General features: G+C 47.2%; 1 protein-coding gene and 1 long non-coding RNA gene across 3 annotated transcripts; one reads left to right on the top strand and one right to left on the bottom strand.

The window, feature by feature from the left end:
• The first annotated feature begins 19,888 nt into the window (after positions 1-19,888).
• LOC309518537 lies at positions 19,889-21,978 on the top strand. Its single transcript, XR_014213465.1, has 2 exons — positions 19,889-20,741; positions 20,889-21,978. It is a non-coding gene; the product is annotated as an uncharacterized lncRNA (long non-coding RNA).
• A 603-nt stretch (positions 21,979-22,581) lies between these two features.
• Positions 22,582-71,029, bottom strand: CD276 (CD276 molecule). 2 transcript variants are annotated; one of them, XM_082198801.1, is made up of 8 exons: positions 70,816-71,029; positions 50,642-50,766; positions 44,240-44,590; positions 42,259-42,555; positions 28,690-28,830; positions 27,241-27,275; positions 23,906-23,941; positions 22,582-23,275 (listed from the first exon to the last, which is right to left on the bottom strand). In XM_082198801.1, exons 2-7 carry the CDS (start codon positions 50,688-50,690, stop codon positions 23,927-23,929), a joined length of 888 nt encoding a protein of 295 aa, XP_082054927.1. In that variant the 5' UTR covers positions 50,691-50,766; positions 70,816-71,029; the 3' UTR covers positions 22,582-23,275; positions 23,906-23,926. The 2 variants fall into 2 exon arrangements, with proteins under 2 accessions (XP_082054927.1, XP_082054926.1); XM_082198800.1 differs by having other exon boundaries at positions 27,241-27,279; positions 70,816-71,026.
• Between the last annotated feature and the right edge of the window lie 442 nt (positions 71,030-71,471).

Below are 71,471 nucleotides of genomic sequence, written 5' to 3'. Positions count from 1 at the left end.
CTTGAGGTCTCTTCTGACTCAACGATGTTATTTCCCATGAAACCCCTAAGACAGCCTGCCCCCAGTTGTGGTGGAGGTTGCTGCTCTCTCACCAATGTTGAAGTAAGATCCATATGCCAATCTAGACACGAATAAGAAAAGGAACTCAGGAAGCTGCCTTATTCCTTATCACACCACTGACCCAACCAGTTGAGGATTCTTTACAGTCTACACTGATTGGCAGTGATTTCAGGCAAATGAGCCCTCCCAGCCCAGAGATGTTAGCGATTGAACCTGGGACTTTCTGCATGCTGAGCTATGGCCCTTTCCCAAGTATAATTCCCCACATGTTGTTGTTTAGTCGTTTAGTCATGTCTTCGTGACTCCATGGACCAGAGCATGCCAGGCACTCCTGTCTTCCACTGCCTCCTACAGTTTGGTCAAACTCATGCTGGTAGCTTCGAGAACTCTGTCCAACCACCTCGTTCTCTGTCGTCCCCTTCTCCTTGTGCCCTCAATCTTTCCCAACATCAGGGTCTTTTCCAGGGAGTCTTCTCTTCTCATGAGGTGGCCAAAGTCTTGGAGCCTCAGCTTCAGGATCTGTCCTTCCAGTGAACACTCGGGGCTGATTTCCTTCAGAATGGAGAGGTTTGATCTTCCTGCAGTCCATGGGACTCTCAAGAGTCTCCTCCAGCACCATAATTCAAAAGCATAAATTATTTAGCGATCAGCCTTCTTTATGGTCTAGCTCTCACTTCCATACATCACTACTGGGAAAACCATGGCTTTAACTATACGGACCTTTGTTGGCAAGGTAATGTCTTTGCTTTTTAAGATGCTGTCTAGGTTTGTCATCCCCACATAGTTGGATTCTATATGTGGGGTGGAGGCTGCAAAAGGTCTTGGACCGACCCAACCTTGAGAGCCAGCTTCTTTGGCCACATGCCAGCTTAGAATGATTATGGTGCTCTGCAGCCCACAATTTGTGGCTGAGCTATTAATGCAATCCTGGGGGAATCCATTTGTTTACCTATCAAAGCGCTGTTACCTGATGACCGTAAGCCAAATGGCATAAGAGGGAGGGCCATGGCTGAGTGGCAGAACATCTGCCTTGAATGCAGAAGGTCCTAGCTTGACTCTCCAGCATTTCCAGGCAGGGCTAGGAGAAGCCTCAGGTTGAAATCTTGGACAGCTTCTGCCAGGCAGTGTAGACAATATTGAGGTAGATGGAGCAATTTTCTGACTCTGAATAATAGCTTCCTATATTCCTATGTGCTGAAAATATATTAACAGCATCTGAATTGCTCCTGCGCTGCTGATAAAGGAGATTTCATTTGGCATCTTAGATGACTTGCAGTCAGTGAGTTAACAAAAGCAGGGGGGGGAGGCCACCCTAGGATCCAGTCAATTAAAAAGAACTTAATAATGGCCTTTGGACTGTATAGAAAATTATCTTCTTTTAATTATTTAATTAGCCTGGGGGATACTTAATGAGCGTTGCAAATGCTCCTTTGTAATGTGCCACTTACAGCAAGCCCAGGACACAGGTGAGTGAGCATAATGTACACAAGATTCCGGCTTCATTATTAATGCTTCCAAATATGTTTTGCTGCCAAGCTTGTGCTGCCGCCTAATGATGTGGCTGTTTGACTGTTGGGGTCTGCAAAGGGAGAGATGATGAAATGCTGATCGTGGTAAGCAGAGGACAGGAGAAATGGGAAGGTGCAGAGGCAAAAAGATGCTAGTTTTGAAGGTGGCTGTGCCATTTGCTCATTCAATCGTTCCTTCATTTATCAAAGTATTTCTATGCTGGCATATCATAAGATTGCAGGGCAGTCTACAACATCAAAGCATAAAGCACCAATTTTAAAAAAAAGAACCTGACACTAACACAAAAACCCTGCCCAAACACTATGCAAGAGAACAAAAGATCATTATTCCCCCACCCCATCTCTTCTCCTCTTCAACCTCTTCAACCTCTCCCCTCTCTTTTCCTCCAACTGCACAATGGTCTCTGACAACAGTGTCTCATGCCAAGTGTAAACAAAGTGTGAAAAAGACTCAGTACATTGTAACTGGAGACGCTATATGGACTTTTCCTTGTTTATTTTGTAACACACAAAAATCTTTCATAAAAACAAATCTAAAAATAAAAAGACAGATAGTCATTAAGGCGAGTGACTCATGAAAAATCAAAACTAAAGAGCGGCAGAGAAAGTTTTCAAAAGACGACTGAAAGTCAAAAGTGAGGTTGCCTGCCGCATCTCTGCTGGAAGAGTGTTCCACAGCACGGGACCAGCAACACTAAATGCCCAACTTCTGGTTGAAGCCTGTTGGGCCTTGGTAACACAGGGGACCAATGACAGCACTTCTTCAGATGGTCTCAGTGATCAAGCTGGGATGTAAGGGCTCAGGCAGTCCTTATCAACACCTTGAACCTAGTCTAGTAGCATCATTCAAATGCCCGCATCAGGATGTTGTGCCCCTGTCAGGAGGCAACAAAGCTGGCACAATCCCATGAGACCTCCATTGACTCAATCTGTCCTTCCCCAGCAAGAGTGCCCAGCAGCAAAGGTGGTGTGGTGTAGTGGCTAGTGTTTGGGGCTAGGACCTGGGAACCCAGGGTTCAAATCCCCACTCTGCAGAGGACCTCACTGAGAGATCTTGGGCCAGTCACTGTCTCCCAGCCTAAACTACCTTGCAAGGATAAAATGGGAAGAGCTAGATTCGAGTGGACCATCTTGAACTCCTAGGAGGAAAGCTGAGGGGAATATCATCAAGAACATTTCACAGATAAAGTAGGAACGTAACACCCCCATCTTACCAAGGCCTACACCCTAAGCTCCCCATCACAACCTCTCTCTCACGTGGCTGGAATCTGCTTTATTTTAGGGGTGTTGAGATGAACCCTCTACCTTCTCACTGAATGTATGTTGGATGATTCTGAAATAAAAGGTTCCTGGCCATAACAACAAACATCTCCTTTGCTCAAAAGACAGATGTGTCATCTAACGAAACAAGGTGATCTTGGCAGCTGAAGGACAATTGTGCATTTGACACCTTCTTAGCTGGCAAGCAGGTGTTAACCACAGGAGCACCTGTCATTTGTTTCAAGAACATCTCTTTGGCTGCTCTCACCAAGCACATTTTTTCCCTTCCTCTAATCCAATATAAACCATCTTGTTCCAGACCGTGACTCTCCCCTTCTCCCTTGTTGGCTTGTAAATCAGATGTTCAGCTCCTCCGGATCATTAAATACTCTAATACACTGTGTCTTTTGAGGCCGTGTTTGCTTTAGCACATTGTTTTCTTCTCCAGCATATGCCGGCAATATCCCCTCCTCGCTTCTGCATTGTTCATTGCATTACAAATGTTCAAACTTTCTTGCTTTCCATTTTTTAAGAGCATATATCCTTCCCTTCCCTTCCCTTCCTTCCTGCCCTCAAATCTTGAGAATGTTACATGCACCACTGTCAAGGACCAATACTCATTCCTAATCGAATCCAGTGGGTTCAGGCCATTCTTTTATTCAAATACAACATTCAAAGTGACAGTGTGGTGTAGTGGTTAGAGTCAGTGGTGGCTGGTGCCTAGTGGGACTGGTGGGGCAGAAGACAGGGAGACCAGCCGTAAGTCGTGCCAGTGCCAATGACAGGCAAGACCACCCCCTGGACTGATTGTAAGCCAGAAGGAAGACAGGTTCTGGTGGGGCTGTGCCCCATTTGCCCAAACCAGCCTCTACTGGTTAAAGCATTGGACCAGGATCTGGGAGATCAGGACTGAAATCCCCACTCAGCCATGAAGCTCACTGGGTCATTTTTCTACTCTTAAATTCAATGCTCCACATTTTGAAGCAATTTGTGATTACAGAGATATGGTCAGGGACTGGACAGAGAAGGAATGATGGAGACCGTCTCCCTATCCCGACCCTTCCAGGGAGGAGGAAGAGGAAAACAGTATAGATTTACAACAGGGGGTTGAGGGAGGTAGCAGCTCAGAGGCAGATGAGGGGAAAAGCTGGGAAATCATGGGAGAGCCAGTGCAACACCCAGCTGACACGTTGTCATTATAAAGCTTCCCAGACCCTCCATCTCCCAGAACCCGGCAAGCCTTAAAAATAGGAGAGCAAAGAGCTCAAAGACTGAGGGCACGTAGCAACACCCGTAGAAGTAATGAATGAGGAAGTGGGAGAGACGGGGGTGGAAATTCACTCGGGACAACACCATTATCCAAGAGGCTGGGTTCTATAGCCTCTCTCCATAAAGACTGAAATAAAAAAGGACGGTAAGAAACTTTTCTTGTCTTTATACTTTCCTGGGCAACCAGCTGGGAGCCGCTGACAGCATCCTGACAGATATATATATATCCTCATGGAGAATCATCAGCATTTTCCTGAAAATTTATCCTAATAAACACATTCTTATATGTAGTTTTGACTAATGTACACATATTTTGAAGCCTCTCCAGGAAGGAAAGGTGTCGCTGTAAAACAGGGCCTCCAAATTGTATCCCAGCAAGGTGGCCCAGAAGGTCGGGGGTGCTGAATAAATTTGAATGGATTTAGAATGTTAGGTGTGCTCTGGTTCACAGGTGAGTGTGTGTGTGTGTGTGTGTGTGTGTGTGTGTGTGTGTGTTAAAAAAAATACAGTGGTACCTCGCAAGACGAATGCCTCGCAAGACAAAAAACTCGCTAGACGAAAGGGTTTTTTGTTTTTTGAGCTGCTTCGCAAGACGATTTTCCCTATGAGCTTGCTTCGCAAGATGGAAACGTCTTGCAAGTTTGTTTCCTTTTTCTTAATACCATTAATACAGTTGTGTCTTGACTTCGAGGAGCAACTCATAGAACGCGGTGTGGTAGCCTTTTTTTAGGTTTTTAAAGACTTTGGTGATTTTTGAAGCTTTTCCAAAACTTTCCCGACACCGTGCTTCGCAAGACGAAAAAATCGCAAGACGACAAAACTCGTGGAACAAATTAATTTCGTCTTGCGAGGCACCACTGTACTTGCTTTGGTCATAAATCACTTTAGGACTTTCTGGAAAAAACCTAAATCCTAAAGCTATCTGCTGCACGAAACATCCCTCTGACACCTCAGGCCACCTCATGGTAGGGCTAGTTCCAAACAGATGAGCTTGATCTGGGAAAGTACTTATCCAAAAGCAGACTACAAGATATAGATTCAGAAACCATTAAAAGCCCCAGAATTCTTGCCATGACTGAGAACATCTTCAGCATCAATACTGTTTGGAGAAATGCTTAAGCAATTAAATTTTCTTGCAAATGCAGCAGGCCTTTCCAGCTTTCCTTTCTTTCTTTAAACAAAGTCCCAAATGACGCTTGAAGGATGATACGCTAATGTAGAATATGGTCCCAGAAAGCACACCTGTGGCACATTGAATAAAAAACAGCCTCTTTCTCATTAGACAAATCTCCTGGAATTAAGCCGGATAAAGACTCTTGGACAGAGTTTCTGGCTGATCCAACTCACAAAAGATTTCCTATCTGTTAAATGGAACTGATTTATTCATTATGTGCCGGAAGCCAATTTTTACCGCCTCGGTTTGCAAAAAACAAAACAAAACAAAAACCTTCAAGCTGAAATTGCAAAGGGCAACATGACATCTGGGGAGAAGGACTCCTTGAGACGAGCAGTACTATTTGGAACGGAATTGTTGTGCTTAGAATGGTACTAGATTGATGTATTTAAACAGTTTTTTGAAAAACGATTCATTTAATGATGGGTGTTCCTAATAGCCGAAGTAGCAAGAAAATAAGCATCTTGGGGAGCCTGGGTCCTCTGTCCCATCCAGGGAAGGCTCCTGTCCCCTTGCTGAAGAGCTAGAAATCAAATCACTTTGGGGTGCCACATCCACCTGACCACAGTGGAGCCTTTCTGATCCCCCACTGCCTTGGCCACGAAGCAGAAATGTTGGAATCTAAATTCTAAGGGATATATCAACTCTCACTAGAAAAAAAAATTAAGATTTCACATTTACAGTGCTGCATAAAGGTGTTATTGTTCCAGTACAGTTTGGAGCCAGAATGCGTAAAAGATCATCTCTGTTATCACAGCGTTCTGCAGGAAAGGCCATCCTGTCTGTTTCATCATGTGGGATGTAACATTACAAAAGCTGTCAAATACAACATTTCCTGTTTGCCCAGAGTGGACACACAGGGGAATGTTGCTCCAGCCAGGAGGACTACTTGTCACACCTGGTCTCGCAGTGGTGTCCAAACTTTTTTCAAAGAGGGTCAGATCTGATGAAGTAAAGGGCCATGAGGGCTGACCCCTTCTTTTAGGATTTTACCCCAGGAAATAAACTGCCACAAGGGTCAGATTAAACCAACCGGCGGGCCAGATTATACCCCCAAAACGGACTTTAGACATGCCTGGCTCTGGAGCATCCTCCCCCTGTATGTGACCAGATAGATAGATTTAATTTAATTTCTATACCGCTTTATAGTTTTAAGAAGAATCATAAAGCGGTTTACAGCATATGAAATCAATAAAACATAAGACAATCTGAAGAAAGTCAAATACAGAGTATACGGTCAAAGCAACATAACACAAAAATAAAATATTATCTTAAAGATTTCAAAATAAAACATTACAAAGGAGGTCAACTACACAATACATATTTAACGTAGTAGGGCTGGCGAGTGTGGGTCCAGCCCCCTAGGCCAGGTGGAAAGGGCCTTGCAGGGAGCGGCCTTCACGCCCCACAGCAGGGCAATGTTCCTCAGTAGGGCTGGCGAGTGTGGGTCCAGCCCCCTAGGCCAGGTGGAAAGAGCCTTGTAGGGAGCGGCCTTCACGCCCCACAGCAGGGCAATGTTCCTCAGTAGGGCTGGCGAGTGTGGGTCCAGCCCCCTAGGCCAGGTGGAAAGGGCCTTGCAGGGAGCGGCCTTCACGCCCCACAGCAGGGCAATGTTCCTCAGTAGGGCTGGCGAGTGTGGGTCCAGCCCCCTAGGCCAGGTGGAAAGAGCCTTGTAGGGAGCGGCCTTCATGCCCCACAGCCGGGCGACGTTCCTCTGGCCTCATGAGGAGCCTCTTCAGTGGGGCTGGTGAATCTGATAGGCGTGACCCTGTGAGACGCCATTAAAGGGCTGGTCACACACAGGGCCAGGCAGAGGCCTGCCTGGGCCAGGTAGATAATGTGCCCCCCCTTTTTTATCCTGGGGATAACTGAAGTCTTATAAATAAGTAAGTATATAAATAATTTTCACAAAGGTTATGCTGACAAATAATTTTATTTCAAGGCTTGAACCGTATCTGCATATAAAGACAAAAGGATTGTGAATATGCTGACCGAGGCCCCCTTTGGAGTAGGAGGCCCGGGCCAAGTGTCCCATATGCCCCCCCCCCGTCTGGGCCTGGTCACACAGCCATCTCTCTCTTGATGCTCTTCCTCTTGTACAGTGGTGCCTCGCAAGACGAAAAGAATCCGTTCTGTGATTCTCTTCGTCTAGCGGCTTTTTCGTCTTGCAAAGCAAGCACATTGACGGATTAGCGGATTAGCACTATTAGCGCTATTAGCGGCTTTTAGCGGATTATCTGCTGATCGGATCAGCTGATAAGTGGCTTAGCGGCTTAGAAAAAGGGGGGAAGGGGGGGAAACCCGCAGGAACTCGCAAGACATTTTCGTATTGCGAAGCAAGCCCATAGGAAATTCGTTTTGCGAAGCACCTCCAAAACGGAAAACTCTTTCGTCTAGCGAGTTTTCTGTCTTGCGAGGCATTCGTCTTGCGGGGCACCACTGTACTATCTTGATGCTTTTTTGCTCTCAGCCAGCAGCACATGGGCTCATTCCTCACAAGAGGATGAGCCCACACTTTGCTCTGTATCTGTAACTTCAAGCTAAAGCCTGCCTTCAGGACCACACTGTGGACTGAATGTGAGTAAAGCTTATCATTACTTTAAAAGAAGATTTCTGTGTCGCTATTGTTTTAAAAGGGAACAAAGGGGCATTTACCAGGAACAAATCCCATCTGGGCAAACCAGAATGGGTTGCTTAACTCAAGTGATTCTGAGGAATCCAATCAACTAGCTTCCTTCTATGTACATGGGAATGTGCTCTGCTACAAGCTCACTAGCCTGAGGAAGGATAATATTAATCAATATATCCTCTCCTATCGTCTTCAACATTCCTACACATCATCCCATCAGGACATCCATTGTGCACTGGGGCCGCATTCAGACAACACTTTGTTCCATTTCCCCAATCTTTCCTTACGTGATCATCTCCCCTTAGCACATGTGTCATGGCACTTTCCCCTAAATTAAGTGTTGCACAAGGCCTATCGTGACGAAAACCACCAGGTTAAAAACTGCAGCCCTACCATGTAAAAAAACGTTTCCAGCCGCCATAGCCCTGTCTTACTGTATGTCAGACAGGCTCCTTCTCCCTTGCCTTTCTGATGTCCGCTGGGGAGTTTCCTCTTGTTGAAAAATAAGCCTTCTAAAAATGCTATCCCATGTGGTATCTGCCTAGGATTTGAATGGATTTTTATGCATGTGTTGTTGCTGTTTTAAACTGATATTTGAAAATTAGGTGTTTATATTGTATTTGTATACGGAACTTTTTTATGTATCGGTTGTATACAATGCTAGTTCTGCTAGGAGCAGACCCATTGAAATTAATGAACCTTTAATGGGTCTGTTTTGAGTAAGACTACCATTGGATACAATCCCAAGTTATTATATTGTCAGCTGCTTTGGGATGTCTTGTGGGAAGTAATTCCTAAAGGAAATAATGTTGTTGTTGATGATGATGTTACCGTACCAAGTAAGCTTATTCAGGGTTCCATTCTATTCCCTGGCTCTCTGGTTTTCTGTCGTCCCCCCCACTCCCCCCACAAAAAAGGCAGTCAGCACTGCATGATTTCCTGCCTCCTAAATATTTTTTGTACTTCTGCAAAGTTCAGGGCTCCTCCTCACCACAAGCCTACCAACACTTCACGGCTATTTGTGGGTGGTGCCACACTGAGAGCCAGTGTGGTGTAGTGGTTAGGGTGTTGGACTAGGACCTGGGAGACCAGGGTTCAAATCCCCACTTGGCTACTGAAGCTCATTGGGTGACATTGGGTAGTCACTGCCTAACAGCATCATAATAATAATTTTATTATTTATATCCCACCCATCTGACTGGGTTTTCCCAGCCACTCTGTGTGCTTCCAGCATATATAAAAACATAATAGGATGTCAGACATTAAAAGCTTCCCAATACAGGTGGCTGCCTTCAGATGCCTAACATTCCTCTTGAGCTCTTTGGAAGAAAAGGTGGACTATGAATACAATAAATAAAATATAAATAAATAGCTCCACATTCAATCTGCAGCATATTTTAAAGAATATTTATTCATTTGTTTGTTTATTGCACAATCCTTTCTGAAGCTCTCATATGTGTACTGGCTAATAGGGTGGGTGGAACACACCCTGAAATCTGCATAATCGCTCTAGAGTTTTAGATGTTCTCCAGTGGAATGATACTTCATTAAGATTCTTGTTGGTGCCTTGTTGCATTTTTATTAAGGACTTTGATATTTCAGCACTTAAGCACTCTAATATTTTTATGGCTACTCCACAGGAAGTATTGATTTGCTGCTTGGTAACCTTGGCTGGCTTTGTGATGTGCCTGGGCAAGCAGATCAACAAATGGGGCAAAGGAATGAGTGCCTCTGCAGAATCATCAAATTGCAGAGTTGGAAGGGACCGCGAGGGTCATCTAGTCCAACTCCCAGCAAGTGGGTGGTGTGCACGGGAGATAATGAGCTTGAGCTTCTTACCGGGGGCAAGGGAATCTCCAGATCTACCATTTAAGGTTTGCCTACATGTCTGATTTCTAAAACAGAAAAATGCTATGGTTATACGAGTCCTAATTCTCCAAGTGCATAAATTTCAGGTGGGCAGTGGTCGCTTGGCTTGGTTTCCTATGGAATGAGGTTACTGGAGCTTTCTGACATTTTACAAAAGTTGTATTTATTTACAATCAGTCACAGGAACATCAAAAGCCGCCTCAAACTGAGTCTGACTCTTTGATCCGTCAAGCTCAGTATTGTCTACATTAACTGGGGACATTCCCATTCCTGCCTGGAGATGCCTGGAAGTGAACCTTATTCCTGCCCCTGAGTCTCAAATTTCAGTGGTGCCCTTGCAACACATACTTTTGGTACCACTCCACCTCTTGTGATCCATCCTAAATCACAGTTTCAAAGCCCCCAGTGGCACCCCCAAGGCTTCGCACCCAGTGCAACAGAACTGGCTGTGCTTCCCTAAATGTGCCTCTGATAGCAGGCAGCCCCAAACTCTTACCAGCTCCAGCTAAGCTTTCTGATCCTCAGCCTGCACCACTCTCAAACTACAGGCTGCTTGTGTTTTTGCCAAGGACATGCTGGACACATTGCTGGGAGGATGGCAAAGCCTTGGTTCCCAAAGAGTTCCCTCCATCCAGAACAGGAGCGGAGAACCTCAGGCCAGACACAGCCCCCCAGGCCTCCCTCTCTCTGGCCCTCAGAACTCTTCCCAGGCCACAGCCCCTTTCCTCAGAACCACACCACTCACCTGCCCTCCTTCTCCCCCAGCTGTTTCTCCCTGGTGGTTGGAAAGTGTCCAACAGGGATGCATCTCACTTGTCAGAACGAGGCATAGTCAGACCCTCCAACATTTCTCCAATCAAAATAAGGTAAAGGTAAAGGGACCCCCGACCATTAGGTCCAGTCGTGGCCAACTCTGGGGTTGCGGCGCTCATCTCGCTTTATTGGTCGAGGGAGCCGGCGTACAGTTTCCGGGTCATGTGGCCAGCATGACTAAGCCGCTTCTGGCGAACCAGAGCAGTGCACAGAAACACCATTTACCTTCCCGCTGGAGCGGTACCTATTTATCTACTTGCACTTTGACGTGCTTTCGAACTGCTAGGTTGGCAGGAGCTGGGACCGAGCAATGGGAGCTCACCCCGTCGCGGGGATTCAAACCACCAACCTTCTGCTCGGCAAGTCCTAGGCTCTGTGGTTTAACCCACAGCGCCACCCATATCCCTCAATCAAAATAGGGACATCCAAAAGAAAAGTGGGACATTTTAGGATCAAATCAGAAACCAGGTTGGCTTCTGTAAATCAGGGACTGTCCCTAGAAAATAGGGACACTTGGAGGGTCTGGATAGACAGGGCTTTGTGAGTGTGGGTGAAAACTAGCCTAATGTACAAAGGTCAAATTTACATTCATTAATCATTTGCCTCAGTCACTGCTATCTAATGGTTTGTGGTCTCCAAAAGGTTGCCCAGAATGGAGTCAGGTGGAGAGGCCCAGAGTTTCCCTATCCCTGGTGTAGTGGATCGTGAAGTCAGAAGACCCTTCACTCTGCCATTTCTTGAAACCCCATTTGCTTTCCAACACAGAACCAGGTTGCAGCTCCTCTGTTCCCTTCTCTTCAGAATCAGATCTGGGTGTGAGCATTCACCATATGTAGGCTGAGAATTCAGAGAAAGCACCACCTTATTTACTCATTCTTCCTCATCACAGAGGTGGATTTAGGCCTGTGCAAGAGATGTGCAGGAACTGGGCGCTGAGCTGAGGGGGCACCTTCTCAAAGCCCGGTAAACAAGGTCCTAAAAGCAGGTAAACTCATGTTCCAGAGGGCACAAAACACTACAACTTGATTTTTGTGGGCGTCATTGTGTGGGGACTACCGTGTTGTGTTTAAAAGTCTGGTTTTGTACATTTTTCAGATGAAGCCAAATTTCTTCCCCCATGAATTGGGATGCAGGGTGCCAATTAACAGTTCACCCCAGGTGCCAAAATTTCTTGGGCTGGCCATGTTCCAAAGTGTTACTAATTGCGATTATGAAGGCAAAGTATTGCAACCATGGCTAGTAGCCATTGTTTGCCTTCTCCTTCATTGTCTGATCCTCCTTTAAAGCCATCCAAGTTGTTAATATACTGTGGTGTCCAGACCGGACTAATCTCCAGGTGTCCAGGGTTCAAGGCCCCCCTGGCTATGAAGCTCCCTGGGTGACATTGGACCAGGTTTTGGGCTCTCAGCCTAGCCCACCCCACAGGGTGATTGTGAGGATAATTTGGAGAGAGGCATTGCATCTTGTATACCACTTTGAGTTTCTCAGAGAAAAGATGGAGTTTTCATGTAATAAAGCACCAAAAGAGGCCTCTAGGTGCACAAACATGTTTTAAAAAGATGCCTAGAGGTGGCAAATGTGGGTGAGCACCCAGGTAGAGAGAGAAGGCGGTTCCATAATACAACGAAACCCCCTCCAAAAAAAATATTAAGAAGATTCAGCCCACTGGAACCTATAATACGCCATGACTAAATGATGGACCACTAGCCAGCCAACAACACCTGGGCAAACAGGTGAGTTTTAAGGAGGTGCCAGAAACTGGACCACAGTCCTGGCCTGCCTTATTTTCTCGATTATCCAGAGGGATGCAAAGCTGGGAGGATTTGGGGAAACCCTTAAGTAGAGCCTAGATCCAGCTGCCTGAGCCTTCTGCTTGGGGGTAAATGCAGGGCTGGGCCAGACGCTTGGCAGCTTCCTGAAGTCGCCCAGTGGTGCCCTGGGCCTGACCTCACAACCCGCTGGGGAATCCTGTGGAATGTTTTGTTTCCTAGGAGGCCAGGTGAGTTGTTTAAAAGGATCCCTGGGTCAGTTGAAAGCCAGTTGGATCAGTTAGCAGCCCATAAAGGAGCGATCCTTCTTTTGTGGTCTTGAAAGCCTTTTGTGGTCTTTCTGGCTCTGAAGATCTTTTTCATAATGTGCCGCTGGTGGCGTAGAAGGTAAAGTCATGGGAAAGGGGGGAGGCATCCTGAAGATTTGTGCCCCCACCACATGCCTAGTTTTCAAAGATGCTCCTTGGTCATTTGACCTTTCTAACTCCCATGCTGTGTTACATGAGCCAGCAATTTTCCCAGGGAGTTTTCTGATGAATTTTCTGAGTTTCCTTTTTTTGTCACCATCCAAATTGCAACAGTTGGAGTCCCGTAGCAACATCTGGAGGGAACCAGGTTTGGGGAGGCTTGATGGAGAAAACATCAGGGTAATTTAGCATCGTAACACTGGGTGACTGGCCAGGGGTTTATCCTGGCTCTGACCAGGAGTATCCAGAAGCAGCCACTCACAGTCCAATGTGGAAGGTGCAGCAGAGGACCTTGTTAGTTAGCCCTGGGGACCAGCTCTGCACTCTTTGCAAAATAAGAAGTACAGTGGTGCCCCGCAAGACGAATGCCTCGCAAGACGGAAAACCCGCAAGACAAAAGGGTTTTCTGTTTTGGAGGCGCTTCGCAAGACGAATTTCCCTATGGGCTTGCTTCCGGACCTGGACCTGGTCTGAAGGCGGTTTCCCTAGGAACGCATTAACTGATTTTCAATGCATTCCTATGGGAAACCGTGCTTCGCAAGACGAAAAACTCGCAAGAAGAAAAAACTTGCGGAACGAATTAATTTCGTCTTGCGAGGCACCACTGTAACTTGAAGTGCCTTTTGTCTCTTTAAAAAGTTGTAGTGACTTGGCACAGAGTTAGTTACGTGTGGTTTTTAAAATTTTATTTATAATTTTCATTTATATTACAACACTACAGTGGTGCCTCGCAAGACGAAATTAATCCGTTCCGCGAGTCTCTTCGTCTTGCGGTTTTTTCGTCTTGCGAAGCATGGCTATTAGCGGCTTAGCGGCTATTAACAGCTTAGCGGCTTAGCGGCTTTAAGAAAAAGGAAACAAACTCGCAAGAACTCGCAAGACGTTTCGTCTTACGAAGCAAGCCCATAGGGAAATTCGTCTTGCGGAACGACTCAAAAACCGCAAAACCCTTCGTCTAGCGAGTTTTTCGTCTTGCGAGGCATTCATCTTGCGGGGCACCACTGTAGTTCAACTATAATTCTAACATTTCAAACCTCGACTTCCTTCTTTCTGTGGTTCCTTATATTTATTTTCACATTTTCTGCATACTCCAAATTATCTTAACTCATTCTTTTAATCATCTATTCTCATATATATTTTTGAAACTGTAGGTTTTTGCAATAATCCCGCCAATGTCTTAATCTGTTTAGTTTATTTGTAAATATTGAATAAACCATTTCCATTCCATTATAAAAAGTTTAGTGTCTTATTCTTCTTATTCTTTAGTTTCTTATTCTTCCGATAAGCTTTGCCATTTCTGTATAATCCATTAGTTTTACTATCCATTTTTCTTTCGTTGGGACATCTACTTCTTTCCATTTGGGGGCAAATAACATTCTTGCAGCTGTAACTGCATATATAAATACATTACTATACTGTTTAGGTAGTTCTGATCCTATAATTCCCAAGAGAAAAGCTTTTGTTTTCTTACAAATGTTATCTTAAACATCTTTTCAATTCAATATATATCATTTCCCAGTAAGCTTTGACCTTATTACAAGACCACCACATGTGAAAAAAATGAACCTTCTTTCTCTTTACACTTCCAACACTTACTCGCTTTTGATTCATATGTTTTTTCCAGTCTACTAGGTGTTAAATACCTAGTAAGTATATGTTAAATACCTAGTAATTATATGAAAAATATAACATTTTTCATATAATTTTCTCTTATACCATAGCAAGTTGTAAATTTTATATCTGTATTCCACAATCGTTCTCATGCTTCCATTTCTGTGCTGTGACCAATATCTATTGTCCAACGTATTGTTGAAGATTTCACTTGTTCATCCTTTGTTTCCCGTTCCAATAACATCTTATGCATTTTAGTCATCACTTTAATGTTACAGTCTAACAGATCTTTGCTTCTCCCTTCTTCCACAGAACAGCCAGAGTCTCAGATGGGAGAGCCAAGCCGGACCCCTCCCTCCCCTCGGAGCTGGAGGAAGTCTTTCATTACGAGGGCAGCCTCTGGAGAGAGACGGCCGGCCGCAACATCACCGGCTCTCTTCCGGCATGGGAGGTCCTCCGGCAGGAAGCCATTCATGGTGAGGAGGGTCTGTCTCTGGCTCTTACCTCAGGGCTCCCTCAGAAATATTAGGCAAGGGAGTCCAGGGGGATCTTCACTTTTGTAAAGCATGGGGAGGGAGAGCGTGCCTGGGAGATTGGCTGGGAAGTGGGTCCTTCTCCCTCCCAAGGGTAGCCTGGAACTTTTGAGTTCTCAAATATGGCCAGGAGATCATTTTTCTCCAGACAAGTCCCAGAATGGCAGTGGTGGACTTTGGGCTCTCCAGTTCCAGTGCCACCCTGTGCAACTCCCCCCCTCCAAGGCCCACTGCCACCTCTTGCGCTCAGTTCCAAAGCACTGTTTTGGCACTCCCTGCAGCCCAGTGCCCAGTGCAGCCACACCAGTCACGCCGCCCTAAAACCGCCAGAGCCATGGGGTGCTTCCTGGTGTCCAGGCTGGCAAATGGCCACAGCTCAGCGGTGGAGCCCTTGCCTTGCCTGCATGAGCCCCAAGTGCAGTGGCATCTCCAGGAAGGCCTGGGAAGGAGGGACCCCTGCCTGAGGCGCTGGACAGCCACCTGCCAGTCAGCATGGAGGTCACTTTGGACCAGGAGGACTTTGGGTCAGGAGGCTCCCTGCGTATTGTGGCTGTGCTGTTCTACCAGCAGCTATATAAAGAAAAACTCCTTGGTGAGCTTGGTGAGCAGGCAGTGCTCTTGTAATCTCTGCAGCACGGTGCGTACATGCTGCTCACAGTCAGTGGCCGAAGAGGTTTTGCAGGTCCGCTGTGCACTCTGTGTGGGCTAGTTCGTTTAGAACCGGGTCTGAAAGCCCTTCTTGAAACTGGTCCACTAGAGCTGCCTGATTCCAGGCCAAGTCCTCTGCCAGCAGCTGAAATTCACTGGCATACTTTCCCCAACAAGTGACTCCCCTGTTTCAGCTCCCTGATCAGGCGGTTGGCGGTCTGGGTCCTCACGGGCTCCGTGTACATGACTTGGAGCTGTTGGCTGAAGGTGTCAAAATCGGCTAGCAGTGGACTCTCTTGTTACAGCAAGACCCCATCTTTGACGGTCATGTGGCTGCCATACGTCCCCGGCCTCCACAGTAGAGACACAAGTCCTATATGTTCGCATAGTCCTATATTTACGGGTAGATAACCTTCTTTAGGTATTTTGTTATAAAAACATTTTATTTGAACATTTATAGTGTTTTTATTCATAAAAGAGAGTTTATAGGCCTTAATTAATAACATTATTATATGGGGGTGGGTTATTGGTTTATTTTTTGTTCTTGCTGTTCTCATGTATTTTGTGCTTTTATGTTGCATTTTTATGTGGTCAACGCCCTGTGATCTGCGGATTAAGGGCAGTATATACCTTTAATAAATACATTTAATAATAACAACTTCCACAAGGTGTGTGTGTCTCTGCTTTGCCCCCTGCTGTTTGATGGCTGAGGTGTGGACAAGTGTTTCGCAGAGCCTGGCCTGCTACTTACACTGTTTTTCCTATAGAAGAGGCTGCTTCCTAAGGGAGTTTAAAATGCAAAGGGCAACTGACATTTTTCTGTAGCACTTTCTTTCAGGGTATGGGGCTGCTTGTGTGCTTCTGTATACTTGTAAGCAAGCACTTCTCCCCCTACATTATATTCATGACACAGCCCTCTACAAAGGGTTAATGCATGCCTGTCTTTAATACTTCTATGGCTTGGATTGCTGTAAACAGCTTCCATGAATGAATACGTGTGTGTGACTGAAACAAAGCAGTACAGAAATAATTTCATTAATGAATGAAATGTCCCTCTCTTTTTCTCTCCCTTTCAGCCCAGAGGGTGCCTGGAAGACCCTGAGGCCAGGCAGCTCCTTCTGACTCCCTCCCCTTCCCAGGTCCCCCCGCCATAAGAGAAGGGGGCAGCTTCCCCAGGAGCACCCCACACACACACACACACAGAAGGAGCAGCACTCATGTCACCCCAATAGAAAGAGCAGCCTCCAAACCCTCCTCACACCAAGAGAAGGAGCAGCCGGCTTCCCAATTCCTCCAACCCAAGATAGGGGGCAGCCCCCACCCTCCCAAACCCCCCTTGTCCCAAGAGTGGCGCAGCAGCAGCCCAGCAGGTCTGTGAGCACTTAGAAAAGGATGCTGTGATTCCTAAGACCCAGAACGGGTTTCTCAAAGACAAGTCGTGCCAGACAAATCTCATTTCTTTTGTTGTACAAGCTTGGTGGATCAGGGGAACGCTGTGGACATAGTATATCTTGATTTCAGGGCCTTGAGCATGGAGTATTCCTTCACATTAAGTTCAGACAGATGAAGTTTTCCTCACCATTTATATACATGATGGAAAAAGCTTCATTAGTTCCAAATTTTCATACACCAAAAGAAGGGCTTCTAGAAAAAAAGAGACCGCCCCCCCAACTCACATTCTCTTGTTGACGCAAAAGAATTGCAATCTCTCCAGGACATTTAATCCATTTTACTTTTGGAAGCACAACATTTTTAAAATAAAATTGTGCTTGGACTCGTCACATCTCTTTCTCTACAAAAAGCAGCACAGGAGCCCCAACCCAAATCAGGTCTGAGGTGCAGTAGGAGATGGGTTGAACTCCTTCTGCTCTTTGCTGCTCTCCCAATTTAGATCATAGCTGCCTTTGGGTAAATGGAAATATGTGGCCAGTTTGTGTTTCTGAGTCATGTGCTTAAAGTCACATCTCATTTGACACATGTGCATCCTCAAACAGATGTATCATACTGAAGACCATAATTATAACAGGTTATAATTAACAGGTTATAACCAGTCTCGGGAAGAACGCTTTCCTGGCCATGACTGACAAGTCCCCCTGCAACGCAGGAAACTTTTTGCCTCTCTGAAATGTAGCCTAGTGTACAAAGGTAAGAGACACACGCATTGCTCTACCCACTTCTGCCTCTGGCCCCATGCACCACTGGCATGTGGCCCCTGAAATGTTCCCCTTGCGGCCCTCAAGATGAACAAGGCTCTCTATCCCAAAATTTTATGTGATCCCACAACATCCATAACTGGGGACATTTTGAGGGGAGGCAGAATACGCAAAAGGTTTTGGAAATGAATTCAAGTTAGCAAAGCTTGCCCAAGAGCTTTTCTTTCCCCGTCTGAATTTCCCTCAGTTCTAGTTGGAATTCTGTCATCCGACAGATGGACTGATTCTGCCACCTGCCTGTCAGCAGGCCCTGCTTGCTGTGCATGAGAAGCCCAGACAGAGGCTGGATGCTCTTGCAAAAATGGCCTCATTCAGATTTGCGATGGTGAGCATTCAAAATAAACCACCCCGTGCAAATTTACTGTTGAATGTCAAGTCCTCCAGCAGGCAAGAATACATTACCCCCACCCCAAAAGTATAAAACATCCAATTACGAAAAAAATGTAATGAACAGTACCCCATAATCTTTTTACCTGCTCAAACTGAGAAATCTCGCATTCCTTAGTTAAGAAAATGGCATGCAGTGGCACCACGGAGGGGGGTAGTGGGAGGGAGGGGAATGGATGGAATACGCATGTGCATGCCTAAATGGCCTCAGCCCAATATACCTGAAGCAGCGCCTCCACCCCCATCGTTCTGCCTGGACGCTGAGGTCCAGCGCCGAAGGCCTTCTGGCGGGTGCAGAATGCTGCAGTGAGGCTCCTCACAGGGTCTCTGCCATGGGAGCATATTCACCCAGTGCTTTTCCAGCTGCACTGGCTCCTGGTGGAGTACAGGGTCAGGTTTAAGGTGCTGGTTTTGACCTTTAAAGCCCTATACGGCCTAGGACCCTCGTACCTACGGGACCACCTCTCCCGGTATGCCCCACGGAGAGCCTCAAGGTCCATAAATAGCAACACCCTAGTGCAGTGTTTCCCAACCGGTGTTCCGCGGCACACTAGTGTGCCGTGAGACTTTGGCTGGTGTGCCGTGGGAGGGAGGCGGGCGAGTCGGGCAGTGAGAGGCGGCGGCGGCGAGGATCCGCGTCGAGCCAGGGGCGGCTCCGCGGTGGTGGTGCCGAGGTTTCTCTCTCCATTCTCCCCTCACACACACACACAGGAAATAACACAGGATCAGCTGACAGGACCCAGCCAATGGGGCGGCGGCGGGGCAGCGCGTGCAAAAGGGAGGAGCGTGAGACAGCGGACGAGGAGGAGGCCGGCATGTCTGGGCAGCAGCAGCTACAACAGCAGCAGCAACTCCCGGCGACGGCTCCTCAAGCCCCGGGCAACCCTACTCCCTCACCGGCCTCGGCCGCCCTCCTGCTCCACCCGCCGCCGCCTCCCCCGCCGCCGCCGGCCACCTCGGCCCCGCCGCCGCCCCCTCCTCCGCCCGCTATCGCCGCCACCACCACAACAGCCGCCGCCGCCTCAGCTGCCGCCGTCCCTCAGTCCCTCGCTCTGCTGCCTCCTCCCCCCCCCACCCCCAAAGCTTGGAGGTTCCCCGGCAAGGGGGAGGGAAAAAAATTGAAAACTTTCACTTTCGTGCGTCCGTCCCGGCGTGACGCGCTGACGTCACGGGGCTGTAATGGTGGTGTGCCGCGAGATTTTTTTTCATTAAACAGGTGTGCCGTTGCCCAAAAAAGGTTGGGAAACACTGCCCTAGTGGTCCCAGGCCCTAAGGAAGTCAGATTAGCTTCAACCAGAGCCAGGGCCTTTTCAACACTGGCTCCAGCCTGGTGGAACGCTCTGCCTCATGAGACCAGGGCCCTGCAGGATCTGATTTCTTTCCACAGGGCCTGTAAGACAAAGTTGTTCTGCCTGGCCTTTGGCTTGGAGCCAATTTGATTCCCTCCCCCTCTTTCTTTTTTCTTTTTCCTTTCTCCTCTTGTGATGAGGCTGCATTTTAATGTTTCAATATTTTAATGTTGTATTTTAATCTTGTTTTTAAGTTGTATTCATTTATTGCTTGTTAGCCGCCCTGAGCCCGGCCTTGGCTGGAGTGGGCGGTGTATAAATAAATATTATTATTATTATTATTATTATTATTATTATTATTATTATTATTATTATTATCTCACACCTCTACCATGCACAAAGGAAACATTAACCCAAAAGAACCAAATGTTTATTAGATCTCCAAAGGCACTAAGGACTCAAAATCCTAACATTTTAAATAGCTAATTAATTTAAAAAGTTCGAATGTACTTTTCTTTATTAAAAAAAAACAACACAGCAAGTTTCTAAGCCCTTTTGAGTGAGAGAGACGAAAATCCCCAGAAAATATTAGACTTAGAAAGCAAGAAGTGTGAGAATGAGACATCTAGCAGTCCATAGTTCAACAGATACTGCACACCCTCCCTGCCTCAGCCCTTATCCCAAACTTTCTAATACCTACTCTACTTCTGAAGTGTTCAGTGTCTGCCAGCTGTACTCCCCAACTTCTTTGGTCAGCGGTAAGCAACACGGTGCTTTCTAGGTGTTGCCATGCTACAACTCCCATCAATCTTGAGCGCACTGGCTGAGGCCAATGGGAACTGTAGTTCCAAACACTTGGAAAGCACCATGGCGGCTACCCTGGCTTTGGGGGTTGGGATAACAAGGTAGAATGCAACCCTGCCCTCCCCAATAAACCAGATCTCTGCAGATTTGCAAATAACATGCTAAATAATGTAGACTATGTTGGGTGGAAATCTAATCAGAAATGCAATAAAGCCAAGTTTACTCTTTGGTTCAGCTTATGGGGTAGAGGGAGCCATCTGACCAGCAGATTCCCCCTCGCTAGTACCATGACTAGCCATCCATTTTCAGTCCAGTATTTTTATATATTAAAAAACACCAAAGAGACAGAACTGAATGCTCTCTCGGGGAAAAAAACAAAGAAATTTAACTCCAGTGAACCAGGTGGTTAACTGGGAGGCAGTGGCGTAGCGTGGGGGTGCAGGGGGGCCGGCCGCAGCGGGTGCAACATATGGGGGTTAGGGGGCGCAAATCCACGGGTTAGGGGGCGCAAATTACTTGCCTTGCCCCGGGTGCTGACAACCCACGCTACGCCACTGCTGGGAGGAAAGCAAGCACAAGGCAAAATAAGGCTACCCTGGTGCATACAAAACACCATACCCTGTTGTGTTGCAATGCTCAAACCAAAAGCAGAATCTTAAAACATGGCTCCAAAGTCTTCCATTGTCAACAGTGAATGGAAATTCTCTCTCTCTCTCAACAGAGGAAGAAGCAGCAGCCCAATTGCTGGGCCAAAGCAGTTGCTCTGCCATATAGTTTTCCCTTTGTTTGCATCTAATATTAAGAGATCCCTGCAAATTCCACTTACCCCCCCCCAGTTGTGGATTTGCTCCCAGACATGGCAAACAGCAGCTGGAGATTGCAGTGGGCTCTAAAATCATATGAGCACCTTCAGGAACCTCACAATATGCTGTTTTGCCCCAGGCACAGGAAACATTACCGGAACAGAAACGCGCTCAATTCTGAAGCATTCCCGTTCCACAGAATAAAGGCTTTGGGTTTGAGGTGTAAAGGGGAGAAGATTTCTGAAATGCTATGCGGACTTGGCTGAGAGTAAGCCCCATTCAGCAAGTGGGGCCGTCGTTTGAGTGAAGGCACTGCCAGCACCACATTCCTGTTTCAGCTCAGGAAAGAGGCTACCCATTTCACCTGTGATTGTTTTCCAGCTGTGGAAGGAAGGCTGAGAGGGAGAAGAGACCGACACCTGAAGGCGAGCTTCACAAAGATAATACTAGAAACTCGAGGCCATCATTCAGCTAATATTGGAAAATTCAGGACAGGAAAGGAGGGACTTTGACACAGCACATTATGGAGCTCGTTCCCACGAGACGGAGGGATGGCCACCAACCTGAAAGGCTTTAAGAGACAATTGGATAAATTCATGGAGAAGCCTCTCAAGGGCTACTGGCTGTGATAGCTATGCTTCTACCTGCAGTGCCACAAGGACTTAGCCTCTGAGAAACAACTCCTGAGACTCACATGTGGGGAGAGTGCTGTGGTTGCTCTGCTCCCCACAGGCCTTTGGTTGGCCCTGAGGTGGACCTATGGCTTCATCCAGTAGGACTTAGTGCTGAATCTTATCCCCTTCTTCCAAGAGACCTGAAAGAGCAATTCACCTCACATGGTTTTTTTTTTCTTCAAAAAAGACAATGCCTTCTCGTGCATCTCTTAGTTATGCTCAGTTAGGAAAATAGGAGGCGCTCCCACATTGAGTCAATTACTGATCCACCTGGCCAGCACTGCTGATTCCAAATGGGATCCAAATCTCTAGGATCTACTGCAGAGATCTTCCCTAGCAGTGCTTCCTGACAACACTCTTCTAGGTGGAGCCATCAAGGATTGTGACTAACTTTCTGTTTGCCAAGCATGTGTACATTACACCGCTGAGTGAAGGGCCCTTCCTGCTTCTTGGCAGCTATTGCCGTTAGGTTAAAAAGCAGAGTTAGGGAACGTCAGGTTTGGGTGCTGAATGTGGCCCTGTGGTCATTTTTATTTGGCCCCCAGGACTCTACACATTACACCCCTAGTGTCCCTGCTTCGCATCTAACTGGTGTGTTTTCGCCTGGCTGAAATGTGCCCTGGAACTCTGACTGTGCCTCTTCCTTCTCTCGATGAACGCCAGAGAGGTGCACGTGAAGCTAGCCTACAAAGTTAAATTTTACATTCATTGCCCTTCCCACTTTTGCTCCCAGCCCTATCCAGCAGGGCCATGTGGGCCCTTGAAAGAATGGCATGCCCCTCAGGTTGAAAGGGGCTCCCTGCCCCTGTTATAAAGTCAATGGTCATTTCCCAGCCTCCAGCAAACATAAGAGAGAACACAACACAACTCCAGTCGTGCTGATCTAAAATTGGACAGGTGGCATGCCTACAAGCAAATCCAACTGAAAACTGACCCTCAAAACAGCTTTGGGTGCCATGATCTCCTCTGTTTGAGTGGCAAGTTGATCTGTAAGTTCTCCCCTTTTCTTTACAGTACATGTGGTTTGTCCAAATTACTCTCATTCAAGCAGGAAGTCATTCCCTTTCCCTTTGTATCAGTTGACAGGATCATTGGTGGTTGAACTCTTGGAGCGTCCCAGTAAGACTATGGAATGGGAACTCGGAGCATCCCAGTCCTGGGAGGTTGGCGGTGGGAGGATGTCATCAGTAAGCGACGATCTGCTTCTAATGGGAAGAAGAGAGTCTCACGGGGACAGAGAGAGTTCAGGGTTGTATCTTTGTGGGGAAGGTAGGGGGGGAGAAGGCAATTGGTGATGGCCAAAATCAGCAAACTGCAGCAGGCGCCAGGTGAAAGGTCCCTGTGCATGCTGCGTCTGTCACATTTTTGGCAGTCCATTGATGGAGGAGCAGGCTCACAGCTTGCTATGTGACCCTTGTGGTAGCACAACTGCATTTCCCTTCCAATTCTGGTCAGTCAATTTCTTCTCCAATGTCTGGAAAGAAAAGGGAGGGAGGAAATGAAACCACGCGGAAAATGGGTAAGTGACCAAACTGAAAAAAGAGGGGAGATGTATGCATTTTCTCCTGCAGGCCTATTACAAGGTGAAGCAGTTACGGGGCCATGTTCAGAAGCCCATCGCTGATGCACCATGTAGATAAGGGAGATGAGAGAGAGATCAGGGGAGGAATGAGGGAAGGGGGAAGGTTCTACCCAACTTTACTGCTGTATTTGCAGGTTTCAGACAGCCCCCCCCCCCAATATCACACACAAAGTCGGTTCTGCAACAGGGCTCCATCGTGTGGCCACTTCCTTTCTTTTTACCCAAAATATGTTCTCACTCTGAGTTGGCTTTGCAATGACAACTGAAGCCAATTCAGACAGAGGGCAATGCCTCCTGCCCTCACTCTGGCATCAAGTGGGGCAGAGAGGGCAATCATCACCACCATCAAGAGGAGGCAAAGAAAGAGGTCAAAGATCTGGGGGTTATTAGCTCTGCCAAGGTGCGCGTATCGTGCTTGACCTGTGGAAGTGACAATCTGCACATTGACTGCAACGTGCTGCTTTTCACTTCAAAGCAGCTCAACACACGGGTAGCAACCACTAAGGGGAAACTTTCCTTTACCTTCTTTGTTTTCCGTGTTCTTCAGAGGCTGCAAAGCTGTCGGGGGAAAGAGAAAGAGAGAGCACAGCACATGAGATTATTAGGCCCTAGGGCGTAACGCTGAGCAAATGTACTGTACAGACTAGCATGAATCATGGAGAATATGACTTTCTGTCTACAACTCTTGCGGAGCCCAAACGTGTGTGTCTTACCCCACTCCGGAGAGACAGCAGACTCCCTCCCTCCCCAGACCCAACTCAGAAAGGCTGCTTTAGAACTGGAAACGGTTCAGAAAAGTGCAGGATAGAGGGGCACAAAACTATATGTGGGGTGGAGAAAGTGGAAAGGGGTCTTCTGACACCATGCAGGCCAGGGCAGCCTTCCTCTAGGCTGCACCGGTTTGGTCTCCATGGCGTTGGAAGACGCAGATAATAATATAATAATAATAATTTATTATTTATACCCTGCTCATCTGGCTGGGCTTCCCCAGCCACTCTGGGCGGCTTCCAAAAAAATATTAAAATGCTGTAATACATCAAACATTAAAAGCTTCCCTAAACAGGGCTGCCTTCAGATGTCATCTAAAAGTCTGGTAGTTGTTCTTTTCTTTGACATCTGGTGGGAGGGCGTTCCACAGGGTGGGCGCCACTACTGAGAAGGCCCTCTGCCTGGTTCCCTGTAGCTTGGCTTCTCGCAGTGAGGGAACCGCCAGAAGGCCCTCGGAGCTGGACCTCAGTGTCTGGGCTGAATGATGGGTGTGGAGACGCTCCTTCAGATATACTGGACCGAGGCCATTTAGGGCTTTAAAGGTCAGCACCAACACTTTGAATTGTGCTCAGAAACGTACTGACATCATGCGACATCTCACACACACATCACATACACGGGTGACATCACATACACACCCGCCCCCGCCCCCCAATCTTGGGGGTAACGCAGCGCCTGTGATTCGAGGTAATGAATTGCGTGGTGCACAGGAGTAGAACGAGAAACTAAGGTTTCAAAATGGAATCTGGTAGGAACATAGAAAGCTGCCTCCCACTGGGGCAGACTATTTGCCCCTTTGGACCACTGCTTCCTGCTCTGGCTGGCAGCAGCTCCCAGTTAGAGGTCTTTCCCTCCGCCTGCTACCTGAAGATCCTTCTAACCAGAGAATTGACAGAGCTATGGACCCTCAATTTGCATCCTTGTGCTCCGCTGCCTAATGTGGATGTGAAGCACAACAGGACCACTTCTCAAAAGGAGGGGGACAAATCTGCAAACCTCACTGCCTGCTTCCCTCCCCTTCCCCCCCCCCAAATACCGCAGTCACACAGGTAGACGACGATGCCTGAAGCCTCCGCACTCTCAAGGAAAGATTAGAAACCAGGCAATCTATGTGCAATGTGTCTATTGCTGTGCTCAGAAGCAGATAAAGGGAATCACCAGGCTTATAATTAATCCATTTGATTACAGCCGAGTGCAGCTATCACACTTTATTAAAATGATAATCCAGTTTATCAGAGGCCTGCGTAGCTGAGAGCTTGCTGCAGCACATCAGGGAATTCTCTGCTCCAAGTCAATATCAGTGGGTTGGAGGGACATAAGAAACTGACTTGGACAGAGTCAGACCCCTGCTCCATCTAGATCGGTATTGGCTGGCAGAAGATCTCCAGAAGTTCCCCCCACTCACACTTATTTATTGTGAATTTATAGCACAATCTCCTTACAAAAAAGCAAAAACAAAAAACTAAAAAACTTTGGCTTACTAAAAAAAGCTCCACAACTTTGGGTAGATCGCTGCCAGTCTTTTTACGGCAATGGTTAGATCACTGCCAGGTTTTTTTTATACTGTGAGTAGATCCCAGTCTATTGGGAGTTGGACGTCCCTGATTTATAGGATTTCTAAGTTTTCCTTAACAAGGGTGGGCTACAATCATATAAAGAGACGCTATTAAAATCTGTTAAATTTACGTCAGAAGAATAGTGTGCATCCTAATACAAGCCCCATCTGCACCACACACTTAAAGCAGTATCATAACACTCTAAACAGTCCTGGCTCCCCCCACAAAAACTCCTGGGAACTGTAGTTTGCAAAAGGTGTTGAGAGTTGTTACGAAACTCCTGTTCCCAGAGCTACAGTTCTCGGAAATTCCCTGGGAACAGGGGTTGATGGTTACACCATTCTGGGAGTTGTAGCTCGGCGGGGGAGGAATAGGGGTGTACTGACAGTACCCTTAACAAGCCGATTACCATGATTCTTCGGGAGAAGCCACAGCTCTTTAAAGTGGCACGATATTGCTTTAAATGCATTGTGCAGATGAGGTCGTATATATCTCAGCAGTCAAAGGCAAAATAAAGAGGTGTATTTGGAGATGCTGGGGATTGAACCTGGGACCTCCTGCATGCAAAGCCTGAGCTCTACCACTGAGCTACAGCCCTTCCTCGTGGCACCCAAGTTAGGCATGCAACCATGGTGGTGATGCTCTCAAAGCACTCCATGTTGGAAGAAAGCTGTACATGTCGTGCCATTCTGGCCACATATGCAACAGCACCCCAGCCCAAACACTGAAGATAGAAGGAAAAATATAGCGCTGCTCCAGCTTCAAATTCAACAGAATCCCTAGCCTGAACAGCAGGAATAATATTGATCCAATCTAGTGCTCTGCTACTACTGTGGTCCCTTGGTTCTCAAACTTAATCCGTTCCGGAAGTCCATTCCAAAACCAAAGCGTTCCAAAACCAAGGCGTGCTTTCCCATACAAAGTAATGCAAAATGGATTAATTCGTTCCAGGCTTTTCAAAACAATGCCTAAAACAGCAATTTAACGTGAATTTTACTATCTAACGAGACCATTGATCCATAAAATGAAAGCAATAAACCATGTACTGCAGCCATGCAATCAATCAATCAATCAGTAGCTGAACTGGTTTCCACAGAGTCACAAAAACAAAACAAAAAAGCTGCAAAACAAAAGCGCAACATAAATAGCAAAAACAGACAGACCTCAGCGTAACACTCAAAACAAAAGCGTGGCACTCAAAACAGAAGTGTGGCACTCAAATTGGAAGCGTAACACTCAAAACAGAGCACATTCGGCTTCTGAAAAATGTTCGCAAACTGGAACACTTACTTCCATGTTTGCAGTGTTTGGTTTCCAAGTTGTTTGAGTACCAAGGCATTTTAGAACCAAGATACCACTGTATTATTTTTTAGACTTTTCAGCCCAGAACATATAATCAGAAACAGGCTGCTCCCCCATGCGCAGTTTCACATTGGCCAGGATGCGTAAATTGGCAAGATACAGTTGTTAGCACACGACCCACTCCAGAGTTCTTGCTCTGGGGCTGCCAGAATGATACAAAATCCGACTAACCTGTCTTGGATCCTTCTCCTTCATCCTGTTCCTCTCTTGCTGGAAACAAAAAGTGCAAAAAGGTAGGTTAAAAAATAAAAACCAAACACTGCCATCCAGTGGTTAAATATCCCCGTTACCAGGCCAGGTGGAGCTGTGTAGTACTGGAATTACTGATACTATTAAGATTCAGATCAAGGATGGAGAACATATGGTCTTCCTATTGTTGTGGGACTCCAACTCCCATCAGCCCCTGCCAATGATCGGGGTAATGGCAGGGCTTTTTTTCCAGCCAGAGCACCTCTCAGGTGGGCATCATTGCCATTATAAGAGATTAAGGGAAGCGTTCATTGTAAGTTCCGGCACCTCTTTCCCCCCAGAAAAACAGCACTGGAGTTGTAGTCTAGTAACACCAGGCAGGAGAAAGCTGGTCCACACTACAGAAACATTGAGGGGTTGTTTTTTAACAAGCAAACAAGCCACTTTTAGCAACGAGAAATAGCAGAGATGGGTACAACTCAGAAACTAACACCTAGAAGCTAACACAACAGAGCCTTTCCAAACTCCCTTCTCGCTGTACTAAAAACTTGCTTTAAATTGCAACTTTCATCCCCTGCTCGCTCTTATTAAACATCTGCCACTTTTAAAAATCACCATTTCCCCCTCTCTGTGTCCTTCCATCCCTACTTTACTCAAACCTCTGCTCTTGTTTAAAACATCCTCTTTTTCTCTCCTTTCAGCATCTTTCCCAACTTGCTGTACTCAGAACTTCTGCATCTTCCATTCCTCAGCTGTCTCATGTGCGGGAGATAAAGGATGTGGCACCCTCAAATACCCCATAGTACTTTACTCAAACTTCTCCCGTTGTTTTAAACCACAATTTCAGTGTCTCTTTTTTTCTTTCTTTCTGTCTTTTTCAGTAAGGTAAAGGTAAAGGGGCCCCTGACCATTAGGTCCAGATGTGGCCAACTCTGGGGTTGCGGCGCTCATCTCGCTTTACTGGTCGAGGGAGCTGGCATACAGCTTCTGGGTCATGTGGCCAGCATGACTAAGCCGCTTCTGGCGAGCCAGAGCAGCGCACAGAAATGCCGTTTACCTTCCCGCCGGAGTGGTACCTATTTATCTACTTGCACTTTGACATGCTTTTGAACTGCTAGGTTAGCAGGAGCAAGGACTGAGCAACGGGAGCTCACCCCGTCTTGGGGATTCGAACCGCCAACCTTCTGATCGGCAAGTCCTAGGCTCTGTGGTTTTTTCAGTAGGATTATTATTTATTATTATTATTATTATTATTATTATTAGAGATTTTCTTGGTGTCTCTTCCTTCTTGGTCCCGTGCCACCCTGTCACTTTTGCCCCCCTCCCCTGCCCTGACTTCATGCAAACCCAGATTTGTGATGCAGCGCTACAAACCCCCCAATGGGGACTTGCACAAAGACATTCTTTCACTTTGATTATATTTATGTATACCAGCTCTCTCTCTCTCTTCTTTGCAACTCTGTCGGATTTTCTTCTGGCACACGTACGCCAGGGCAACCAGGAGGATGACAAGGCAGATGGCCAATCCTACTGTCACCCAGAGAGCCACAGCAGGAAACAGGAGGTGTTGACCTGAAAAGGAGAAAACAGGGAGAAGATGGTAAAGTCTCTGTCAATGCCATTGATGGGAAGCAAAGGAGGGAAATGTCTCTGAAGGGAAACAGGTAAATCTACTGGGGTACCGCAAGGTCATCTGCACACATACCAGATCTCACTTTAGACAAGGAGATCCTAACAGGCATCCCATTCAAGATGTATGGAAATATTCCCGCAAAATTTGTGCAAGATGTTATGCTTTGCTTCTATCCATCTATCTATCTATCTATCTATCTATCTATCTATCTATCTATCTACTGTATCTATCCATCTATATCTATCTATCTATCTATCATCTATCTATCTATCTATCTATCTCTATCATCTACCTATAATTTTTATTAAATTTTCTGTTTTACAATTTAGAATATTCATTTAAACAACCTTAAAATATCAATAACTTCCCTTCTTCTCTTTCCATGGTTCATTTTGCATAACATAAATCCCTGCATAAACATAAACTATACAATTCAGTATTCCATTACTGCATCCTTCAAAACTTATTTACACTGTTGAATTTATCTTAATGCTGCCAAAGTTTTCTAGTGTACACAACTTCCCCCCATATATTCAATAAACATTTCCCAATCTTCTTTAAACGAAGGTTCTTCTTGTCCTCTTATTCTATAAGTTAGATCCGCAAGTTGTGCATATTCCAACAGTTTAAGCTGCCATTCTTCTTTAGTTGGGACCTTGCTCGTTTTCCACTTTGGGGGCTAACAAAACACGGACCACATACACAAATAACCATTTTTGACACCTGGGAATTTCCATCTGAATTATCCCCAACAAAAAGAGATATGTTGTTGTTTTGAAAAGTGCTTTTTATACATTTTTTTTCAATTCATTGTAAATTATTTCCCAATACTGTTTTACCCTTTTACTGGTCCACCACATATGAAAGAACATTCCTTCTAGCTCATTGGATCTCCAGCACTTATCTGATTCAGTCTTAAACATCTTAGCAAGCCTAAAAGGTAAAGGTAAAGGGTCGTGGCCGACTCTGGGGTTGTGGCGCTCATCTTGCTTTATTGGCCGAGGGAGCCGGTGCACAGCTTCTGGGTCATGTGGCCAGCATGACTAAGACACTTCTGGTGAACCAGAGCAGCGCACAGAAACGCTGTTTACCTTCCCACCAGAGCGGTACCTATTTATCTACTTGCACTTTGAGGTGCTTTCAAACTGCTAGGTTGGCAGGAGCTCGGACCGAGAAATGAGAGCTCACCCCATCGCGGGGATTCGAACTGCCAACCTTCTGATTGGCAAGTCCTAGGCTCTGTGGTTCAAGCCACAGCGCCACCCGCATCCCCCTTAGCAAGCCTACTCTGAGTTAAATACCACCTGTAAATCATTTTCAAGTAGTTCTCCTTCAAGGAATAACATGCTGTAAACGTCAGATCGCTCTTCCAGAGTTTTTACCAGTTATTAAAATCTATATTAACTGCTTTGCTACTTTCAAAGGGAAGTTCCAGTATGCAGCTGATAGATTTGGGCTCCATCGGAGCTGGGGGTGGCTTCCTCACAAAAGTCCTGCCAATTTCTCCACAGCTCTCCAGTATCACCATCAAACCCACGTGTGCACTCAGTTGCATGCTAAATAGGCAGCAGGACAAGAACGGCTGCTTCCTTAATTATAGCTTTTAAGAAAATGTACTCGACAATGTTCTGCACTGGCCTAAAGGTAATGATCACCACCAATCCGCTTCACCAGAAACTGTGGGCTCCTTTGTGGGCATCCTAGCCAGACGGGCAGCATATAAATAAATTATTTTCATTCTGTTGGGATTTCCCCCTGTTTTCTGCCACCCTCATTTTTAAACACAGCCATTGCCTGAGAAGCCCACAATTCCTGCCAGATATTTCAACTGAGCAAGATGAAACTACCGTACTTTTCCGTCTATAAGACACCGCCATGTATAAGACGCCCCCTACAGTGGTGCCTCGCAAGACAAAAAGAATCCGTTCTGTGATTCTCTTCGTCTAGTGGTTTTTTCGTCTTGCGAAGCAAGCCCATTGAAGGATTAACGGATTAGCGCTATTAGCGGCTTTTAGCGGCTTATCTGCTGGTCGGATCAGCTGATAAGCGGCTTAGCGGCTTAGAAAAGGGGGGGGGAAACCAGCAGGAACTCGCAAGACATTGTCGTCTTGCGAAGCAAGCCCATAGGAAATTCGTTTTGCGAAGCACCTCCAAAACGGAAAACTCTTTCGTCTAGCAAGTTTTCCGTCTTGCGAGGCATTCGTCTTGCGGGGCACCACTGTATTTGTGGGGACTCAAATTTAATAAAATGGGGGGAGAGGGCACAGAGTTGTTCAGCTTTTTTGTGGAGTATCGCCCACCAGGGTTGTTGAGCTTTTTTTTAGGGGGGAATGCCGGAAATCACTGACCCGCACGCATCAATAAGTCCGCCTTCTGTCTGTCCCATCGCTGGCAGAAGCTGCCAATTGCCCCCCCCCAATTGCAGGAGTGTCAGCCAATAAACACCACTCATTGACGTAGCAACCAATAACACGCACAACAGCCGCTGACTGCCTTGGCAGCAACCAATCAAATGTCCACCCTATGTACTTCCCATGTATAGGATGACCCCCATTTTTTAGCATGCTTTTTAAAGAAAAAAACATAGTCTTATACACTGAAAAGTACGGTATATTGAAACTAACTGAGCAAGTTGAAGACTATCGAGGTCACTGTCCTGCCTGATAATTCTGGTGTCACTCTGGTGTAGGTCAGGGCAGAAAGTGTTTGGAGGATTGGGGGGAGGATATTGCAGCCCCCTGTCCTTGTGATCTATTTTTCTCACTTTGCCAATTCCTCCCCAGGTAGTGGGGTGGCAGGCGCTGTCCAGCCTGCAATCACCCCACATTTAACAATGATTTTGGCATCAGGCCCTGGGACCGGAGAAACATCCTTGCCCCAGAATTGGCTAAACTGACATACAAACTGTGACATAAGGACAACTGTCACTTTAAAAAAGAATGGGAACTATCTACAAACTACAGTGATACCTCGGGTTACATACACTTCAGGTTACAAACGCTTCAGGTTACAGACTCTGCTAACCAGAAATAGTACCTCGGGTTAAGAACTTTGCTTCAGGATGAGAACAGAAATTGTGCGGTTGGTGGCACGGCGGCAGCAGGAGGCCCCATTAGCTAAAGTGGTGCTTCAGGTTAAGAACAGTTTCAGGTTAAGAACGGACCTCAGGAACAAATTAAGTACGTAACCCGCGGTACCACTGTATTTTAAAAGACAACAAGATGAATTGGACTCCTTGGCAGGTTTTGAATAAACATACACAAACTTACTGATTGATAACATGGTAGACACATAATATGTTGTTGTTGTTGTTTAGTCGTTTAGTCGTGTCCGACTCTTCGTGACCCCATGGACCAGAGCACGCCAGGCACTTCTGTCCTCCACTGCCTCCCGCAGTTTGATCAAACTCATGCTAGTAGCTTCAAGAACACCATCCAACCATCTCATTCTCTGTCGTCCCCTTCTCCTTGTGCCCTCCATCTTTCCCAACATCAGGGTCTTTTCCAGGGAGTCCTCTCTTCTCATGAGGTGGCCAAAGTATTGGAGCCTCAGCTTCACGATCTGTCCTTCCAGTGAGCACTCAGGGCTGATTTCCTTCAGAATGGAGAGGTTTGATCTTCTTGCAGTCCATGGGACTCTCAAGAGTCTCCTCCAGCACCATAATTCAAAAGCATCAATTCTTCGGCGATCAGCCTTCTTTATGGTCCAGCTCTCACTTCCATACATCACTACTGGGAAAACCATGGCTTTTACTATACGGACCTTTGTTGGCAAGGTGATGTCTCTGCTTTTTAAGATGTTGTCTAGGTTTGCCATCGCCTTTCTCCCAAGGAGCAGGCGTCTTTTAATTTCGTGACTGCTGTCACCATCTGCACTGATCATGGAGCCCAAGAAAGTAAAATCTCTCACTGCCTCCATTTCTTCCCCATCTATTTGCCAGGAGGTGATGGGCCCAGTGGCCATGATCTTCGTTTTTTTGATGTTGAGCTTCAGACCATATTTTGCGCTCTCCTCTTTCACCCTCATTAAAAGGTTCTTTAATTCCTCTTCACTTTCTGCCATCAAGGTTGTGTCATCTGCATATCTGAGGTTGTTGATATTTCTTCCGGCAATCTTAATTCCGGCTTGGGATTCATCCAGCCCAGCCTTTCGCATGATGAATTCTGCATATAAGTTAAATAAGCAGGGAGACAATATACAGCCTTGCCGTACTCCTTTCCCAATTTGGAACCAATCAGTTGTTCCATATCCAGTTCTAACTGTGGCTTCTTGTCCCACATAGAGATTTCGCAGGAGACAGATGAGGTGATCAGGCACTCCCATTTCTTTAAGAACTTGCCATAGTTTGCTGTGGTCAACACAGTCAAAGGCTTTTGCATAGTCAATGAAGCAGAAGTAGATGTCTTTCTGGAACTCTCTGGCTTTCTCCATAATCCAGCGCAGATACATAATATAAGGATCGATATAATTTTATAATATTTAGAGAACAACATGTGATGAGAAATGAGAGAGAGGAGCTGAGGGAAGTCTCAGGGGGGAGGGAGGGTTTGATGGGGAGTGGGGGGAAAGGGGGGGAAATAATGAGTATTATATGTTTTGATATATTCTTATGTTGAAATTGTTCATAAAAAACTTTTTTTAAAAAATAGAAACATCCTTGCCCAACCATCAAAATTCACCCTGGGCCAGTGACTCTCTCTCCCATCCTAGCCCACCTTACAGGGTTGTTGAGAGGGGTGGCTGGGAAAGAACTATAACCGTCACCTTGAGGTTCTTGGAAGAAAGGTGGGAGAAGAGTCATAGAATCGTAGAGTTGGAGGGAACCCCAAGGGTCATCTAGTCCAGCCCCCTGCAATGCAGGAAACTCAGGTAAAGCATCCATGACTGATGGCCATCCAACCTCTGCTTAAAAATCTCCAGGGAAGTCTCCCGAAGGAGACCATTCCACTATCAAACAGCTCTTATTGCCAGAAAGTTCTTCCTGGTTCTTAGCCAGAATCTCCTTTCTTGTACTTAAAGCCACTGGTTCGAGTCCTACCCTCCAGAGCAGGAGAAACCAAGCAAATTCAAATGGCACAAATGGAACAGACAAGCCTTGCACACAGATGGCGATGTCCAGAATTTTGATGAATGTGCTTCTTAAGTTTCATTAAAGGGCTGCTGGGGTGGAAGAGGCAGAATCAGCTGGGGAAGTGGAGAATAAGGGACACTCCCTGCAAAACTGGAGTCAGCCGTGTACTTTTGCACGTTCAGGAGCCCAAATCCCCCGCCCGATAAGAGCTGGTGGAATGACAACGGTTCGCTCAGATTGTGGGAGTCAGGGGCCAAACGATGTGAGCGGGTGCTTCCAATTGCTGCCTTTCTACAGGGCCAGCGGATACGCCAGGGAAGGCAAGGAAACAGCAGGTTGAAATTACCCCATAAAACACTTCATTAACCTTTAAATAATTATGCTAATAAATTCAAATAGATGCTGATTGTCACACTTTGCTAGGGAAGGGAGTCTCGGCTAAAGGCACTTTAAAACAGGAACAATCTCGGCAAAGACAGCAATTCCATGTACGCCAAGGAAAGGCCAAGGGAAGAAGGATTGGAACTGTGCAAACTCATGTGCACCAATATTTCCACCGTGTGCAGCCGTCCTGTTTCGGGCCCTCCATACTCTCCCCAGGCTACACAGCTCACCAGCCCTGCTTTGCATCCTCCTGGAATGCTTTTGCCTGGCAGGAACAAGTCCTGGAACTCTGATATTGCCTCTTGCTTGTCAGGATGGGGAGAGAGAGGGCAGTGCACAAGTAGAAGCCACTCTGTTTTAGAGATGTTGAACTTAGATGCATGACTCTGCCCACTTTTGCCTCTCACACCACTGGCACACTCGAAGGGAACATGGCTTTTAAAGGTAAAGGGACCCCTGACCATTAGGTCCAGTCGCGGACGACTCTGGGGTTACGGCGCTCATCTCGTTTTATTGGCCGAAGGAGCCGGCGTACAGCTTCCGGGTCATGCAGCCAGCATGACTAAGCCGCTTCTGGCAAACCAGAGCAGCACACGGAAACACTGTTTACCTTCCCGCCGGAGCGGTACCTATTTATCTACTTGCACTTTGACATGCTTTCGACCTGCTAGGTTGGCAGGAACAGGGACCGAGCAACGGGAGCTTACCCCGTCACAGGGATTCGAACCACTGACCTTCTGATCAGCAAGTCCTAGGCTCTGTGGTTTAACCCACCATGCCACGTGGCCTTTAGGCTTACAAAAAAAATGGTTTGCCACCTCTCTCCTATTCAAAAGTACAGATTAGCCCTACCCACTGGCGTCCACAAATAAGGGGTGGGTGCTAGGGGCAAGGCATGTGAGCACATCTGGTGTTCAGGGCATGGCTACTCATTGGTCATGCACCAAGCATTGGCCTTGCACCAAGGTATAGCTTTCAAATAGGGCTCGAGATTTCTGGTGTCCATTGATAGATACAAGGACAAAATACAATCCGTCCAGTGCATGTGCACATATATTGTTCTGAGAGTATCCTGTTGTTTTGTGTGTTTGCCAAGGTATCTTTGGCACTTTTGTAAAATAAAAGTAAAGGCAAAAAAGAAGAAGGAAATGCCTTTAAATATGTGTAGAGTGTCCTTCCTTTCTCACCAGCAGCCCCTAAGGCAGGCCATGGCTCAGATATGGGGGTGTTCAGCCCAACCATCTCCTGGTTCAGATATTTAGAAGGCAGCTAAATTAAGAACCAGGGACGCGGGTGACGCTGTGAGTTAAACCACAGAGCCTAGGACTTGCCGATCAGAAGGTCGGCGGTTCGAATCCCTGCGACGGGGTGAGCTCCCATTGCTCAGTCCCTGCTCCTGCCAACCTAGCAGTTCGAAAGCATGTCAAAGTGGAAGTAGATGAATAGGTACCGCTCCGGCGGGAGGGTAAACAGCATTTCTGTGCGCTGCTCTGGTTCGCCAGAAGCGGCTTAGTCATGCTGGCCACAAGACCCGGAAGCTGTACGCCGGCTCCCTTGGCCAATAAAGCGAGATGAGTGCCGCAACCCCAAAGTCAGCCACGACTGGACCTAATGGCCAGGGGTCCCTTTACCCTTAAACTAAGAACCACAGTAAAACTGTTTTTTAAAAAAACACAGAGATTAAACAAATTTGTGATGCTGCTAAGTTTACATAAAACGTATTCCCATCACAGAATTGAAGTTTTCAGTTTGCAGAATGTGATAGGTGCAGAATTTCATATAGAGTTCCAGGACAGATGCAAACACACACATACACACACAATTGCACCTTTGCGATACAGGGCTACCATAAGCATCTCGTTAACAGCCGTGGCTGCCATACTGTTTAGGCTGCACCCAAGAAAAGGTGTTTTGCCAGGTGTCGCAAGGCCCAGCCATTCTCCATCGCCATTCAAGTGGCGCCATGCATTTAGCCAAAAGGTTTATGTTCCTTGAGGGACCCTCCTTCACAAGCCAGCAATTGCTGTGCCAAGGATAATTAAACACTAATTAATGTTACCTGCAAGTGAACAAGGTTACAAAGAGCTTCAGGGTGTCTATAAAAGTTGAGATGGCGTAACAACAACTGGAAGCCACACGGAAGAACCAGGGGGAAGTCATGTGAACAGAATTTCACAGGGAGATCGAAGTTCTGTCAAAGATGTAAGGCTGCAATCCTATATATACCTACCAAGGAGTAAATCCCACCAATCCATGTTTTCTACTGCAAAAACTGCAATCCTAAACATATTTACCTGGAAAACTGTAAGACCTGCTTCCCCAACCAGACTCTCCAGATGTTTTTGACTCCAACTCCCATGTATGGCCAACAGTCAAGGATGGTGGGAGTTGTTGTCAAAAGTTGGGGGAAAGGTTGTTCTAAGCAAGCCTTTCTCAACCTGTGGGTCCCCAGATGTTGTTGAACTACAACTCCCATCACCCCTAGCTAGCAAGGCCAGAGCTCAGGGATGATGGGAGTTGTAGTCCAACAACATCTGGGGACCCACAGGCTGAGAACAGCTGTTCTAAGCAAACATAGGCAGGACTGAACTGCTATATTGATCCTAACCTGAAACCCAATAAGGTTTAGCACAGGGCAACATTATAAAGGAGACCCTTTTTAAAAGAGAAGGCAAGCACAGGCATGCTTGGCCTCTGGAAAGTTTTATAAGGGGTAGACAACATCTGTCTAAAATCCAAGATGCTATACTAAGCAGTCGGCTGTGATCTGAGCCAAGGAAAGGTTTCCCACCAGAGGTTGTAGACTCTCCTTCCTTGGAGGTTTCTAAGCAGAGGTTGGGTGGCCACCTGTCATGGATGCTTTACCTGAGTTTCCAGCATTGCAGGGGGTTGGACTAGATGACCCTTGGGGTTCTTTCCAACACTACAATTCTATGATTCTATCACTTATAGAAGGAAGGCTCCCCGAAGCTGGTACCATCTGGATATTGTTGGATTTCAACTCCCATCAGCCCCAACCGGCATGGACAACAGTCAGGGATGATGAGGTTGTAGCTCAGTTAACATATGGAAGGCACTAGGTTAGGGAATAGAGAGAGCATCAATGCACAGAGTGCTCAGCATAAGCAAAAGAGACAGGCCCCTGTCTCTCAGAACTTACAAGTTATATTTGTCAAGAGGGGGGAAGAACAGAGCGAGTCTCAGCGGCGACTGCAGCTAGATTCAGGAATCATCCTCAAGCTGGTGCATAGTTCCTCCATATGCTGTGCTAATAGGGCCAGAGGGGAAAGCCTCTCTTTTGGAAGTTCTGGGCTCCTGGGATAATTCCATGCAGCCAACAACATGCAACAGCTTTGCTGGCTTCTAATCCATTTCAGGATCACGATACCTCAAGGACCACCTCTCCCCATACGAACCGACTAGGACCCTACGATCATCATCTGAGGATCGTCTTCATTTGCCTCCTCCTTGAGAGGTCCAGAGGGTGGCAACATGAGAACGGGGCCTTTTCTGCAGTGGCTCCCCGTCTGTGGAATGCTCTCCCCAGGAAGGCTCACCTGGCACCGTCATTATATAGTGGTACCTCGGGTTACAGACTCTTCAGGTTACAGACTCCGCTAAGCCAGAAATAATACCTCGAGGCCCCATTAGCTAAAGTGGTAACTCAGGTTAAGAACAGTTTCAGGTTAAGAACGGACCTCCAGAACAAATTAAGTTCTTAACCCGAGGTACCACTGTATATATAGAGGCACCAGGCAAAAACTTACCTTTATAACCAGGCTTCCACCTTTAACTATCTGTGGGCTTTTTGAAGTGGACAGGGTCTGCTTAAAGTATTTCATTCTCATCTTGGTTTTAATGTATTTATGTGGCGGTTGGGGGGGGTTGTCTTGGTTGGTTGGTAGTCACTTTGGGTTGCCCTGAGCCAGATAAAGCCACTAGCAAATTCAATTGATGATGATGATGATGATGCACAATTCAAAGTCCTGGCTGTTAAGTTGTGGGCGAACATAGCAGACGACACAGCGATTCTTCAAACAGCTCTTCTTTATTCAGATGTCAGAACAGAACTAAACTGAGGGGCTCAGTCAGCCTGCTTATATAGAGCTCCAGAACAATTGTAACTGTTGCCATTTTCTAAAACTATCCAATCACTGAACGTCACTTTTCGATCCTTCATTTGCATAACTATCTACAGTCTCCCCCTGCTGGCCCAGGGTGAGAACTTCAGTACATAACACTGGCCATCAGTCCTTCTAACAGCAATTGCCAGCAGTGAGTGCCAACAGGGCTGTAGTCAAAACAAGACTGATAATTTGTAAACCAAGAAATCTTTTATATATATAAAACCAAGACTGATAAGAAATAGTCTGGTGGGAAGTGGTGGTGGTTTATCAGCATCCTTGAAGCAATTCAGAGGTTGGCAGAACCACAAAAACAGGGTTGGGACAAGGGTTAAGTAGAGGGCCTTCTCAGTGGTCATGCTCAGTTTCTGAAACTTTGCTCCCTCCCACCAGCTCTCAAAGCAGGGCCAGCTCTGTCATTAGACAAAGTGAGACAGCTGCCTCAGGCCCAGTGTTCTGGCTGCACTAATGGAAACAAGCAGTGTTCATGCACATTAGTTTCTTGTCCACCAGTGGTGAGAAATCCGTGGTCCTCCAGATGGTTAGGACTGGGCGATATCTGGTTTTCAGCATTGATATATCAGCAGCGAAATACCGAGATATGCTAATAGGTTGTGATGTCTGTGATGTATCTCGGCTGCTTCTTCCACCCCAACCTAGGGGAGGAAGAAGCAGCCAAGATACAACACCAAGCCCTACTGAGCAAACTGTGCTGGTCCCGGGGGGAGGTTACTGTGGGGCGAGGTCCAGGACCTGAGTCGAGGGTCAGCAGACAGTCCTCCACGGGCAAAGCGGGGTCCAAAGCGAGGAGCCGGGCAAGGACAGGAACTCTGGAGGAACAGGACTGGGTGCTGGCCGAAACAGCTCTTCAACGACGTTGCTCTCGCAACCTGGGACCGGGCTGAGTGGCCTTTATCTTCTCTGAGGCCAGGGGCGGTCCCAGCCCGCAGGAGACCCACCTCTCCTGGCCTTAAGGCGAGCACTCCTCCTGGGAGAAACCAGTTCCCTCCGCCTCTCTGCCCTGAGCCTCTGCAGCTCAGGAGAGGCTGAAGGGTTACTGGGCCCAGGGGGAGACTCACCTTCCCCTGACAGGGCTGGGAGAGGCGCACCTGTAGGCACTGTGTCCTCAACCACCTCCGGAGCCAGAGTGGATTCACCTGGTGCCTGCTCCTGAGGATCCGGCACAGGTGCAGGCGCTTCAGAATCAAGGCCCTGCCCCAGTTCAGCCGGCCCTGGAGGCGGGGACTCCTGTGCAGGCTGGGATTCCTCCGGTTCAGCCTCTGAATCAGATTCCCAGGCCATCACACAAGGCCCTCCCCCCGGCTCACACCTCTGCCTGCCTGCGCCTTTGCCGTCTGCAGGCAATTTGAGCTGGGAATACATCACGGCTCCCCGGCCACCACAATGCACTACCAGCTCAAAATGTCTAAAACTGGTATCATGACATGAACACCATACCAGTTTCAGACAATTTACTAGCATATCACCCAGGTCTACAGACGGATTCCAACTTCCGTCAGCCCCAGCCAGCAAAGCCAAGGGTCAGGGATGAGAAGAATGGAAAGTCGAACAACAGTTAACCCCACTCCTTCCATATGCACCCGGATGAGTGTTTGGTCCAGAACTACAAGATACCCTGCGCTCAGCCCTTTCTCCTCTCCACTTTCTCCCACCCTCAAACCATCCCTTTCACTGCAAAAGTTCTAGGAGCCTCCTTCCCCACTAAGGCTGGCTGGAATAAACAGCACCGAAAACTCTTACACAGAATCAAGACATTAAGGGCCAGAGAAGCAGCCCTGCCGAAGGAGCGTCCTGTACAATAAACAGCGCTTAATAAAGTGTCCCTGCTGCCGTTATTTATGAGTTGTTTCAGCATCTCCCTCTCCCGTGCTCGTATTCCTGGAGCTTGTCTCCAGGCAGCAGCAGCAGCATCCCAGAGCCCTGCAAGAGCCATCAAACATCCGCTCCCGAGTGCCTGCCGACAGCCAGCCAGGATATTTTGAGCACCGAGTTAACCGCAGCCCAAATAATGCAGATCAACGAGGGCTTGGGTCAGGCAACAGGGCAGGGACCTGTTCAGAAATTCTGTCTTGGATCATGGGAGGGAACACAAAAGACCCCTCCAAAAAAAAAAAAATCCCTCCTGTGCCCGGGTGCAAGGAAGTCAGGGAGAGAGGCCACCTCTTCAGCTTTCAAATCAAAGGCAGGGTGAAAGTTGGGGTGGGGAAACCTTTTCAGTCCAGGGGCCACACTCTCTTCTAGGTAACTTTCCAGGGGCCACTGTTAGAATTCCTGGTCCACGATTGCAGTCATGGGATTTTTGTCTATCACATGACGGTATATGTTTTGACTCCACAAAGTGGGAAGTGACGGAGACAGGATGTTTGTGTTACTGTGTTCCGTGAAGTGGGACTATTGTCCTTTGTTCTTTTTCTCTTTGCTGTCTGATGCTAGAGAGAGAGGGAGCCATGTTGCAGTGCTCTGTGTGTGTTTATATGTAAATAAAGTAGATTAGCCAAAATGCTGAGTTGCTGAGGTCTGTTATGCAAGTTGCAAAGACTGTGGATCCCTAAATGTGCTGGTGTTGGTTGGCATCGGTTGCTGTGATGTTCGGGCTGAAGAAAGCTTTTGAAGCTCCTGAATGATTGGCCAGGAGGGAGAGAACATGCCAGTCGGGCATGTGTCTCTGCCAGGGTCCTACTTGAGTGTAGGCTGAACTCCTGACAGCCACAAGCAGGCGGTGGATAGGGGCAGAGACAGAACTATGCAGAGCAATTGCTATAAACTTTATGTTTGCAGATTTGTCTAGTTTCTCTACACCTGGCTATCCAAACATGGCGCAAGACTAGATGGGCCACTAGCCAACCAAACATTAGGAAGAAGTTTCTGACAATAAGAGCTGTCCAACAGTGGAACCGACCACCTCGGAAGCTGGTAAGCTGTCCTTCATTGAAGGTTTTGAAGCTAATTCATTGGAGGTTTCTAAAGAAGTCCCAGCGAAAGAAGAGTGGGTTTTAAAGCGATAATAGACTCTGCAGGGATGGCAAACCTGCCGGCAAAAATAAGAGATCAAAAAGATGAGAACTTTGCTGGAGGTTCTTTTCTGACTATGTGAGAAAAAGCTATACTCAAATGTAATCACAAGAAGGATTTGAATAATAGGAAGGAGAACAAATAAATGCCTGTGACAAAACTTATAATACAATAAATGGCAGCTGTGGCAGCAGATAAAGGAAAACAACAGGAACATCACAGATCTAAGGATGGGAAGTCAAAATGTAAAAATAATAATATTATATTGAAAGTGAATTGAAGAAGATCGGAAAATGTTTATTGAATATATGGGAAATAATTGTGTACAGCTGAAAACACTGGCAGCATTAAGATAAATTCAACAGTGTAAATAAGTTTTGATGGATGTAATAATGGAATACTGAATGGTATAGTTTCTGTAAAATATGCAGGGTCTATGATATGTAAAATGAACCATGGAAAGAGAAGAAGGGAAGTCATGGCTATCTTAAGAATGTAAAATGAGTATTTTGAATTGTAAAACAGAAAATTTAATTTTATATATAGGGATTCCTGAGCTGCGATTCCTGCATTGCAGAGGCCTGGCAAAAGGCAGACCTTCCAATTCTAGAATTCTAGGTTCTTTGCTTCCCTTTCCCCACCTGGCCTTGACTCTCTGGTTTTCCTGAGCAGCAGCCAGACCTTTCTCACACAGAGCCCCCCAGCAACATGCCAGCCCCCAGCCACCCTCCCCTCCCTGCTCCCACCCAGCTGACCTGTGATGGTGACAGAGGCGTGGGTCTCCTGCCGCAGCAAAGGGTTCCTCACTAAGCAGCTGTAGGTGCTGTAGGGCTCCAGCACCACCCGCAGGATGCTCCGCACGTCGAAGAGGCCCTCCTCGTTGGCCACCTGGGAGGTGGTGATGTTCTCCGTTATGTTGTTGCCACGGCCATCTTGCCACAGCACCGTCGCCTCAGGGTAGCCGGAAAAGGTGTGGCATATCACTGTGACCAGGTCTCCCGGCTTCAGGTTCTTGTTGGGCTCCAGGTTCAAGTTGGGCTTGGAGTAGAAAGCTGGAAGATGAGGAGCAGGTGGAATGCTGTTCAGCCCGCAAATTTAATAAGTACATCCCTTATCATATATCAACAAATGTAACATTAAAAAAACCCTCACATTACAGTCATACCTCGGGTTGAATGTGCTTTAGGTTGAGCGCTTTCGGGTTGCGCTCCACTCACCATGCGCAGACGCTCAAAATGACGTCACGCACATGCGCAGAAGCGGCAAAATGCGACCCATGCACACACGTCTTACATTCTATTCAGGATGTGAACGGGGCTCCGGGACAGATCCCGTTCGCATCCCGAGGTACCACTGTATTCAAAATGCATTATATTGCTTGCAAAAACATGCATACATTAGCAAAGAAGTTTTCCCTGGAATGCTAAGGAATCTTTGTGATCTTTTTTCTGTTTAAAGAATTGCAAATTGATGAAGAAATGTAAGGGACTAAATGCAAGATGAGGGAGGTGGACCAGGACTCAGCCTTTAGCAATGGTTCTGAAAGTGCGTGATGTACCTGTCAGGATGCTGTCAGTGGTTCCCAGCTGGTTGCCCAGGAAAGTATAAAGACAAGGGAAAGTTTCTTACCGTCCTTTTTTATTTCAAACTTTACAAAGAGAGGCTCTAGAACCCAGCCTCTTGGATAATGGCGTTGTCCCGAGTGAATTTCCACCCCTGTCTCTCCCACTTCCTCATTCACCACTTCTACGGGTGTTGCTATGTGCCCTCTGCCTTTGAGCTCTTTGCTCTCCTACTTTTAAGGCTTGCCAGGTTCTGGGAGATGGAGGGTCTGGGGTGCTTTCTAATGACAACATGTCAGCTGGGTGTTGCTCTGACTCTCCCATGATTTCCCAGCTTTTCCCCTCATCTGCCTCTGAGCTGCGACCTCCCTCAAACCTCTGTTGTCAATTTATACTGTCTTCCTCTTCCTGCTCCCTGGAAGGGTCAGGAAGGGGAGGCAGTCTCCACCATTCCTCCTCTGCCCAGTCCAGGACAATCAACATTTAAACATTTCAGTGTGGTATAGCATAATAATCATAGTAATATTTTTTTATTTATACCCTGCCCATCTGGCTTGGTTTCCCAAGACACTCAGGGCAGCTTCCAACAGAATATTGAAAACATGATAAGACATCAAATATTAAAAACTTCCCTAAACAGGGTTGTCTTCTAAAAGTCAGATAGTTGCTTATTTCCTTGACATCTGATGGGAGGGTGTTCCACAGGGCGGGCGCCACCACCAAGAAGGCCCTCTGCCTGGTTCTCTGTAACCTCACTTCTCGCAGTGAGGAAACTGCCAGAAGGCCCTCGTGGGAGGTCCTCAGTGTCCGGGCAGAACGATGGGGGTGGAGACGCTCCTTCAGGTATACTGGGCATAGTACAGTATAGTATCAAAATGATATTATTTTTTATTTGCAAAATATGTAGCTGTATGGTTTTATGCTTTCTACATGTCCCGTGATCATATTATAAAGTAGTTGTGTTCTGTGTTACAAATCGAGCGCTGCTAGGGGCTGTTTCTGCGTGTTTTACAACGCATTTCTTATCGACAGAAATGTTGTTGCGTCATGAGCAATTTTTTATTCTGAAAGGGTGTCCCGGGGGGGGGGGAGGACTTGAGAACCGCTGGCCTAGGGACTCTCTGAGGGAGGGTGGCCGATGGCCCCTGGGGAGCCCTGCTGCCCTCCCTCTCACCTGCCACCTGCAGCGTGACGGCCGCGCTGCTGTAGCCCTGGACTTTGACGAAGCACGTGAAGCTTCCCTCGTCCGCAATCCGGACGCGGCGCAGCAGCAGAGAGACGTTGCCCCTGGGCAGCTGGTCATAGAAGAGAGCCGTGCGGTTGGCGTAGCTCCTCCCTTGGTTGGCCAGTTGGTCCTGGCCTCCCGCAAAGCTATGCACCAGCCGCTTAGTGTCCGTCAGCTGCCAGATGAGGCTGAGCTCATCCAGGCTGAAGTTGGCGTCCGGGGAGAAGGAGCAGCACAAAGTCGCGTCGCGGCCAAAGAGGGTGACCACGGGATCGTCGGGGACCACGATTTCGACAGCTCCTGGTTGTGAGGAGGCAAGCGGGGAGAGAAGACACACAGCAGTGAGAATTCGGCAGCAAAAGGGAAGGTCACACAAAAAACAAAGCCCTAGAACAAGCCTCGTGCTCTCGCTCACGGCCTCCTCTCTTGGCTGAATTGCCTGCATTGGCTATCTCCTGGTTTGCGCAAACCACAGTATGCTGTTGGATGCCAACCACAGCTTGCACTCACTCCGCAAGCCAGAGTTGGACCTGAAGAAGCGTCTCTACCCCCATCATTCAGCCTGGACACTGAGGCCCAGCGCTGAGGGCCTTCTGGCAGTTCCCTCCCTGCAAGAAGTGACGTTACGGGGAACCAGGCAGAGGGCCTTCTCGGTAGTGGCACCCGCCCTGTGGAACGCCCTCCCATCAGATGTCAAGGAAATAAACAACTATCCTACTTTTAAAAGACATTTGAATGCAGCCCTGTTTAGGGAAGTTTTTAAGGTTTGATGTTTTACTGTGTTTTAAATATTCTGTTGGGAGCCACCCAGATGGGGGGTATAAATAAATTATTATTATTATTATTATTATTATTATTATTATTATTATCCTCACTTGGCAGGGTGAGGGGCAAAGGAGAGCAAAGGAGCCCAATCGTGCTCCTTCTGGGTGGTTTGTCCACCTTTGCTCCCCCACCCTGCACTCAGCTCTTGCCTGTGGCTTCCAGAAGCTGTCAGCATGCGACAGCGGCCACAGCCAGGAAACGGCTTCGACTGGATGGCAAAATCAGCGAAGGGCGGCCAATGGGTCTCCAGCCCTTGGTGAGATAGGGACTTCTTCTGAATGCGAAGACAGGCTCTAGTACGGACATACTCAAACTCATCCCTGCAGATGTTTTGGGACTACAACTCCCATCATCCGTAGCTAACAGTACCAGTGGTCGGGGATGATGGGAATTGTAGTCCCAAAAACATCTGGAGGGCTAAGTTTGGGGGTGCCTGCTCTAGTGGATTAAGCGGACAAGATCAATAGCGAGTCCAACGGTCAAGAAGGCAGTTTCTGCACATGCTGTGGGGGCAAGTGAGGGGCTGGTGAGGCTCATGAACCTGGAAAGGTAGTCCATCTAGGAGAAGGAAAATTCTGGTCCTAAACCTCCGCTGCTTTGTGAGATATATTCAGGAGAAGAAAAGGGTAAGGATTAAGATCTACACAAATCCATAGTGGAGTCTCTAAAACAGTTAGATGGTGGTGCCAGATGCATTGCTCTGCATTCCTTTGGACCACACCAGTAAGCCCAAGAGGGGGGTCTTATCATCTGGGCTTCCCAAACCTGCTTGCATTGATAATGAGCAAACAGTATGACCCTTTCAGCTCCAGAACACAGCACTGGGACCAAAAGGAGCCAGGAGCCATGGCGGAGCACTGCTGCCCCCTGCTGTCCAGCAGGAGGTGTTGCAACTTTTTCCTGATTTTTTTTTTTTTAACGAATCAGCACGGGGACTAGACAATAGCATTAATTGCAGGTGCAAAGCCCACAGCCACCTTCCATCAATCAAGTACGGGTGACAGCAACAAGGAAAGGCTCGAGGTTTCTTTTGCAGGATGTATCTGCCCTCTCTTTTCTGTACCAGATGGAGAGGAAGCCTGAATAAAGGACAGTGTCAGACAAAAACTAAGGAAGAGATATGCTGGGTGCACCATCCCATTTCCCACAGGGGGCAAACAGAGTCCTCTAGGAATCCCACCCTGTCCTCTATGCACACTCACACAGAGAAACTGGTGTTTAGTGGTACACTCAGTGGCGTAGCGTGGGTTGTCAGCACCCGGGGCAAGGCAAGTAATTTGCGCCCCCTAACCCGTGGATTTGCACCCCCTAACCTGTGGATTTGCGCCCCCTAACCCTAACCCCCAGATGTTGCGCCCGGTGCGGCCGGCCCCCCCTGCACCCCCCACGCTACGCCACTGGGTACACTGGCTTTGAACACGGAGTCTCTATTCAGCCATCGCGGTTAAAAGCCATACACTGACCTAGAATCCTAGAATTGCAGACTTGAAAGAGAGACCCTGAGGGTCATCCAGTCCAACCCCCTGCAATGTAGGAACATGCAGCTGTCCCGTATGGGGATCGAACCTGCAATCTTGGCGTTATCAGACCATGTTCTAACCAACGGACCTATCCTCTGGGAATTCATCTAATCGTGCCATCGGAGTAAAAGCACTGCAGCAGAGGCTAGGAACCTTTTTCAGGACAAAGGATGCATTTCTTTCTGGGCAACCTTTTAGGGGCCACATGCCGGGAGTGGGCAGGGCCGGAGGCAAAAGTGGGTAGAGCAAAGGATGTATACTTTACCTGTCAACCAGGATTGACTAGACAATGGGTGATGGTTTTAATTTCTATAGTAAAGGTGTCAATGGATCTTAAATTACAACTTATATATCAAAAAACAATTTTTAGAATTTATTGGACTCCGCTACATTTGTCTAGAACAGGACTGTCTAGAACAGCATTTTATTGGAGATGTAATAAGGATAATGCTTCTTTAAAACAGGTTTTTACACTATCCTGCACTTACTAAGTCTTGGGAGAACATAGTGGATTATATAAATATGACTGTGCAAAAAAGCTAACATTTTCAGAGGATATTCTTATTTTGAACTATATACCCTCTATATGGGATTTGACAACTGGACAACGTAAATGGATTCTCTGTGCCCTTACTAGGGCCAAAAGACCGATATTGCTGCATTGGAAAGAGAAATGCACCTTGTGATAATTAATTCCATAGTTTAATCATGCACTGCATGACCCAAAGCAGAGGCATGTTCTCCAGCAAAACTGGTAAGTTCAGAAGCAACTGCCTATGTAAAGGTAAAGGGACCCCTGACCGTTAGGTCTAGTCGTGACCAACTCTGGGGTTGCGGTGCTCATCTCGCTTTATTGGCCAAGGGAGCCGGCATACAGCTTCCAGGTCATGTGGCCAGCATGACTAAGCCACTTCTGGCAAACCAGAGCATGGAAACGCCACTTACCTTCCCGCCGGAGCGATACCTATTTATCTACTTGCACTTTGACATGCTTTTGAAGTGCTAGGTTGGCAGGAGCAGGGACTGAGCAACGGGAACTCACCCTGTCACGGGAATTTAAAACAGCTGACCTTCTGATCGGCAAGTCCTAGGCTCTGTGGTTTAACGCACAGCCCCACCCGCATCCCTTAACTGCCTATGTAAATACATCCAAATACAGAAATATTTCTGTAAGAAACCGTGATTGATTAATCTAAAATTACAGGGAACCCTTTCAGGTTGCCTGGTGAGCAGGACTGCGAGGAAGGAAGCACAGGCGTCTGACTAACCATAGTGCTTATTACTAAACAGGCTTGTTACTGTTTCTAAGCAATTCCGAGTTTGACTTCCCCCAGTCGCCTTATTATGTAGCGGGAAGAGAGGGAGACTGGAAGTTCCTCCATTCGCACACTAGATGTCACCCTTGCTCCGATTTTATGAATCCAGTCGCTGCAAAAGGAAACTGAGCAGCGCATTGTCTATCAAGACGCTGAGCATCATGAAAGAAAATGATGGGGAACAGTTCTCTATCTGAGGACTGAACCTCATGGCAGAGTACGGCTACTCCCGTGTGTGTGTATCCCGGACAGATCCCAAATTTACATAAAAACCCAGTCATACAGCTAACTGAATATCAGAAGCTGCCTTCTGCTGACTCAGACCATTGGTCCACCTGGTTCAGTGCTGCCTGCACGGACTGGCAGTATCTCTCCAGGGTTTGGGAAGGCCGTCGCGCCCAGCCCTACCTGGAGATCTCCAGGGATCGGACTTGGGGGCTTTCTGCATGCAAAGCAGATGATCTACCCCTGAGCGTCAGGGCTGGATCATCAGCAGGTCAGAAGGGAGACTCGGAGACTTGAAGCGAAGCCAGATTTATAATAATAATAATAATAATAATAATAATAATAATAATAATTTATTTATACCCCGCCCTCCCCAGCCAAGACCGGGCTCAGGGCGGCTAACAACCAATAATAAAAACAAGTTGATTAAAATACAACTTAGAAAACAAGATTAAAATACAACATTAAAACATTAAGATGCAGCCTCTTCACAGGAGGAGAAAGTGGGGGAGGGGATCAAATTGGCTCCAAGCCAAAGGCCAGGCGGAACAACTCTGTCTTCCCTGCGGAAAGAAATCAGATCCTGCAGGGCCCTGGTCTCATGAGGCAGAGCGTTCGACCAGACTGGAGCCAGTGTTGAAAAGGCCCTGGCTCTGGTTGAGGCTAATCTGACTTCCTTAAGGCCTGGGACCTCTAGGGTGTTGCTATATATGGACCTTAAGGTCCTCCGTGGGGCATACCGGGAGAGGCGGTCCTGTAGGTCCGAGGGTCCGAGGCCGTGAAGGGCTTTAAAGGTCAAAACCAGCATAGAAGCAGAGAGCATGCAGGGGACGTTGCCAAGTCTAGCTCTCGGCCACTCCTGCTTCTGCCTAAATCTCCACCTCCAGATGTCTCCCAAGGCAGCATAAACTCCAGAGAGGAGGGCTCCCCCTTTGGTTTTTTGAGCTGTCTATTCAGCTACATGCAAAACCCTGTGTAGTATTCCTTTCCAACCTGGAAAGGAAGGAGAGTGAGGGATGGCTGTTGCTGAGTGGTTAAAGCAGGGGTCCCCAAACTAAGGCCCGCGGGCCGGATAAGGCCCAAGGGACTCGTTTATCCAGCCTGCGGTGACCCCCGCCACCCACTGCCACCGCCCACTCTTACCGGCGATGCGCTGCGCAGCTGCCCACTTCCGGGTTGGAGGAGCACCGGATATAGCTTGTGCACATGCGCAAGCATTATTTGCGCATGCACAAGCATTATTTCCAGTACAAATCTGGGTCAGAGGAGGCCCATGCACATGCGCACAAGCTATTTCCAGTGCTCCTCCAACCCGGAAGTGCGCCGGAAATAGCATATGCACACACGTATGGGCATGCGCTCCCCCGCCCACCGGCCCGTCGCGCAATCGGCGCTGGAGACACAGGCCCAAGGTGCGTTAAGTTTGCTGACCCCTGGGGTAGAGCATCTCCTGTGCGTGCAGAAGGCTGCAAACCACACTTAGTACCTTTGCCTGGAGTTCCTCAGCCCTGAGTTAATGTATGAAGCTATTTTGCACTGAATCAGGCTCATGAGCCACCTAACCCAGTACAGTGGTACCTCGGTTCTCAAACGTAATCCGTTCCAGAAGTCTGTTCCAAAACCAAAGCGTTCCAAAACCAAGGCACGCTTTCCCACAGAAAGTAATGCTAAATGGATTAATCCGTTCCAGACTTTTAAAAACAACCCCTAAAACAGCAATTTAACATAAAGACTAATGAGACCATTGATCCATAAAATGAAAGCAATAATCAATGTACTGCACTATAAAATAAATAAGAGAGTATTGTAGATGATAAAAACAAAAATTTAATTTTTTTCTTACCTGACCTGATGATGGTTATTGTTTGGATGGGTTTTTTTTATCCATTTCCGCAGTCACACAATCAATCAGTCAGTAGCTGAAGTGAGTTCCGCACAGTCACAAAAACAAATTAATCGAAAAAGCCTCAAAAACAAAAACGCAAAATAAATGCCAAAAAAAAAAAGTGCCAAACTTAATCTGTTCTGGAAGTCTGCTTGACTTCCGAAATGTCTGAAAACCAAGGCGATTGGTGCAGGCGCCCTGGAAACAATAGCCATCGGCCACATCGGAAGTTTGGTTTCTGAAAAACGTTCGAAAACTGGAACACTTACTTCCAGGTTTTCGGCATTTGAGAACCAAGGCACCACTATATTGTTTACTCTGACAGGCAGCCATTGTCCAGGGTCTCGGATGGGAGACTCTCTCATTCCTGGCCACCTGTGAACCAGCGGACAAACCTAAGACTAAAGAGAGCAGGGCATGGTCAGGAAACCTCAATTTCCCCTCTCTTCCAGCCTGCAAAATCCTGGAAATATTTTGAAATAGGTGTAAAGGTCTGGGTCTCACTCCTGAAAATCAGAAGCCCCCGAATCCAGGACAGAATCTTGCAGAGGCACAAACCACAATTTTCCCCACTCCTTACCAGCCAGTGCTGACAGCAGAAGACCAGCGATCCACAACTGGAAGCACATCTTTCTTGCAATGTTTGCTCCCTTAGGGACGGAGCGCTGGGATGCAATTTTAGGGAGAGCAAATCTTCACACCTTCCTAGGAGGGGAAAAAGGACCAAAAAAAATCAGCCATGAACTGCTCAAAAGATGATTCCATCTCTGGATTAGTCGGCTCCTTTTGATAACCCTCATGGACTTCTAGAGAAGATGGGGCAAAGCACACCTGAGGAACCTGTCGCTCTGTGATGAAACTGGACTCCAACTCCCCAGGATCCCAGCCTGCAGGTCCAATGGTCAGGGATGAGAGGAGTTGTTGTCCAACAACATATGGAGGGTCACAGCTTCACCACTCCTGAAATGATCACACATCCTGCCTCTGCTTATCCCTCTGCGGTCCCAATGACCCTTTCAGATTTTAGATTGGAATCTCTTTGGGGCAGGGAGCTTCTCTCTGTAAAGCAGGGCTGGGAAGCCGGTGGGCCTCCAGATACTGTCAGGATCTAACTCACATCAGCTACAGCCAGCAGGGCCAATGGTCAGGGGTGGTGGAAGATGTGGTCTTGCAGCATCTCCAGCCCCACTGTTGTCGCCAAGTCAGCATCACTATACAAAACAAGGACTCTGAAACAAAACAACGTCTATCTCTGCAAGACCCGTTGGCTGTGTCGGAGATTGCCAAAAGGCCAGTAAGGCACACGTTGTTGTTACTAATGAAATTTCTATCCTGCTTGATGCCAAAATAGGCTTTTAAATGGTTTACGGCGTATACCAGTGATAGAATCATAGAACTGCAGAGTTGGGAGTGTCGCTGTTTGTAAAAAGCAAAAGGGTTCTGACCTCCCTTTGTCACCTCAGCCTGGTCCTCGGACCCTTGTCGGCATAAAAGAGTCCACCAGAAGAGTATCCTTGCAGAGTACTTTCTGCTTTTATTCTTAGAAGTCTTTCTGCAAAAGCGACTGACCAACTATACACACATCACCACTACCAGCTTTCACCAACCAACCAACCCAACATTTCTCACTCTATATATACAACCCGGTGCAGGCTGCTGACTCATGCTGACCCAGCTTTTTTAAGCATTAAAGAAACAGCGGCCATTTTAGCCGTGACAGGAAGAGACCCCAAGGGTCATCTAGTCCAACCCACTGCAAAGCAGAAATCACAACTAAGGAGTCCCTGATAGATGGCCAATGAACCTTCAGAAAGAGAGGCCACCACCTTCTGATATGGTCTCCTAAGACCCCTAGATCTAAATAAAATACATTTTTCCCTCCCCTGTACTATAACCAAGCCTACTTTTTGAAAACAGACTACTTTCTTTGGTGTGCCTGTTTTCTTCATTCAGTTTCAGAATTTGTAAGCATGCGTGCTATTTCCTGAATTTCCGAGATAAATGGAAAGAATGATTCATTCTCTAGACCATGTTCCCACTTACATCTTGTATTTACATTATGTTGTTAAGTTATATGGAATTGTTTACAACAGGCATGGCCAAAGCCCGTTATGGGGGCCTAACGAGGCCTCTGTGGCAGAATATGTTCTGTAAAATTGTAAGAAAAAGTTCAGCAACTTTGGGGTTAAATCCTTTAAAAAGGGCTCAACAACTTCTGGGTAAAATTGTAAAACTTTGGTTGGCCCTCACACATGTTCACGTCATCAAATCTGGCCCTCTTTGAAAAAAGTTTGGGCACCCCTGGTTTACAATGCTTGAGAAATCAACTCCATCATTTTTTTTGGGGGGGGTAGTAACTGTTAACTAACTTGGTCTTCTTCTGTTAACTAACTTGGGTCTAATACAGTGGTACCTCAGGTTACAAATGCTTCAGGTTACATACACTTCAGGTTACAGACTCTGCTAACCCAGAAATAGTACCTCGGGTTAAGAACTTTGCTTCAGGATGAGAACAGAAATCGTGCGGCGGCAGCGGGAGGCCCCATTAGCTAAAGTGGTACATCGGGTTAATAATAATAATACTAATAATAATAATAATAAAATTTTATTTATACCCCACCCTTCCCGGTTCAGAAAACCGGGCTCAGGGCGGCTAACAACAAATTTAAAACACTTAATTGTGATACAACAAAAAACAGCATAAAATACAGTATAAAAGTGTGAATAACAATAAATTCAAAGTTCTAAAATCAATTTAGGGGGAAATACATCCACATTTTCAGGTTAAGAATGACCCTCCAGAACGAATTAAGTTCTTAACCCGAAGTACCACCATCCCCAGTTGTCGCTGCAAATGCTTTTTGAAAACAGCTGCAGGCATCCTATTCCTGGGGGCTCTGGAGACAGAAAAGCATGGAAGGCTCTACCCGCTCAGGAAGTAGCTGCAGCTGGGCTGCTCTTCCTCCCATTTGCTGTGGAGGTTTTTTCAAGGGGGGGGGGCGGAGAGGATATTGTGGCTGCGGAGGAAGCATCCAAACAGTGAGGAGATTCATTTGTCTCACAATAAGTTGTGTTCCAGGCTTCCGCTTGCTGAAACTCAGCTGGGAATGTTCCCCCAGTTCTGTGCAATGCGCAAAGGATGCTCAGTGTGCTTGACCGAAGGGACTGTTTTAATGTGCATTTTATTATCGGTTTATTTGATGCATTTATAGCTCACCTTTCTTCCTCCAAGGTGCTCAAGGTGTCATACCTGGTCCCCCCCCCCTTCCTCATGTAATCCCCATGACACACCTGTGAGGGAGGTTAGGCTAAGAGGCAATGACTAGCCCAAGGACACCCAGTCAGCTTCATAAGTGAGTGGGGATATGAACCCTGGTCTACCAGGTCCTAGTCTGATGCTTTAATGACCATTACCGTATTTTTCGCCCTATAGGACGCACTTTTCCCCCTCCAAAAATGAAGGGGAAATATGTGTGCGTCCTATGGGGCGAGTGCAGGCTTTCCTGGGCTTCCTGCAGCTCTGCGCCACCCTCCGGATCCCGGCGCGAAGCCACGTGGGGCTCCGGAGGGTAGCGCAGAGCTGCCTGCATTCCGAAGCCTGGTGCGCGCTGAAGAGCGCCCCCGGGCTTCGCGCACCTCTCCGCAAGCCTGGGGAGACCGGCGCAGCTCCCTAGGCTTGCAGATAGCAGGCTGTTCTGGGGGCTGGGGTCGGTGGAAGCTCGGGCTTCCCCCGCGCCTGCCCCGTGCCTGGAGAGGGGTTTTTTTTTCTTTATTCCTCCCCCCCCCAAAAAAAATTAGGTGCGTCCTATGGGGCGGTGCGTCCTATGGGGCGAAAAATACGGTATATCACACTAGAAAGCAATGACAAACCTAGACAGCATCTTAAAAAGCAGAGACATCACTTTGCCAACAAAGGTCCGTATAGTTAAATCTATGGTTTTCCCAGTAGTGATGTATGGAAGTGAGAGCTGGACCATAAAGAATTGATACTTTTGAATTATGGTGCTGGAGGAGGCTCTTGAGAGTCCCATGGACTGCAAGAAGATCAGACCTATCCATTCTTAAGGAAATCAGCCCTGAGTGCTCACTGGAAGGACAGATCCTCAAGCTGAGGCTCCAATACTTTGGCCACCTCATGAGAAGAGAAGACTCCCTGGAAAAGACCCTGATGTTGGGAAAGATGGAGGGCACAAGGAGAAGGGGACGACAGAGGACGAGATGGTTGGACAGTGTTCTCGAAGCTACCAGCATGAGTTTGACCAAACTGCGGGAGGCAGTGGAAGACAGGAGTGTCTGGCGTGCTCTGGTCCATGGGGTCAAGAAGAGTCGGACACGACTGAACAACTAAACAACAACAATATCACACTAGTTCTATGGATGTTTACAGTGCAATGCTTTTTTGTATTGACTGAAACCAGAACAACATTTTTGGCAATGGGTTCATCTTAATTGCTGCAATTCTTCCTAATAATGATAAATTCATTCTACCCCATATCTCTAGATTCCTTTTTATTTCGTTCCAAATCTTTTCATAATTGTCTTTGAAAATATTAATATTCTTGGTTGTAAGCCAAATTCCTAGACATTTAACTTTCTTATGAATCTCTATTTCTATAGTCTGATATAGCTCTGTTTTGTCTGGTTCTGGTAAATTTTTAACTAACAGCTTGGTCTTATTTTTATTTAATTTAAAGCTTGCAACTTGCCCAAAAGTTGTAATGCTTTTTTGTGAAACGCTAATCAAATTTGTGGGTGGCACCAAACTAGGAGAGGATTCAAGACCACCTTAACAGAATGGAGAACTGAGGCCCAAACTAACAAAATGAATTTCAGTCGGGACAAAGGTTATATACTTACAAAGGAAAAATCAGATGCACAAATATAGGACGAGGAAATCCTGGCTTGACAGTAGTGCATGTGAAAAGGTTCTCAGGGTCTAATCAACAGAAGTCTAGTATCCAGATCAAGGGAATTACATAGTACAGTGGTGCCTTGCAAGACGAAATTAATCCGTTCCGCGAGTCTCTTCGTCTAGCGGTTTTTTCATCTTGCGAAGCAACCCTATTAGCGGCTTAGCGGATTAGCGCTATTAGCGGTTTAGCGGCTATTAAAGGCTTAGCGGCTATTAAAGGATTAGCGGATTAGCGGCTAAAAGGCTATTAGCGGATTAGCAGATTAGAAAAGGGGGGCAAAAAAAAATCAGAACACTTGCAAGACGTTTTCGTATTGCAAAGCAAGCCCATAGGGAAAATCGTCTTGCGAAGCAGCTCAAAAACGGAAAACCCTTTCGTCTAGCGGGTTTTCCGTCTTGCGAGGCATTCGTCTTGCGGGGCACCACTGTACCCATCTATCCCATCTTGGTCAGACCACACCTGGAGTCCTGTGTCCAGTTCTGGGTGCCACAATCCAAGAAGGTTATTGACAAGCCGGAACATTTACATGTGGAGGATGGCCAGGATTATCAAGGGTCTGGAAACCAAGCCTTATGAGAAATTGGTTGAGGAAGTTGGGTATGTTTACCCTGGAAAAAAGAAGACCAAGAGGAGATCTGATAGCCAAATATCTAAAAGGCTGTCATGTGGGAAAGCAGGCTTGTTTTCTCCTGCTCTGGAGGCTAAGACCTGAATCTATGGACTCAAATTACAAAAAGGAGATCCTGACTAATCACCAGGAGGAACTTTCTGACAGTAAGAGCTGTTTGAGAGTGGAATGGTCTCCCTTGGGAAGTTGTGGACTCTCCTTCCTTGGGGTTTATAAACTGAGATTGTATGGCTATCTGTCAAGGACTCTTTAGTTGTGATTTCTGTTGGGGTCATTCCAACTCTCTGTGATCCTGTGACTAAACCACAGACCAGTTCGTGGGCCAGCAGCCACACAAATGCTACCATCATACAGGATAACAGTTTCTTTTTTCCTGTAATGTCTCAGGGCACTCCCATGGTGGTTCACAGAACAAAATCAAAATATAAAACCACAAAATACATAATCAATATAAAAGCAACAACCCCTCCCAAAAAAGCCCCACATTTTAAAAGGGTATAGGATGTCTATCAAATTTAGCTGCTTTAGCCCTGAGCCACAACAAACAGAATAAAAATCAGAAACAGAATACATACCATAACAGAAACCTTAAAACATTTTTTTTTCTTTTTTAGATGTATTTCCAATACAGAAAATCCCAAGCTTATTCTCTGGGTTGATCCAGATGGTAAATCAAGAGTATGGCTTTCATTAAACATCTATGCCAGAAATTGTGGGAGCTGTTGTCTCAATTAGCATACTTGTTGTCATTCAACCAATAAATCATTAATTTACTTGCTACTACAAACCAGTAATCAGGGCTATGCAAACATGCACATTAACAGGACATAAAAAAGAAGTAATGTGTTAGGTTGTGGGTGAACATATCAGACGACACAGCAATTCTTCAAACAGCTCTTATTTATTCACAGGCCAGGACAGAACTGAACTGAAGGGCTCAGTCAGCCTGCTTATATAGAGCTCCAGTACCACATTACTGTAACAACTTTCTAAAACTATCCAATCACTGAACATCACTTTCGATCCTTCATTTCCATAACTATCTACAGTATCCCCCTGCTGGCCCAGGGTGAGAACTTCAGTACATAACATAATGCATCAGACAAAATTTTTCATCTTAAGCAGACCCAGATGTATGCAAGTTTAAATTACAATGTATATTCTGGTATCTTCCCCTCAAGAAATGTAGATGGTATTATGTTAAAACCTAAGAAAGGTGGTCAGTGTTGCTTTCAGCCCAAGAGCCCATACTGCTAACTTTCACACAGTCAACTGGAAACAGAATTAACACAGCAGATCCTCATAACACTTAATATAGCTACAATCTCCATGACTGCTCACCTCCATGCCAAGATCCACCATGATGTTGACTTTGAGGCAAATTCCATTCAAAGGTCTCCTACACCATTAATTATAAGCTTCCTCCTTGAGATTATTCTGCCATGAAAGATCCTCTGCACTATTAATTAGAAACTTCCTCCATGAGTTTATTCTGTCACTAACTGTGTCCTCTTCAGAGCAGCAATGGTATTACCGATTAATTGCCTCTTAATTGGGCAGTTCCTATTCCCCTTGGAAGGGGGACTTTAATTACTGATATTCTCTTTTTTGTATCTAAACATTTCTCTCTGTGTGTGTTTTCAATAAAAAGGAAAGCGGAGCAAATGCAAATGAAACAGGCCATTAAAGCCTCCAGCCCAGAGAACAAGAAATGACTTATTAAGAGACTTATTCACATAAGAAATGTGAAATATAAACGTGCTAAATAACCAAGAGTGACAAAACAGATTCAATTCCCAAAGTGGTTTAACAACCAGTCTCTCTTTACAAGCAACTCTGGAATTATAGCTCTGTGAGGAGGGTCTCCTAACCACTCTCATCACCTTTAACAAACTACAGCTCCCAGGATTCTTTGGGGAAAGCCATGGCTCTGTAATGTATGTTTCCAGGCACAATTCAAAGTGTTGGTGCTGATGTTTAAAGCCCTCAACAGCCTCAGCCCTTTGAAGGAGCATCTCCACACCCAGACACTGAGGTCCAGCACCGAGGGCCTTCTGGCAGTTCCTTCACTATGAGGTTACAGGGAACCAGGCAGAGGACCTTCTCGGTAGTGGCACCCACCCTGTGGAATGTCCTCCCATCAGATGACAAGGACATAAGTAACTATACAACCTTTAGAAGACATCTGAAAACAGCCCTGTGCAGTGGTATCTTGGTTCTCAAACTCAATCCATTCTGGAAGTCCTTTCGACTTCCAAAATGTTCAAAAACCAAGGCACGACTTCAGATTGGCTGATTGGCCCCGGAAAAAATGTTGACAGCCAAAACAGACATTTGGCTTCTGAAAAACGTTTGCAAACCGGAACACTTACCGTACTTCCAGGTTTGCGGCGTTCAGGAGCCGATTTGTTTGACAACTAAGCCATTTGGAACCAAGTTTCCACTGTATAGGGAAGCTTTTAACATTTGATGTTTTGTTTTGTTCCTTTATGTTTTGTGGGAAGCCGCCCAGAGTGGCTGGGGCAGCCCAGTCAGATGAGCAGGGTATATATAAAAAGAATGATGGTTGAGGAGTTTAGTTAGTTTGGGGGCAGTGTGTATGCAAAACCCTCAGCGGGTAGGTCAAAAACTTGGTCTAGGTGTCCCCTTACTGCTTCAAACATGCCTAGGAAGTCCCTTAGACTAGGGGTCAGCAAACATTTTCAGCAGGGGGCCGGTCCACTGTCCCTCAGACCTTGTCAGGGGCCGGACAATATTTTTGGGGGATGAATGAATGAATTATTATGTGCCACAAATAACCCAGAGATGCATTTTAAATAAAAGCACACATTCTACTCATGTAAAAACATGCTGATTCATGGACTGTCTGCAGGCCAGATAGAGAAGGCGATTGGGCCGGATCCGGCCCCCAGGCCTTAGTTTGCCTAGCCACGCCTTAGACATTCTACAAAACACAGACAACTATCAAAGACTTGCCTAATTCTAGCCACTGCCCTTTCCCCACAGATTCCTGGCACTCTAATTATCATTCTCATTGTGGCGTGTGTATTTATTTTTATATAAACCCTGGAACTATCTATTTATAAACGCTTGTCTGTGTTTGTATTTTAAGCCATATGGTGATGCAGCCTCTTCCTCCAGGAGTTCTCCTCGTTTTGCCTTTCCTTGCCAACACACCACTGTAATTGTCAAGTCTGAAATGCTTGAGGGTTCCTGGATGAAGTCATCTCCATGCCCCCAACACACTAGACATGTAGCTCTACCGACAACACAACCAGAAGGCTAAGGAAAGGGCAGCAAGCTCTCCTAAAAAGATAAAGGTATAGGGACCCCTGACCATTAGGTCCAGTCGTGACCAACTCCAGGGTTGCGGCGCTCATCTCGCTTTATTGGCCAAGGGAGCCAGCGTACAGCTTCCAGGTCATGTGGCCAGCAGGACTAAGCCGCTTCTGGCGAACCAGAGCAGCACACAGAAACACCGTTTACCTTCCTGCCTATTTATCTACTTGCACTTTGACATGCTTTCGAACTGCTAGGTTGGCAGGAGCAGGGACCGAGCAACGGGAGCTCACCCCGTTGTGGGGATTCGAACCGCCGACCTTCTGATCGGCAAGCCCTAGGCTCTGTGGTTTAACCCACAGCGCAAGCCGTGTCCCAAGCTCTCCTAGAACTGGTCATAAAGCAGAGGGGTGTGAGGAATTAAATTCAGCTATATAAAATTATAAGACAACATATTACCTAACTCCAAGAACTGGTCTTCAGTTTTTTGGTTTTTTTAAAAGAAGGAAGAAGTTATTGGTGGAGTCTTCTACTGAAAGCTACAAGGAGAGATCGAATTTGTGCGTGTGTGCTTCAGATCCTCCAGGGAAACAAATAGGGATGCAATCTATTGGAAAAGTCATGTATCAATTTTGCCTTGAAAATGTGAGAAAATGACAGGGCACAGAAACAGCTGAAGGAAAAGGCAATTGCTGGGCTCTTCAGGGGCATTAACCCAAGGACCCGAATGATACCTACGCTGGTTGTGAGTTTGTTACTTGTTTAGTTGTGTCCTACTCTTCGTGACCCCCTGGACCAGAGCACGCCAGGCCCTCCTGTCTTCCACTGCCTCCCACAGTTTGGTCAAACTCATGCTGATAGCTTCGAAAACACTGTCCAACCATCTCATCCTCTGTCATCCCCTTCTCCTTGTGCCCTCCATCTTTCCCAACACCAGGGTCTTTTCCAGGGAGTCTTCTCTTCTCATGAGGTGGCCAAAGTACTGGAGCCTCAGCTTCACAATCTGTCCTTCCAGTGAGCACTCAGAGCCGATTTCCTTAAGAATGGAGAGGTTTGATCTTCTTGCAGTCCATGGGACTCTCAAGAGTCTCCTCCAGCACCATAATTCAAAAGCATCAATTCTTGTGAGTTGTTACTGGGCTTTGCTAAATTGAATAGGGCCATAAATTGAGATTGGCTTGATTCCAGTTCCCATCCGTCAGAGGCAGCATGGCCAATGGTCTGAGATGATGGCAGCAGTAGCTCAACAACATCTGGAGAGCCACAAGTTCCCCACCTCTAAAGAACAAGTGATCTCTTTGAAGCTATCCTCCCAAGTCTCCCTTCTCAAAAAGAGGGAGGACGCCCTACCAAGCCAGCTATATTTTTGTCACTGCCCCACCATCTGTGTTCCACTCAGCTGAGGAAGTGCCTTCAAACTTCCTTCACTCCTTCCCTTCCTGCAGATGGCGGAAGTTCTGTTTCTTTCCGCAGACAGGGAGAAACGAGTCAGGGAGCTGCAGCAGCACTACTGAAATCAAAGGGAAGTCCACTGTGCTACAACAATCCTGTTGCAGACACAGATCTTCTTGGGAGTAGCAGGTATTGAGAGCGTGCTCACTTATGGCTTATGTGTGTGGTACGGAAGCTGTACTACCCAGGACAGGATGGGGTTGTGCAGGGTTGTCAAGGCAGCAGAGAGCATTGTTGGCTGCCCACTCTCCACCTTAGAGCAGATTTATGCCACAAGGTGCCATAGGAAGGCACTGGACATAGTAAAAGATCCATCGCATCCTGGTCACTGTCTCTTCGAGCTCTTGCCGTCGGGACGGAGATACAGGGCGATGAAGACAAGAACGAGCCGTCTTAAGAACAGCTTCTTCTCCAGAGCAATCTCGGCCCTGAATGGGAAGCCCAGACTTTGAAAGTCATCTAATCTTCCTTGCTGTATTATACTGTATTGTTTAATTAGTGTTTTTATGGAGCAGTCAAGTAATTTCGTTGTCCCCGAAGGGGGCAATGACAATAAAGATATTGTTGTTGTTGTTGTTGTTGTTGTTGTTGTTGTTGTTGTTTTGCATGCAAAAGGTTCCAGGATCAATGCCTCACATCTCCAGCCACAGATGGGGAAAACTCTATGGAGCCTGAAACTCAATACAGCCACTGGTGGGAATACATTTGTAGCATGGGAGCTGTGTTGCCTTCTGGGTAAACTTCCAGGGTTCAGTGGTAGGGATGGCCAAAGGCCAAAGTGCATGGAGCAACAGATTAAACCTCTGTACAGTTCTACACACACCTCTGTCCTTCATCCAGACAAGCAAAGAGGCATCTGTCATGGATGCTTTAGCTGAGGGGTTTGACTAGATGACCTTAGGGAGTCCCTTAGGGAGTCCCTTATTCTATTATCAGCAGGGTGGATAAAAATCAATGAAATAAAATGCTTTTAGAGGGAAAAAATCTTTTTAAACATAGTTTTCTATTTAAGAATAGTCCAAAGGCTATTCATCAGGAAATAAGTTTTTCATGTGTGCTGAAACTCAGTCTAAGTTGGTTTTTAAGGAAATTGTTATTCAGGAAATGATTACCGTATTTTTCGCCCTATAGGACGCACTTTTCCCCCTCCAAAAATGAAGGGGAAATCTGTGTGCGTCCTATGGGGCGAATACAGGCTTTCGCTGAAGCTTGGAGAGTGAGAGGGGTCGGTGCGCACCGACCCCTCTCACTCTCCAGGCTTCAGGAAGCTATCAGCAAGCCTGGGGAGCCCTGCAGGAGTTCCCGCAGGGCTCCCCACGCTGCGGATAGCAGCCTGCCGCCCGGCGCGCGGGTCACCCTGAAGCAGAGCGCCCCGCGCACCGGGCAGATATCCGCAGCCTGGGGAGCCCTGCGGGAGTTCCCGCAGGTCTCCCTAGGCTGCAGATAGCAGCCTGCTGCACGGAGCACGGGGCGCGCTGAAGCAGAGCGCCCCGCGCTTTGGGCAGACATCGGCCAGCCCCACAAGCTCGGGGGACAGCGGGGAGGCACAGCGCCGCCATCCCGCTGTTCCCCGACCTGGTTTTGGGGGGGAAATAAAGGGGGGAATTTCCTTTATTTCCCCCCCCAAAAAAAAACTAGGTGCGCCCTATGGGACGAAAAATACGGTATTTTTCTCCTTCCAATAAAGTACAACAGAAAAGTTGTCCAAATATAAACAGTTAACTTCTTAAACCTCACAATAATTTCATAATTATCTATGTATTTCTAATAGTATAACCAAATCAGTAATTTTTTATATAACTGGGGGGGGGGAACTACTTTGAAAATTTATTATTCCAAAAATGAAACCTTCATATGGTTGTAAATATTAAGATTGTACCAACAGGAATGTCTTTCTGTAAAAAAATTAAAATAAATTTTAAAAAGTGATTTAAATCAAGTCTTACTGACTAGTGATTTCAATCATTATTTAAACAGTGATTTAAATCAAATCCACCCTGATTATCAGAGTTCATGGATACATTCCAGCCAGGCCATCCACAGACAGAGAACCTCTTGGGGTGCAAAATTTCTCAAGGTGAAATGTGTGTCCTAGGAAGAAGGGGTGTGGCCCTAATCAGAGGTCCAGATAGAGAAGATTGCCGGGGGGGGTGTGTGTGTGAATTTGGCCTAATGTTCTTAAGCCCTGGTGTGGAGTAGATGGGCCAGAGGTCTGACTTTGTATAAGGCATTTTATGAAAGCGGGAGGGGAGACTGTTTCTAGAGCATCCACAATTTAATGTTGACTTGCCCTGAGCATCAGTCATCCTGGAACACCACGACTCTGGCTGAAAGCCCAGGGCCATAATTAAAACTTCCCAGCACTCTTGCAACCATCTACATCTTCCAGGCAACACTACACTCTCGAGGCCTGATTCTTTAAAACACTAAAGCAATATGATGCTTCTATCAGTAATTGAATGGGGGGAGGGTATTCATCACTGTAACCAGGTGAAGAGCTGGTTGGTCTTCTCTGTAGGCTGGACTGGGGGGGTCGCAAACCAGCTCTTGTGGTTCCCAACAGTACAGCCTCTTGCATTAACCAGCAACAGAGCACTTAAATTCACTGGGCAGCATCTGAAACATCTCCCAAAGTGGTACCCAGTTCTTCAGATCTGTTGTCTGCAGCATTGTCAACATCACGCTCATCAATACTTGCTAGCCCACAGTTCCCCCTTCAGGTACCTTCAGATGTTTCCAACTGCAAATCCCATCATCCTCGACCAGTGATCTTGTTGGCTGGGTCTGATGGAAGTCCAACAATACTTGGGAGGTACCAGAATGGGGAAGACTGAGCTAGCCACTACGCAACACTGACTCTGTTTCAGATGTGGGAAGCATGTTTATTCCTCTTCGACAGCGTTTCACGTCCATCTTTGGATAGACATCTCTTCAAATTCTCTCCAGCATTCTTTATTGTTTGCTTGATGCAAACAAGTGGGGCCCACCCTGTGGAACACCCTCCCATCAGATGTCAAGAAAATAAACAACTATCTGACTTTTAGAAGACATCCTAAGGCAGCCCTGCTTAGCGAAAATTTTAATGTCTGATGTTTTATTGTGCTTTTAATTCTGTTGGGAGCCACCCAGAGTGACTGGAAAAACCCAGCCAAGTGGGCAGGGTATAAATATATTATTATTATTATTATTATTATTATTATTATTATTATTATTATTATAGTTCATCCACCCATTGCACAGGTGGTCACCCCCTTGGCCTTTTAAAATTGTAGGGTCTCCAAACTAGCATTTAATCCTAATGTGCTTAATTTGTTATCCTATATATGCCATGCCCTGTATTGGTTAGCAACATCTTTTCCATGTTTTGGCCAAAGCAAGTCGTTCACAACACCTGGACTATCTTCTTGGAGTTGAGGAAATGGATTTAACCTAGGACTGCAAGTGAAGCGCGTGCTCAAATACTGAGCTCAAAGTCCTTCCATACACCTAAAATGGTGGATGCCATTCTGCATGGCCATAGCAAGAAGAAAAAATAGGAAACTCACTCAGCCAAGTAGGCTGGGGGCCAATTCCATTGGGGCTTCCCTTCTCCCTGAACTGTTCCATCCAAGCTGGCTTTTTATAAGAACTGCCATGTAATAATTGGCACTGGAGTTTGTTCATCTTCCTCTTCCCTCCCCATCCCCTTTTTCTTTTGTGTTGCATCTTTTAGACTGCTAACATATGGGCAAAAAAAGCTTGTATGTTACTGATCTTCTGCAAGCCACTCTGGGAGCCTTTTCAGCTGAAGTGGGGTGAAAATGCTCTATATACGCAAAATAAATACCTTGAAATCAGCAGAAATTACTGAGACACAATTATGTGTAGGGCTGCAGCTTTAATTTGCATGCTTTGTTGGGGTTGCAAAAATATGTGTGCACAGTTTAGGGGCGTGTGTGGCTGTTGGGATTAATGTCAAAAAGGTTTTAAAGCGGCTGTTTCCAAACTGTGGTCCATAGCATTTCTGTGAATTTGTGATTAATATTCATGCTGATTTTTAATTGTATTCTTATTGCTTCTTTTGTTTCCTATACAGTGGTACCTCGGGTTAAATACTCAATTCATTCTGGAGGTCCGTTCTTAACCTGAAACTGTTTTTAACCTGAAGCACCACTTTAACTAATGGGGCCTCCCCCTGCTGCGTGATTTCTGTTCTCATCCTGAAGCAAAGTTCTTAACCCGAGGTACTATTTCTGGGTTAGCCAGAGTCTGTAACCTGAAGCATCTGTAACCTGAAGCGTATGTAACCCGAGGTACCACTGTACTGTATTTTTATTGTACTGTGATCCAAATTCTCTGGAATTCAAAATAAAAGAAGCAAACTTAATACAATTTTTAAAAATCCCACAGCATCTAGCAGAGCACATTACAATTGCTGCTACAACAGGCAGAAAAACCGTTTAGCAATTTTCAAGCGGCAACTGGAAAAATAAAAGCTTGGGAACGACTGATGAGCAGTTGTTTAGTCATCCCCAAGAAGTGATGACATACTTGTTTCAGATCCTCAAACTGGGGATGGGGAAGAACTTGGCAAATGCCATACAGCAGGCACGTCCAACTTTCAAGAGACTGCGATCTACTCCCACTATAAAAAAAAACTGGCAGTGATCTACCCATTGGATTGACAAGAGTTGTTAGTTGTTGAGCTTTTTTGGGGAGAAGCTTCATCAAAGTTGTTGAGTGATTAACCAGGGACACCCCATGATCGACCAGTAGATCACGATCGACCGGTTGGACATCCCTGCCATACAGAAACAAATAATGCCAGTTTCAAAAGTCCTAAGAGCGACAGCAATGATTCCCAAACTTGAAGTAATTACGTACGTCTTTTGAAAGTTTAGTCTTACCTATATACGACTTCTGAAGCAAAGATAATTTGGGGGTAGTTTTAATGACACTATTTTATCTAGACTAGGGCAAATACCCTGTACCATTTAAAACCCTTTTGCATACACTTGGGGGCATCCGTACCACAATTTAAGAAACACTTGGACTACATGATTGCAGGGTCCCCACCCCACCAAACAGAAAAATGTTCAAGTTGCACAATTGGAGCTCTTGCACAACAAACCTTCTTCCATATATATATATATATATATATATATATATTCAGACTTTCTATGATAAGGGAAGTGACGAGATGGGGTGAAATATACTCGGAGTCGCAAAGTGATTTCATGCTCTTTATTCAGCTCATAGTGGTGAGGAGGAATGAATGAAAGTCCCCTCACAGTATCTGCTTTATATACACTATTTACACAATGGGCTGCACATGATTGGCTAATTCCGGAATTCTACTGTAAGCCAATCAGGTTGTGGATTCACTTCTATCTGGAGCAGGATTGGGTGGTTCCTGCCAACCAATCATACTGCTGCATTGTTCTAGGACCAATCAGACTGCTGCATTCTGAATCCTATTGTTCTAGGACTAATCAGACTGCTGCAATTTGGATCCTATTGTTCTAGGACCAATCAGACTGCTGCAGTTTGAATCCTATTCAACTCAGTACATAACACCCCTCCCCTCTAAGTTCCAGTCCTGCCCGGGAGGTCGTATTCATAGTCCTCAAGGTATGCCGGCGGCCTACGTGTGCGTTGCGGCCTAGGGTGTTCCCTGGTCCGGGCTCCAGGTTCTGGCTCGTGTTCCAAGGATGCTGGCTGTGATGGGGTTGTTTGGTCTGGTGCAACCGGCTCGCTCAGTCGTGGTTCTGGTTCTGGTGTCCTTTCGGCCTCACGGGTCCTCTCTGTATTTACTGATTCTGCCTCTCCTGCTGGCCCCTCCTGCTCTATGGGCCTCACTGCCCCGCTGTTCCCTTGGGACTCCTCTGACATGTTCTCCTCCTGGGTTTCTCCCGGGAATCGTCGCCGTATCTGGTCGCAGTGGCGGCGCCAGCATTGCCCCCCATCCGTTAGCACCTCGTACGACACTGGGCCAGTGACCCTGGTGACTGTGGCGGGTACCCATGCTGGGCCTGCCCTCCACACCCAGTCCAGGACCCGGGAGATGACCCTATCTTTCTTGGAATGGTGTGCAACTTCTTGTGCCTGAATGGGGCGGTCGGGAAGCAGCTCCAGGCTCATAACCTCTTGTGCAGGTGCTGGGTCAGGGCCTGTTTCCGGCAGTGGTAGCCTGCTGAGGGCGTCCGCATGGCCCATCGCCTTCCCAGGTCGGTGAATCAATGCATACTGGTAGCTGGCAAGGAAAATTGACCACCTGAGGACCCGAGGAGACAGCACTTGGGGGGTCTGCTTTTCGGGGGCAAACAAGCCAAGCAACGGCTTGTGGTCAGTCACCACGGTGAAGGGCCGCCCATACAAGAAATCATGGAATTTTTTTACTCCCTTCACGATTGCCAGACCCTCCTTGTCAATTTGCGAGTAGTTCCGCTCGGTTGCGTTGAGTGTCTGGGAAAAGTACGCCACCGGTACCTCTCTTCCATCCGAGAGTTGGTGCCCCAGGACAGCGCCAATGCCATAGGGTGAGGCGTCGCATGCTAGCACCACCGGCAGCCTCTCGTCGAAGTGTGCCAAGACAGAGTTTGAGACAAGCAAGTCCTTGACTGCCTGGAATGCGGCCTCCTGGCGCTGGCCCCACACCCAAGGGGCCCGCTTGTCCAGGAGTCTGTGTAGGGGCTCCGCTACCGCCGCCTTGTGGGGAAGGAAGGAATGGTAAAAGTTCAATAGTCCCAAGAAGGCCTGAAGTTCAGTCTTGCTCTTGGGCGCTGGGGCATCACAAATGGCCCGTACCTTGTCCCCAGTCGGGTGGACCCCTTCTGCGTCCACCATAAATCCCAGAAAGTCCACCTGAGGCACTCCTAGTAGACATTTTTCCCGCTTCACCTTGAGACCCGCCGTCTGGAAACGGTGCAGAACGGTGCGGAGGCGGTCCTCAAACTCCTCTGGTGTGGGCCCGGCAATCAACACATCATCGAAGAAGGGGGTGACACCAGGAATCCCTTTGAGGAGAGAGTCCATTAAATTCTGGAATATGCCTGGTGCCACGCTGACCCCGAATTGCAGCCGCTTTACCCTGAACGCTCCTCTGTGTGTCACAATCGTCTGTGCCTCTGCTGTGGCCTCATCTACTGGCAGCTGTTGATATGCTTGGGCCAAGTCCAGCTTGCCAAAAATTTTCGACCCAGCCAGGGTGGCAAGGACATGGCTGACCACTGGCACTGGGTATGCGTGGGCCGTGAGGGCCTTGTTTATGGTACATTTGTAGTCTGCGCAGATGCGGACCGAACCATTAGGCTTGACGGGTGTGACGATTGGAGTTTCCCAGGGGGCATTAGGCACCGGCTCCAGCACTCCTTGCTCCACGAGTCGGTCCAATTCCTCATCTATACGGGGTTTCAAGGCGAACGGGACCCGGCGGGCCTTGAGCCTGACCGGTCGTACTGCGGGGTCAAGCTGTAGCGCAATGGGGGGGCCCGTATACTGTCCCAATTTCCCGTCGAAAACCCCTGGAAATTCCTTGCATATGGCGTCCACGTCCACTTGTAAGCTAGTGTGGTTCACCCCGGTGACAGCTAGCCCCAGTGGTCCAAACCATGCCAATCCCAGTAAGCTAATGTAGGGGCCCTTGACCACAAGCAAGTCTAGTTGCCGCGTCCGCCCTCGGTATTGCACCCTGAAGCTCCCCACCCCCATTGTGGGGACCTTACGTTTCTGGAAGTCCCGGAGGGTGAATGGGGCCGGCCTGAGTTTGGGACCCCCAGTAGGACACAGTTTCCTTAAGGTCTTTGCCGAGATTATGGATAGAGTTGAACCCGTGTCAAGCTCCATGCGGCATGGGGCCCCCTCTATCTGTACCTCTACATAAATTTTCTCTACGTTGGGGTGGGGCAACTGGTATACCTGGCAGTCTGTGAGCTCCGTCGAGTTGCCTTGGTGCGTTGGGCCCCGGGACCTGGGGCTCTTGGGTTGGTCATCTGATGCCTGGTGTCGGGTGGGCCGAGCCCGACACACCCGGGCGATGTGTCCCGATTTTCTGCACTGCCTGCACTCTGCGTTGCGGAAACGGCAGGTCCTCCTCTCGTGACTCTCCCCGCAGCTTGCACAGTTTCCTCCTTCTCGTCGAGGCAGCTGTGGTCTGTGCGCTGCTTGAGTGCGCTGCTGTACTCGGTGCACCTCCTCCCTGTCGGATCCTGAGTCGTCGGTGAGGTCTTCATGGTGGACCCTCGGTTGGGATGGCAGGCTCAGCCGTGCCTCTTGCGTCGACCTCTCGGCAGCTTCCGTTGCCAGGGCCTCCTCCAGAGCGACCTGGAACGTTAGGTCCTTCTTAGCGTAGAGGCGTCGTTGCAGCTTCTCATCCTTCAGGCCACCGACGAGGCGGTCACGAAGCATGTTCTCCAGCTCTGAGAAGTTGCAGAACCGGGCGGCTTGGCGGAGAGAGGTCACAAACCCAGTTATGGTTTCCCCAGGGGCTTGTCGCTTTGCGTAGAAGGCATTTCGACGAGCCACCACTGAGGGCTGCGGCGAAAAGTGCCCCTTCAGCTGTTCCATTATTGTTTTGTATGGAACAGTAGCGACGTCTTCAGGCGCAAGGAGAGCCCGGGCGATTTCAAACGTCTCCTCTCCGCAGACGCTGAAGAATATCGCCCTCTTCTTGGCGTCTTCTTCGTCGGTGACCCCTTTGGCTTCTAGGAGGAAGGTGAAACGGGAGGCGTACGCTTCCCAGTCTCCAGATGCTGGGTGAACGGTGAGAAGCTGCTGTCGGTTGCCATTCTGAGTTCCTTGTGTCCCGGAGCTGAAGCCTGGATACACGGTGCGAGGCAGCGGTGCGGCAGGTGGCGGTGCTGCGGTGCTGTGTGTGGCAGTCAGCTCAGCGGGATCCCATCCTCGTCGCCAGTGAAATATACTCGGAGTCGCAAAGTGATTTCATGCTCTTTATTCAGCTCATAGTGGTGAGGAGGAATGAATGAAAGTCCCCTCACAGTATCTGCTTTATATACACTATTTACACAATGGGCTGCACATGATTGGCTAATTCCGGAATTCTACTGTAAGCCAATCAGGTTGTGGATTCACTTCTATCTGGAGCAGGATTGGGTGGTTCCTGCCAACCAATCATACTGCTGCATTGTTCTAGGACCAATCAGACTGCTGCATTCTGAATCCTATTGTTCTAGGACTAATCAGACTGCTGCAATTTGGATCCTATTGTTCTAGGACCAATCAGACTGCTGCAGTTTGAATCCTATTCAACTCAGTACATAACATGGGGGGATGCTCTGGGAAGCATAAGATTACTATTGCATGATAGAATGTCATCTAACTTCCCCATCAGTCAGCAAACTTCGTCCGGAAGGACTCAAACACAAAACCACAAATCCATATTTCGACCAACACTGCCACCATTTCTTTTCAGTCAATCCCTGTGTGCCACAGGTCCATTTTATTTTGTTAAAAAATAATTGATCAGAGCAGCAATGCTGGCAAAGAGATAGATCTTTCTTGATCTAAAGCACCACTCACCCACAAGGGAAGGGTGGCTGAACAATACAGCTACTTTACTCAGAAGTAGACCCAACTGTATCCTACAGAGTTAACTTAAGAAGGCATAGGAGTGCCCTCTGTATTGGCCATTCTCTCCCCCCTCTTCCAATTCAATCTTTATTGGTTTATAAACAATACAACCAATCACATTGAAACCCATAAAGCACTGCAAACAAACCACTATGTATTGGCCAATCTCAACTGTTGGCCAGAAGATACAAAAAAGTTGAGGCGGAACAGTCCTGTATCGTTATCAACACAGAAGAAGCAAAATATTTAAGGACATTGACAGATCCTGTCTCAGAATTCTCCTTTTTTAAAGAGGTATCCTAAGCAGCTGGCAAATGGCATATATAACATAATCTGGCTGGCATCCCATCTAAGACCTGCCTAAAGTAGACCTATTGAAATCAAGGAACCTAACTTTTCCAGGTTCCTTCACTTCAATGAGTATGCTCTGGTTATGGGTAACATTGTACACCCCCCTCTCTCTGAGCCAATTCCTAGCGGCCGATGTTCCTTTGCCCCCCCCCCTAATAAAGTATTTGAGGGGGGTCTCCCCCAAGTTAATGGACACTGCCATTCCAATGGGAGTGTGCGCCTTGTAATCGATTACAATATGTGGGGCAGAGCTTCTCTTCTCTCCCCCTCCCCAATATTTTATTCGAGTTGGCACCCCTGTGGGTCACACTGGAGAAAGAGAGAAAATCTTTAAAAGCATTTTAAAAAGGCAACTCAGTGCAAGAACGCGCGCGCGTCCAAGTGAGGACGCCCAGAAAAAAACGAAAAGTTTTGCAGGAATCCAAGATCCTTTTGGCAACGCTTTTGGAGGAAGGGAAGAGGGGCCGAAAGAAGGAAAGAAAGGCGGATTGTCTGCTTCTTTTCGCCTGGGTGTCGCTCCCTCTCTCTCCCCCCATTCAGCCCAACAGCCAAGCAGGCACTTACTCGGCCAGAGTCCGTCCTTCCCGGGAGCGAGTCCGCTTTCGGACAAAGGCGCGCCGTTTCTCCGGCTCGCCCTCCGTTCTGCTGCGCCCTAGGCGCAGGGCGGGTCTCGCCGCCGGCCCGGGACCGTCTTCCTACCCGGCCCGCCCCAGCGCCCGTCGCCCCCAGCTCCCTCCGGCGGGCAGAGGTCGGTGCGCGGCTCCCGGCCGGGGGAAGAAGGAGGAGGAGGCCGCGGGAGCGAGCCTGGGGAGCGAGAGGCGGGGAGAGGAGCGCGAGCCCCCCTGGCTTCCGGGTTGATTCGGGGCCGGAGCGCCATGTGGCTGCCGCCGTGCGAATGGAATCGGGGAATCCCATTATGGGAAGGGGCTCCGGGGGGGTCATCTAGTCCAACCGGCTGCAAGGCTGGAAGGTGCCACGGAGTGTCCAGGGCCAGATTTACGTGTAAGCTAAACAAGCTATAGCTTAGGGCCCCACTCTCTTGGGGACCCCCAAAAAATTTAAAGGGGGGAAAAAACCTGGATGTTTTTACATTTCCAAAATGTAAGCTAAAAATAAAATAAAACCTACATACAGCAACAGTGTTTTGTGTTGTGTTGTGTAGGCTCCTGTGATGTAAGTAATGGGCCCTGCCTGCTCCCTAAAATATCACTGGTTTGCTC

Source organism: Podarcis vaucheri (genome assembly GCF_965113315.1).
Source record: "Podarcis vaucheri genome assembly, chromosome: 14".
Classification (NCBI taxonomy): domain Eukaryota; kingdom Metazoa; phylum Chordata; class Lepidosauria; order Squamata; family Lacertidae; genus Podarcis; species Podarcis vaucheri.
The sequence above is the reverse complement of the archived record's forward strand: the minus strand, read 5'-3'. Positions and strand labels throughout refer to the sequence as shown.

Excerpts from the sequence above, each read along its gene's own strand:
- CD276 (XM_082198800.1), bottom strand. The coding sequence starts at position 50,690 with ATGTGCTTCCAGTTGTGGATCGCTGGTCTTCTGCTGTCAGCACTGGCT. Across the intron at positions 44,591-50,641 it reads TCTGCTGTCAGCACTGGCTG|GAGCTGTCGAAATCGTGGTC; the intron begins GTAAGGAGTGGG and ends CCTCACAACCAG. Across the intron at positions 23,942-27,240 it reads AGGAGAAGGATCCAAGACAG|CTTTGCAGCCTCTGAAGAAC; the intron begins GTTAGTCGGATT and ends TTCCCCCGACAG.